Source organism: Neovison vison, chromosome 10 (assembly GCF_020171115.1).
Source record: "Neovison vison isolate M4711 chromosome 10, ASM_NN_V1, whole genome shotgun sequence".
NCBI lineage: Eukaryota > Metazoa > Chordata > Mammalia > Carnivora > Mustelidae > Neogale > Neogale vison.
This window is the reverse complement of record NC_058100.1, coordinates 3,528,809-3,592,085: the sequence shown is the minus strand read 5'-3', so window position 1 is coordinate 3,592,085 and position 63,277 is coordinate 3,528,809. Positions and strand designations below refer to the sequence as shown.

The 63,277-nt window shown below is 39.2% G+C and overlaps 5 protein-coding genes across 5 annotated transcripts; 2 read left to right on the top strand and 3 right to left on the bottom strand.

The window, feature by feature from the left end:
• Positions 1–11,143: 11,143 nt before the first annotated feature.
• Positions 11,144–13,542, bottom strand: LOC122918871 (olfactory receptor 10R2-like). The gene is given in 3 exon segments (XM_044267797.1): positions 11,144–11,246; positions 11,248–11,708; positions 13,537–13,542. Coding segments are annotated over 3 exon segments (570 nt in total).
• An 11,830-nt stretch (positions 13,543–25,372) lies between these two features.
• LOC122918040 (olfactory receptor 10R2-like) lies at positions 25,373–26,314 on the bottom strand. The gene has a single exon (XM_044266197.1). The coding sequence runs from the start codon at positions 26,312–26,314 to the stop codon at positions 25,373–25,375; it is 942 nt and encodes a 313-aa protein (XP_044122132.1).
• Positions 26,315–32,999: 6,685 nt separating this feature from the next.
• On the bottom strand, positions 33,000–33,941 carry LOC122918038 (olfactory receptor 10K1-like). The gene has a single exon (XM_044266196.1). It carries the CDS (start codon positions 33,939–33,941, stop codon positions 33,000–33,002), a length of 942 nt encoding a protein of 313 aa, XP_044122131.1.
• A 12,774-nt stretch (positions 33,942–46,715) lies between these two features.
• On the top strand, positions 46,716–47,742 carry LOC122918037 (olfactory receptor 10T2-like). The gene has a single exon (XM_044266195.1). It carries the CDS (start codon positions 46,798–46,800, stop codon positions 47,740–47,742), a length of 945 nt encoding a protein of 314 aa, XP_044122130.1. The 5' UTR covers positions 46,716–46,797.
• Positions 47,743–61,331: 13,589 nt separating this feature from the next.
• Positions 61,332–62,276, top strand: LOC122918869 (olfactory receptor 10K2-like). The gene has a single exon (XM_044267796.1). The coding sequence runs from the start codon at positions 61,332–61,334 to the stop codon at positions 62,274–62,276; it is 945 nt and encodes a 314-aa protein (XP_044123731.1).
• Positions 62,277–63,277: the final 1,001 nt, after the last annotated feature.

Here is a 63,277-nt window from a genome sequence, read left to right as displayed (position 1 = left end):
TCTCTTTTTTCAATTATTTTTTTCAAGATTTTGTTGATTTTCTTTTTTTTTTGGTTTTCAAAAAAAGTAGCTCTTAGTTTTGTTGATCTTTCTTTTATATTATATTTCTAGTATCTACTTCTCCTCTAATTGTTATTATTTTATTCCCTCTGCTAACTTTGGAGTTCGTTAGTGCTTTTTGTTCTTGTTCCCAAAGGTGTAATGTCAGGTTGTTTGTTTGAGACCTTTCTTCTTTAGGCATTTATGGCTATAGACTTTCCTCTTAATGCTGCTTTTACCACATCTCATACATCTTACTATATTGTATTTTCATTTTTGTTTGTCTTAAGGTGCTTTTTAAATTCCCCTTTGATTTCCTCTTTTACCCAATGATTATGAGTGTGTATTGTTTAGTTTCCACATATTGGTGAATTTTCCCACTTTCTTACTCTTACTGATTTCTGGTTTCATTCCATTATAGTCAGAAAAAATAATTTGAATGATTTTGCTCTTGAATTTGTTAAGACTTCTTTTGTGACTTGACAAATGACTTGAAAAGAAAATGTATTCTTCTTGTATTGGTTGGAAGTTCTGTGTATGTCTGTTAGATCTATTTGTTCTATACTGCTGTTCTGTTCTTCTGTTTTTTTGTTTGTTTGTTTTTGTTTTGTTTTGTTCTGGGTTCTTTTTTTTTTTGTTTTTTGTTTTTTGTTTGCCAAGTTTCTGTCTGAATGATCTTTTTATGGAGGGTGGGGTATTGAAGTTTCCTACTATTATTGGATTGCTGTTTGTTTCCCTTCAGATCTGTCAACATTTCTTTTATATATGTAGGTGCTTTGATGTAGGATGAGCATTATTTGTAAATTTTACATCTTCCTGTTAAATTGACACTTTTATCATTATGTCTGTGTGTGTGTGTGTGTGTGTGTGTGTGTCTTATGACAGTTTTTGACATTTAGTGTGTTTTGTCTGGTATGAAGAGAGCCAACCTGTCCTTTTTTTGGTTATCATCATCATGGAATCTTTTTCTATGCCTTCGCTTTTAACCTAAGCATGTACTAAAAGTTAAAGTAAGTCTCTTGTAGGCTGGATATTGTTGGTTCTTGTCCTTTTTAAAATTCATTTAGCCACTCTGTCTAATTTTTGGAAGATTTATTTCACTGACAAAGTGACAATGGAAAGTCTTACTCCTGCCCTTTGGTTTATTGTTTCATGACTAGTTTGTAGTTGGTTTCTTCCTTTCTTCCTCTTTTTCTGTCTTCCTTAGAGGGTACTTTTTTTTTTTTTTTTTTTTTAAGGAAAATAGGATCCCTACTATAGTCCTAGAGTAGAGAAGAATATGTATAGAATCTAAGAGAGATGGTAGGGTCTTTTACTTCATATACAAAGGCAAATTTTGATTGAAACAGCCTACTTAGGCAAAGTGACCCATGGCCAGATCTTTTGGAAATGTTGAGGTGCTAGCAAAGTTCACAAGAATGTTCAATCAGTGAAAGAAAACAATCAAAAATAACTATGATAGTCTTGTGATGAATTCCAGAAATGAGGATTACAGTAACTGTGTTTTTTTTTCTTATTTCTTATTTGCTTAATTATGTATATATTGGTATATGTTAACCATTCCCTCCTTTCTTAATATGCTGGTTTATATAAGGTGTGTTTCTGGCCATAATCATCATAATTCAATCTTTAAAGAAAGACCTTCAAGGAACCTTTAACCTGTGACACTCTGTGTCTCCCTTTTATGAGGATGAATGGGGGCACTCTTTGTGTGAGGCCTATTTGCATCATATTAATTCCAACTGTTTAAAAATGTAAACATGAAAAGAAGGCTATGTATGGATGTTGAATAGCCTAATGGGGAAACTGTGCTGGCTATATTTTGTTGACACTTCATAGCATACTTATACTTTTTTGATTCTCTTTGCTGTACTCTTCTATAAGGACAGAAATCTTCAAAATCCTAGAGTCTGTCCAGACTCCTTGTGTCAGGGAGCAACAATTCCTGACTCCTGGAAGGTCCTTTCTAATTGGATTCAGAAATGGACATGAGACAGATTAACAGGAAAAAAATCAATAAGTGTAGATATGGAGAATCCACATAGACATAGGGAATTCCAAAAACAGGCAAAATGAGCTATGTGTGTCATTTTGACCTAAGGAGAGTGGTAGGGTTCTGGGTTTCAGAGGAAAGGAATGGACTTCATAGGGTGATAAGAAGAGCAGATGTACGGTAATTAAACATTTGTCCTACCATGTCAGTGGGTCACTCAGATAAAATTTGTAGGCTAATAATCTGTATTTTGGGGGAAAAAAAACAATTTAGATTCTTCTGTGTGGTTAAGGGAAGGAAAAAGTTTGTCTTGAGCCCAAAGGGTCTCAAGTGCCTTTAGCTCAAAATAATCCACAGGCCAAAGTGTTGCATTCTGGGGGAGTGGCATGGGAGGCTGTCCTGAATCCCTTCACTTGTCAGGATAATTTTAGATATATTTAGAAGCACACAGATAATGAAAGAGAAAGAGAGTTAGTTTTTTTTTTTTTCTGGAAGCATGTTATGCAAGCATTTGTCAGGAGGTAGATATTGGCTTTTACCCTTGGCTTTTGGATTTCCTGTGCATCACTCATCAGGGGTGCATCAGCCAAGACCATACATGGGGTTCCCTATAATCGTTTCACTGCTGAGAGTCAAGAACAACTTTCCTGACGTTCACTCTCCCCGCCTTTGGTACATGTATAATCTCTAATTCCTCTATCAAAATTTTCATTAGTTCTATTAGTTCGTTAGTTTCATTAGTTTTCATTAGTGGATTCTGATATACTCTCAGAAAATAACTGCATATAATCCTACCACAACCCTGCATTAGACGTGGGAGCTTTTGTTTTTCTTACCTGTATGTGTAATAATGCTATAAATGCATTTTTATTTGATGTAATAAAGTTCCCAGAGTTTTGGTCTGGTAAACAAAAACATGAATTTGTCCTTGGAGCAACTGATAATCATCTTAGCATTATCCACAGTTTTAAAATCCTGAGTCAAAATCTATTTGCATTTCAAATTTTCATAGTCACCATATTGGCCAATGTACTCTACAAAGGCTATATAAATGTATTGCTTCACTATCTGTGAACATGCCAGTTTCTCCATGACATACGTAATGCTTTTTTTAACCTTTCAGTTTCAGTCAAGATGCAAACCAAAAATGATATATGCCACTTCTCTGTTTCTTTGACATCATTTTAGTAAGATTAATACATTTTACATAAACTTATAAGATATTATTCAACTTTCGGAAATTTTGTACTTATAGCATTCCCTATTTTTCTTTCAACTACTTGGTTCAAAGACTACTTGGTTCAAAAATTACATTTGGGGGCGCCTGGGTTGCTCAGTAGTTTAAAGCCTCTGCCTTTGGCTCAGGTCATGATCCCAGGGTTCTGGAATCGCACCCTGCATTGGGCTCTCTGCTCAGCAGGGAGCCTGCTTCCTCCTCTCTCTCTGCCTGCCTCTCTGCTTACTTGTGATCTCTGTCTGTCAAATGAATAAATAAAATCTTAAAAAAAAATTACACTTGGGGGATGCCTGGGTGACTCAGTTGGTTAACAGTCTGCCTTCAGCTCAGGTCATGATCCCAGGGTCAGATCGAGTCCCTCAGGCTCCTTCCCCAGCTTCTCCCTCTGCCTGCTGCTCTCCCTGCTTGTGCTCACACTCTCTCCCTTTCTCTTTGACAAATAAATAAGTAAAATATTTTTAAAAAGTTATTTTTGGTCTTTGAATACAAAGGGTTCCACCTGGTCTTACATCTTAATAAAGTAAAATAAATTTTTAATAAAAAATACTTTTTACATTGAAATTTAACCTTATGGAGATTTAATTTACAGACATGAAAACATTTTCAATTTAAATGTACAGTTTGGTGAGTTTTGAAAAATGCATACATCCAAGCAACATAGACTCAATCAACTTACAGAACATTTCTGCAACCCCAATAGTTCCCTCCTATTCTTGTGTGGTCAATCCCATCCATCCCCAGTCCCCAGAAAAACACTAATCTTGCATTTTGTTCGTATGGTTTCATTGTTTCCATAATTTCATATTAATAAAATCAAATATATGCTCATTTTTGTAACTTGTTACTTTTTCTGGACACAATGTTTTTGAGACTCACTCCTCATGTTGCATTTATCAGTTTTGTGTTTGCTACTTAATTGCATTCCATTTCTAAATAGACCACACATTATCCATCTGCTGAGCTGTTGGGTTTTGTGACTCACATTTTCTGTCTCCTGTCTAATAAATATTTGTCAACTCCAAGTTGCAGATTTTTTTTCCTGAATTTTGTATAGGTTTGCCATGTTTTAGTTAAATTGTACATGACTTTTCATAAAGGTCAAGATTTTTATTATTTTTTTAAGATTATATATATTTATTTGAGAGAGAGAGAGAGAGACAGTGAGAGAAGGAACACAGGCAGAGGAAGCAGCAGGCAAAGGGAGAAGCAGGATCAGTGCTGAGCAGGGAGCCTGATGCGGGACTCAATTCCAGGACCCTGGGACCAAGACCTGAGCCAAAGGCAGACACGTAACTGAATGAGCCACCCAAGTACCCGAAGATTTGTATTTTTAAATATATACATTTAATATGTCCATCACAGTGCGTTGAAAGGACTACCCTTTCTTCATTGAAAAACCTTAGCAACTTTGTTGAAAATCATTCAGCCACAGATACATGGTGCTATGTCCCTATTGTCCAGCTTCTCCCATTGATTCATGTGCTTAGTCTTACACCACCATAACTGGCTCCATGTTGCTCTGAAGCATGTCTGGATATCTGATTCATCTGTATCTAAATTGTGCTCCTTCTGTGTGATATTTTAAATTATTACTTCATATGTGGAATCTAAAACAAAACAAAACAAAACTAACAACTAACAAACTAAAAGAAACAGAAACAAACACATGAACACAGACAATATACGGGTGGTTGCCAGAGGATGGGGGAGTGGGGGTCAGCAATATCGGTGAAGGGACTTAAGAGACACAAACATCCCATGATAAAATAAACAAGTCACGAGGATGAAAAGCACAGCATAGGGGATCGAGTCAGTAATAGTGTAACAGTCTTGTGCGGTGACAGGGTGTCTACACTCTCCCTGAACTGGCCGGCCTCCCTGGGACCCCGCGTGCAGAGCACAGCTGCTTTCCCTCCTCAAGCTTCTTCACTTTAGGCCGATTTACACTCCTCAGTCAGCAGGACCACTGTGCTCTCCCTGGATTAACCTCTCATGTGGTCTGCTATCCTGTGGGTAATGTGAGACTCCCAATACTTTCTCAGTGGGTTGTTTTAAGAGCCAGTCATTTAACAGATGCAAAATAATCCTGTGGTTATCTGGTAGAAGGCATAGGCCTTACAAAACACAATTCTCTTTCCCTCCACCTTCCTCTTGGTTTCTTTCTTCCATAAACTAGTGTTGTATTAAATGCCAGATATAGTGGGAAAGTCAGTTGACTACTCAAGAGCTCTGTTGATGCCCCTGTAGTAAAGTAAGTGTTTTAAGTGAAGCAGCCTTCTTTCTTCCAAACCTATTGTGAGAAGTGAACAAATTTCAGTCACCTCTTTTCAGTACCTCATACATATTCCACCTAGTTTCCTGTGGGTGTTGTTAAAGGTGTGTTTCAGGAAAACAACTGCATTTTAAATAATAATTTCACAAATATTCATTTCTCAACCTTTCACTTCAGTGCACATGAGGCTCTCAAAAATATTTTTTTCAATGAATAAATGATGATAAAGGCAGGGCAATGAATTCTTCTAATTTGTCTGTGAATGTAGATAGTCACAAAATGGAATGGATTTTTTCTGGCTCTTCAGTGGTACATTATAAGACATAGTGAGATACTGAATAAAGATTTTTACTCTCTGGTTGACTCAGAATGTATTTTCTAATTTCATTCTTTTATCGAACAAGTAATTACTTGGCATCTATCACTCAATAGGCACAGTGGGAGTAACTAAGGCAGAGAGGTCAGAAATACTGCAGACTAAAAGGAAGTACAATAAGCAATTACTTTGGATGCAGTGGCAGTCTATGTGTGAGGATCTACATCAGTCTTGGAGAAATCAAAAAAGACTCTATGGAGTAAGTAATGTTGAAACTGCGATCTAAAAGAAAATAAAAACTAAAGAAACAAAGAGTGGTGAAGAGTGTTTTGGGCAGGTGTGTGGACTCAGAGAAGGATTCTGTAGCTTAGATAAGTGCATTTATGTGTTCCATGGACACCAAATAGAGCTCCACAGCAACAGAGGTGATGAAGATGAGGAGAAAAAGAATCCCATAGGAGGAACTTTGTAGGTTAAATTCAGGCAAACAGGTTGAATCCAATTATATGAAAAAATGGGGTTTATCTAAGGATGGCTTGCCTTGACTTAACATATTTTACATTTCAAAATTCCTACATTTTTTGACAAAAAAGAGAACAGATTGATAGATTTATTGATTAAATTAGATCTGTAGATCAAAACCACAATGAGATACCACCTCACACCAGTCAGAATGGCTAAAATTAACAAGTCAGGAAATGACAGATGTTGGTGAGGATGCAGAGAAAGGAGAACCCTCTTACACAGTGGTGGGAATGCAAGCTTGTGTGACCACTCCAGAAAACAGTTTGGAGGTTCCTCAAAAGGTTGAAAATAGAGCTACCTTATGACCCAGCAATTGCATTACAAGGGGATTACCGCAAAGATACAAATGTGGTTAACATAGGGGCACATGCATCCCAATGTTTATAGCAGCAATGTCTACAATAGCCAAACTATAGAAAGAGCCCAGATATCCATTGACAGATGTCTGGAAGAAGAAGAAGTAATATATAAGTAATATATAATATAATATATAAGTTATATATATATATATAATATATAATATATATTATATATATATATCCATGTCATTGCATATATATATATATATATATATATCCATGTCATTGCAAATGGTAAGATTTCTTTTTTTTCCCCCTGATGGTTGAAAAAAAATTTATATATATATATATATATATATATCTATAATATATATATATATATATATATATATATATATATATATATAATTTTTTTTCAACCATCAGGGGGAAAAAAAGAAATCTTACCATTTGCAATGACGTGGATGGAACTAGAAGGTATTAAGCTAAGTGAAATAAGTCAGTCAGAGAAAGACAATTACAATTACTATATGATCTCACTCCTATGTGGAATTAAGAAACAAAATGGAGGATTATAGGGAAGGGAGGGAAAAATAAAACAAGACATAATCAGAGAGGAAGACAAACCAAAACCACTGTTAATCATAGGAAAGAAACTGAGGGTTGTGGGAGGGAGGTTGGTGAGCGGATGGGTTAACTGGGTGATGAACATTAAAGAGGGCACATGATGTAACGAGTGTATGGTATTATATAAGACTGAGGTATCACTGAACTCTACTTTTGAGACTAATAATCCTATCTGTTAGTTAATAGAATTTAAATAAAAAACAAAACAACAGCAAAAACAAACAAAACAAAATGAAATAAAAAGCACTAGTCAAGAGGACTTACATTTCTAATATCAAAACTATAATTAAGTTAGAGGAAAAAAATACTAAATGCTGATGCAAAAATGTAAACCCTAAACACTAGAAAGGAAAAAAAAACACTCAAAAATAATCCAATATATTGGGGCACCTGGGTGACCCAGTGGGTTAAAGCCTCTGCCTTCGGCTTAGGTCATGATCCCTGGGTCCTGGGATGGAGCCCCGCATCAGGCTCCCTGCTTAGCGGGGAGCCTGTTTCCTCCTCTCTTTCTGCCTGCCTCTCTGCCTACTTGTGATCTCCATCTGTCAAATAAATAAATAAAATTGTTTAAAAAATAATCCAATATTCGTATATTCATTTGGTTATGGCAAAGTTGACAATGAATTCAATTGCATCTCTCATATCTGCAATGAAAAAAAAATCTTTACAAAAATAGTATAGGATCAATGAATATCCACAGGAGAAAACAGAGAATGTACCTTTATCTCACATCATACATATAATCAATTCCAGATGGATATTAGAACTAAATGTTAAGGTCAAGCAATCTGTTTTCTAAAATATTGAAAAATACATGCTCTTGTGGGTGGGAGGTATGGGGAATGGGCAACATGGGTGAAGGGGAGTGAGAGGTGCCACACTTGCATCTGCTGTACGGAAGGACAAAGAGAGACAGTGAGTGGGCAGGGATTTTGCCTTGTGTCATCCCTCACTCACGACACCTTGAAGAGGCTGTTCAGTGGGAACTGCACCGGGGGAGGGTATGGACAGTCTTAGTCCAGACTCATGGCCTGGGTGGGCTGAGAGCAAGTAAATAGATGTGTGTTTTCCATTTAAGCTGTAAACCTGGGGTTTAAGGTGGGATACGGTCACATTGTTTTGCAGACCTTCTTCTTTTCTGATCAGGTATCCAAAAATGATCTCTGGCTTCATTAATGTGATCAGTCCTTCTATATTGGAAATCACATCCCCACATTATTAGGTCTGTGAACAACATGATGCTTAACTGTTTTCATTGTCTCTTGAATTAACCAGTCTCCAAAGAATGCTATCCAGGATGGTTTAAGCTTTAAAGTGAATTTCAGTATAACTATGCATATAATTTTATACATATCCTAAATGAACAGTCTCAGTGAGCTTCCTCAGTTTACATAGACACTGTCCTTGTTCTGATTTAACTCAGTAGGACACTCAGCAATTTTAATCAGAAAATCTTTTGTTCATTAGAGCAAGGATACTTATCATGAGATCTACCCTCTTCATTAATGTGAAGTACATAATACTGTAGTGTTAACTACGGGCACGATGATGAAGAGTGGATCTCTAGAACGTGTTCATCTTGCATGGCTGGCAGCCATACCCACTGAACAGCCACTGTGCACTTGCCCTGACCCTGACAATCACCATTCTGCTCTGTGTCTGTGCATTTCTTTGGTTTCCTCCTCTATGTGGAATTTGCCCTTCTGTGACTGACGTGCTTCACTAAGCATAATTCTTCCAGGTCCATGTTCTTGTAAATAGCAGGATTTCTTTTCCTTTTGTTTTTGTTTTAAGTCTGAATAACATCTCATTGTAGTGTGTGTTTGTGTGCGTGTGTGTGTGTGCATCTACAAAATCCGAAATAATATTATTTTTCAGAAATGATTGTGGTGTATGGCATCTAGATGATTACAGTATCTAATAGAGATCCTAGTACTCAGTGAGCTCCCTGCAAACAATTATAGTTGACAGACTTGAAGACACAGAAGTCCAAAGGCACACAAAATCAGAGTCAGTCAGAAACACTAGCACAAGCTCATAGAGACCCGGTGGGTTCAGGAACAGACATGGGAGAAACTGCACAAAGATGCACAAAGAGAAGTTAGTATCTACATAATAAACACCTCGAGGAAGAATGATAACACAATTGCAATAACATTCTGAAAGACAAATACCTCTCTTCTGTTGCTGACACATCAACTTGGTTGTTTCTGGCCTCGGGGTCTCCTTAGCACTCTCTGAAGCTCAATTTCTTCATCTCTCAGATGAAACTCCTGGGCTAGAGGTTTAAGATCTCCTGTGACCATGACATTTATGACTCAGACTTTTTGGAGATCCTCCCGGATAAGGGACAGGTGCAGCGTACATTTCCCTGTCCTGGTCGAGGAAACTATCCTATTAAGCCCTTTCTGAAACCAGTGGAGTGCACCCAGCAGTATGAAAGTCATATTTTGAAAAGCATCTGTTCCATTTTGATTCTAAATGTTTACATAACACTTAACCATTGTAGTAGTATTTTCTCACTTATTTTGGAGAAAGCTTGAAAGTTAAATTAACTGATAATCAGATTGAACTCCATTATAAAGATGAGAAAACTGATTTAGATACATCAAAGTCCCAGAGCCAATACCTCGTGGGGTCAGGACTTGAGTCTACAGCAAAAGTGTTACAGAAATCCTGTCTTTAAGTCTTTAAGTCCTTTCATATGGAAGGAGAGTGACAGAATACTGACTTACTCTGGGTTGCTTGGTGCTTGGGGAGGCACAGTGCACTCTGGGCTCTATCTAAGCCTGCTGAGTTTTAGAGTTAAGAGGCCTGATTTGTATGGACCTGCACTGGTCTTTGGGGGGAGGGTCTTGCCATGCTGGTTCTGATCCAAGTTTGACCAAGAAGGGCAGTTATTCCAGAGTGCAAGAGTAGAAAATAAGAAGGAATGCAGGCCAAATAACCAGTGTCTGGGTCAGCCATACTCAGCCGGTATTTCTGTGCCTATGCTGAATGGTGGGGGAAGGAAATGGTGCCTGTGAGTTCCTTTGTACCTGGAGTGGGAACCCCACAAATTCCACTTTTCATAGATGCACTCCAAGAGGAGTGAACCATCTCTACCCATGCACCTTAGGTGGTCCTCAGATCATACCATCTGCCCCCTGGCTGCCTTCCTTCCAGGAGGAGGGTAAAACCCTTGGGATTCTGTCCCAGCCATGCAAATGAATCTAAAACCCCAGGCTTTGAGCCCCATTGGCTGCAAAACTCAAATTCAGCCCCTCTCATTTTCCCAAACAATGGCTTTGGAGAAGTGTTCTCCTTGTGTATATCCTTATGTGATCTGCTGTCTCTCACCCTTGTACACAACCAAGGCTCCCTCTTCACTTCAACATCCACAATCCTTTCCTCCCCCATACCACATCTCCATACTTCCTACCTTCCTCCAGGTAGCCTCTTCACTCCCTCTATTTGTGCAACTTCTTTGCAGTCCTTAGGTCAATTTCTCGGGTATTCAGAACGATTTGGTTGTTAGCTAAGTGTGTTCAAGGGATGAGGCAAGCCCAAGGTCCTCCTACTCCACAGCCATCTTAGGTCCTCCTCCTAGGTCTTTTCAGAATAAGAGGAGGAGGGAAGTTAACTTTTAGTGACAGACACTATGCTATCTCTTTTAATCCTTCAACAGCATTGAGAGGAATATATTATTATGCTTGCTTTGTGTAAGAGAATATTTAGGCCCTGCAACATCAAACAAATCATTGAAGCCCACACAGATAACATTAGCAGAAAATTTTATGACTTAAACACTTAGTGACACGTTTGGCCTAAATGTGTGTGTACTTTTGAAGATGTTCTAATATAAACTCATAGGAGAAAACCAAGTCTTTCCCATCGTTTTCTGAATGGCCAGCTGCAGATCTTTGTTCCTAAGGCTGTATACCATTGGGTTCAAAGTGCAGTATAAGTGATATAGATCACTGTCACAGCCTGTCTTTGCTTGATGAATATTTGACTGAGAACTGCACGTAGACAGAGAAGGCACAGCCATAGTGGACAATGAACACAATAAGATGGAAGGCACAAGTGGAGAAGGCATTCCACTTGCCTTCATCAGATAGGATCTTCAGGATGGTATGGACAATGAAGCCATAAGCCATGCAGGTGAAGATCAAGGGCACAACAAGAGCCAAGAGGCCACAGATGAAGATGACCAGCTCATTGACATAGGTTTCAGCACAGGCAAGTTGGATAACTGGTGAAATATCACAAAAGTACTGTTTGACATTGTTGGAGCCACAGAAATGGAGGCTGAAGACCAAAATTGTTCCCACCAGAGATATTAGGAAGCCACTAACAATACAAGTTGATGCCAGCTGTCCACATACTCTCCAGGTCATGAGAATGAGGTAGTGCAAAGGCTGGCAAGTGATGGAGAAGATGGTGAGGTTTGAACACAGGATGATCAAATAGAGCAGAGAAAGAGCATGAAGAGAACAGGCTGCAATTCACTGAAGCTGGAGAAACCCAGGAGTAGAAAGTTGATGACCTGGGAAGAAGTGACCATGGAGAGCAAAAGTCATGGAATAAAGCCAGTATGATTGCCAGGTCCAGAGATCTCTGAGATGGAGGAATCAGAAAGACTTACCATTCATAATGTAGCCAGCACCAGTCTGATGTGAATGAGAAACAAATGGAAGGAAAGAGAAGAAAAGGATTATAAATTAACCAAAAATTATCCCAATAGGTATGCATGGTGCTACTTCTCTGCCAATGATTTTATCAGTGAGTCTCAGATTAGTGTTCACCAAAGGCACAATATTTTCTGACATAAAACCTATCCTTTCATCCCCCCAACTCTTGAAGACTTATGTAATCTCCACTTAATTATTAAGTAATTTAAGATTCAAAAGAAACCCTATGTTAATTATGATTTCCCATGGTCATAGTTTTACCCACATTGCTGATACATATATTCCATAAGCAATAGTACCAACATCTGAGGATCTGCCTCTCACCTGCTTTTAATACACTCAGACAATCTCTTAGAAAGTTAGCGTGTATTTACTACATGACTCCACAATTACACTCCTAGATATTTGCTTAACAGAATGGAAAGCTCCATACATTATGAAAATGTGTGCTCACAAGTGTTTGTGCAACTCTGTACCAAAGAGCTGAAAACTGAGAGCTACACGCCCATCAGTGTGTGCCTGCCTAAACACACTGCAGTGTATTTGCACAATGCAACAAAAATAATAAACTCCAAAGTCACACACATCATGGATAAATTTCAAAAATATGCTTAATGGAAGAGGCCAAAAAGCAAAAAGTACATACTATGTGATTCTATTCATATGGAATTAGAGTATTGTCAAACGCAGTGGTGGTCTAGGGAATGAATTGGGAGGGGGCATGTGGAACAATTTCAGTGTGATGGAAATGTTTTATATCATTGTGGTAAGTACATGGGTACACATATTTGTCAAAACACAGTGGATCACACACTTAAACTGAGTGTCTACTATTATATATAAATTATGTCTTGATATCTTTGGTTCAGGGATGAAACTTAAATGAACCCGACACACATATTAAAGCTAATGCTGGAAAGCAGCTAGAAACAAATGTGTGAGGTTTCTTTCACCTTGGCTTAGGAAAATGTTTCTTAGACAAGACCTGAGAAGCACTAAACATAAAACCATGCATTTATAAGTAAACTTAATCAAAATTGAAAAGCTCACTCTCATTAAAAATACCATTGAGAAAACAGAAATGCAAGCTACAGACTTGGAGGGAATATTCACAATACACGTATCTTCCAAACGACTTTAATCCAGTATTTATAAACACGTCCTAGAATTCAACAATGAAAAAGCAGTCTTATTAAAATAGGCAAAAGACTAGAACAATTTTCTAAAAAGACATATGAATGATCAATAAGAAAACAAAAAAAGCATTCAACACAATTGGATATCAGAGTAATACAAAGTAAAATTAAATGAGATGCTACTTACCCCACTAGAATGACTAATATATTTAGGAAACAAAAACAAAAACAAAAGTGATACAAAACACCTGGCAGTACCAAAAGTTGAAGAGAATATGAGGCAACCAGTGGGAGTATCATGTGGCACAACCGCTTTGAAAAACACTGGGCAGCATCTTATAGAATTAAATATATATATCTACCCAGACATAAGAGAGAGGTATAACAGCAATTGTCCACAAAAGACCTTTACAAAATACGTTCATGGCAGGTTTATTCATAATAGCCAATTAGAGTCAACAACCCAAATGTCTATCAACAGATAAATGGGTAAGTATATTTTTACATATTCATACAACAGAAGACTATGTAGCAATGAAAGAATAGAATGCCATGAAACTTTTTTTTCAACAATAAAAAAGAAGGAAATTCTGTGATTTGCGGCAACATGGATGGAACTTGACGTCATTATGCTCAACAAAACAAGTCAGACAGGGAAAGATAAATACTGTATGACCTCAATTATATGTGGAATCTCATAGAGCTGAAATCAGCCTCAGAGAGTAGAATGGTGGTTGCCAAGGGGGAGGGTAGGGGGGCATTGGGAGATGTTGGTCAAAGGGCACATAGTGGGCGCCTGAGTGGCTCAGTGGGTTAAGCCGCTGCCTTCGGCTCAGGTCATGATCTCAGGGTCCTGGGATCGAGTCCCACATCGGGCTCTCTGCTCAGCAGGGAGCCTGCTTCCCTCTCTCTCTCTGCCTGCCTCTCCATCTACTTGTGATTTCTCTCTGTCAAATAAATAAATAAATAAAATCTTTAAAAACAAAAACAAAAACAAAAAAAACAAAGGGCACATAGTTGTAGTGGTAAGATGAGTAAGTTCTGTGGTCTAAGATACAGCATGATGACCTTGGTTAACAACACTGTTGTGTTATATACTTGAAAGAGGCCAAGAGAGTAGATCTTAAATATTCTCACCACATACACACAAAAGGTAATTTGTGAGGAGTTGAAGTTGTTAGCTGATCTGACTGTGATGATTACTTTACAATATACACGTGTGTATCATTGTTACGTCACACACTGTTATCTCACACAATGCTATATGCCATTAGATGTCAATAAATCCAGAAAAGAGAGAAATCAATACTGTGTTGTCTCAAGGCAGGAAGCAGCTAGAAAGTGGCACAAAGTAATATTTAGGGTGATAGAACTATTTTATTTTTTGATTGCTGTGATGGGTAAGTAGGTGAATGTATTTGCAAAAATTCACTAATAACTTACACTTAAAATACTTGACTTTCACTTATGCAAATTATTTCTCAAATTAAAAATAAGTTAAGGGAAAAAGTGAATGCAAAAGGGAAGTTAAAATCTCCAGTGACCACATTTTTAAGAATTGAATCAACAAAATATACTCAAGAAACTCAAAATACAGTATTAAAAACAGAGAAGGAGAACGCAGTAGAAAAGACATGAGAACAAGAAGAAAAAATAACTCTCAGTGGCAAGAACCTAAAAACCAATTCGCCAACCTGAGAACATCAAAACCAGGAAGCTTATGGTCTCTGGGAACGGCTGGATAATTTCTGGTGACCACTCAAGAGGAGCTCCAACTACAAGGCTAGCAGTGTAGTGGTGTGGCCCAGTCTCCCCTCTGGGTGTGCAGGTAAACCAGTCTCACCAGATGAACTCAGAAATGATCACACTCAGATCACCCACAAAGTTATGACAAGGGAAAACCCAGAAGAACAACACCCCTGTTGGAATTAATGGTGTGCCTGTGTAGTGACAGTACAGATGTTCCTCCACATAAAGGGTTAATGCCCCGTGGGGACCGTACTATGGGTGGGGAGGCTCCCTGGCTACGTGAACACCTTGCCATAAGTAACTCTCTTTCCCACAGCTACCCACACCCAAACATTGACTGATGTAAGTTCATAAAGTTCTGGCCATCTTGGCCCAAAGCAGGGCTCCTCTCAATGGTCATTGTACTATGGATCTCACCCCCAGGGCAGCTGATGCTGCCCCTGGGAGACCCTTCAGCATGACCATCTTCTCTGCCTAGGGCTACTGTGAATCCTATGCATTTACTAATAAACATCCTACATGCCACGCCCTCTCAGAGTGGGCTTCCTGGAGAGCTCACCTGGAAAGAGCCTGGAAGATTCACCCATGAAACAGATGGAAACTCCTACCCAATATTTCAGAATAAGCTGAAAAGAGTTTAAAAAGTCATAGAATGTGCAAAACACTAGCAAAGATCAGAATTTAAAAGAATTCAGTTGTGAGTGATTAGAGGAGGAGACGTCTTGGAAAGCAAAAGGATAGATTAGAAGCAGCTAGAAATGAACCAAAAACCACTTCATAAATGAAGTCTGAACTTGGGAGAGCATACACCTAAATAAACATGGTGGACAAGGTCATCAATGGGAAAAGCAGATATGAAAGAGGAAGAACTAGAAAAAGGATGAAGATGATTCTGGAGAATGCATCCTCTAGATTTCTGTCCTTAGAAAGCCTGAAGCCAGCCAAGCAGTGAGGCATGCCATGAGAAGACACAAGGGTTGTTTCTGTTGGAGAAAGAAGAGAGAGTGATGAGATGTTAGTGACATTCCAGGTGTGAGCTATTTAGGTTGACTCTGTGAAATTTGGTTGCTGTGCCAATCATGATTTGCACACTTTTCTAGAAAAGTCTAGAAAATATCAGTGAGTTCAGCTTCCATAAAAAGTGAACATGAGAGGAGGAGTCAAGATGGTGGAGAAATAGCAGGCTGAGAATACATCAGGTAGCAGGAGGTCAGCTAGATAGCTTATCTAAAGATTACAAACACCTACAAATTCAACAGGAGATCGAAGAGAAGAAGAACAGCAATTCTAGAAAGAGAAAATCAACCCCTTTTTGAAAGGGTGCACTGAGGAGCTGGACCCCGAGCTCTCAGCTCCTCCAGGCTGGAGACTGGGAGGTCACCATTTTCTTTCCCATCCTCTGGAACTCTACGGAAAGCATTCAGGGAACAAAAGCTCCTGAAAGCAAACCCGAGCTGATTACTCAGCCCAGCCCCTGGTAAGGGTGGTGAAATTCTGCTTGGGGCAAAGACACTTGAGAATCACTACAGCAGGCCCCTCCCCCAGAAGATCAACAAGAAATCCAGCCAGGACCAAGTTCACCTACCAAGGAGTGCAGGTTCAATACCAAGGAGAGCAGCGGAATTCCAGAGGAGAAAGCAAAGCACAGAACTCATGGCTTTCTCTCCATGATTCTTTAGACTTGCAGTTAATTTTATTTTTTTTCAAAGTTTTTTCCTTTTTTTCTTCTTCTGCTAATGTTTTTAACTTTTAACCTTTTCTTTTTTAACGTTTTTTTAACTAGTTTATCTAATATATATATATATATATATTCTTTTTTATATTTTTTCTTTATTCTTTTTTTTCATTGTTTCTTTTCTTTCTTTTTTTTTCCTGAACCTCTTTTTATCCCCTTTCTCCCCCCACCCCCATGATTTGGGATCTCTTCTGATTTGGTTAAAGCGTATTTTCCTGGGGTCTTTGCCACCCTTTTAATATTTTACTTGCTCCTTCATAAATTCTTATCTAGACAAAATGACAAGGTGGAAAAATTCACCACAAAAAAAAAAAAAATAAGAACAAGAGGCAGTACCAAAGGCTAGGGACCTAATCAATACAGACATTGATAATATATCAGATCTAGAGTTCAGAATGATGATTCTCAAGGTTCTAGCCAGGCTCGAAAAAGGCATGGAAGATATTAGAGAAACCCTCTCAGGAGATATAAAAGCCCTTTATGTAGAAATAAAAGAACTAAAATCTAACCAAGTTGAAATCAAAAAAGCTATTAATGAGGTGCAATAAAAAATGGAGGCTCTCACTGCTAGGATAAATGAGGCAGAAGAAAGAATTAGTGATATAGAAGACCAAATGACAGAGAATAAAGAAGCTGGGTAAAAGAGGGACAAACAGCTACTGGATCATGACGGGAGAATTTAAAAGATAAGTGACACCATAAGACGAAACAACATTAGAATAATTGGGATCCAGAAGAAGAAGAAAGAAAGAGGGGAGCAGAAGGTATATTGGAGAGAATTTCCCTAATAGGCAAAGGGAACAAGCATCAAAATCCAGGGGGTGCAGAGAACCCCTCTCAAAATCAATAAGAATAGGTCCACACCCCATCATCTAATAGTAAAACTTATAAGTCTTAGCGACAAAGAGAAAATCCTGAAAACAGCCTGGGAAATGAAGTCTGTAACATACAATGGTAAAAATATAGATAGACAGCAGACTTATCCAGACTTATCCAGAGACCTGGCAGGCCAGAAAGAGCTGGCATGATATATTCAGAGTACTAAACGAGAAAAACATGCATCCAAGAATACTATATCCAGCTAGGCTATCATTGAAAATAGAAGGAGAGATAAAAACTTCCAGGACAAACAAAAACTGAAAAAATTTGCAAACACCAAACCAGCTCTACAGGAAATATTGAAAGGGGTCCTTTAAGCAAAGAGAGATCCTAAAAGTAGTAGATCAGAAAGAAACAGAGACAATATACAGTAACAGTCACCTTACAGGCAATACAATGGCACTAAAATCATATCTCTCAATAGTTACCCTGAATGTTAATGGGCTAAATGTCCCAATCAAAAGACACAGGTATCAGAATGGATAAAAAAACAAAACCCATCTATATGTTGCCTATAAGAAACTCATTTTAGACCCGAAGACACCTCCAGATTTAAAGTGAGGGGGTGGAAAACAATTTACCATGCTAATGGACATCAGAAGAAAGCTGGGGTGGTAATCCTTATATCAGATCAATTAGATTTTAAGCCAAAGACTAAAATAAGAGATGAGGAAGGACACTATATCATACTCAAAGGGTCTGTGCAACAAGAAGATCTAACAATTTTAAATATCTATGCCCCTAACATGGGAGCAGCCAACTATATAAACCAATTAATAACAAAATCAAAGAAACACATCAAAAATAATACAATAATAGTAGGGGACTTTAACACTCCCCTCGCTGAAATGAGGAACATTCTCCAGAATAGATCACATCCTGGGTCCTAAATCAGGTCTCAACACGTATCAAAAGATTGGAATGATTCCCTGCATATTTTCAGACCACAATGCTCTGAAGCTAAAACTCAATCACAAGAGGAAATTTGGAAAGAACACAAATACATGGAGACTAAACAGCATCCTTTTAAAGAATGAATGGGTCAACCAAGAAATTAAAGAAGAATTGAAAAAAATCATGGAAACAACTGATAATGAAAACATAATGGTTCAAAATCTGTGGGACACAGCAAAGGCAGTCCTAAGAGGAAAATATATAGCAGTACAAGCCTTTCTCAAGAAACAAGAAACGTCTCAAGTACACAACCTAACCCTACACCTAAAGGAGCTGGAGAATGAACAAGAAAGAAACCCTAAACCCAGCAGGAGAAGAGAAATCATAACAATCAGAGCAGAAATCAATGAAAGAGAAACCAAAAAAACAATAGAGCAAATCAATGAAACTAGGAGCTAGTTCTTTGAAAGAATTAATAAGATTGATAAACTCCTGGCCAGACTTATCAAAAAGAAAAGAGAAAGGACCCAAATAAATAAAATCATGAATGAAAGAGGAGAGATCACATCTAACATCAAAGAAATACAAACAATTATAAGAACATACTATGAGCAACTCTACGCCAACAAATTTGACAATCTGGAAGAAATGGATGCATTCCTAGAGACATATAAACTACCACAACTGAACCAGGAAGAAATAGAAAACCTGAACAGATCCATATCCAGTAAGGAGATTGAAACAGTCATCAAAAATCTCCAAACAAACAAAAGCCCAGGGCCAGACGGCTTCCCAGCGGAATGCTACCAAACATTTAAAGAAGAACTAATTCCTATTCTCCTGACTGTTCCAAAAAATAGAAATGGAAGGAAAACTTCCAAACTCATTTTATGAGGCCAGCATCACCTTGATCCCAAAACCGGACAAGGATCCCATCAAAAAAGAGAACTACAGACCAATATCCTTGATGAACACAGATGCAAAAATTCTCACCAAAATACTAGCCAACAGGATTCAACAGTACATTAAAGGATTATTCTCCACGACCAAGTGGGATTTATTCCAGGGCTGCAAGGTTGGTTCAACATCTGCAAATCAATCAATGTGATACAACACATCAATAAAAGAAAGAACAAGAACCATATGATACTCTCAATAGATGCTGAAAAAGCATTTGACAAAGTACAGCATCCCTTCCTGATCAAAACTCTTCAAAGTATAGGGATAGAGGGCACATACCTCAATACTATCAAAGCCATCTATGAAAAACCCACCGCAAATATCATTCTCAATGGAGAAAAACCGAAAGCTTTTCTGCTAAGGTCAGGAACATGGCAGCGATGTCCATTATCACCAGTGCTATTTAAAATAATACTAGAATTCTTAGCCTCAGCAATCAGACAACAAAAGGAAATTTAAGGCATCCAAATAGGCAAAGAAGAAATAAAACTATAACTCTTAACAGATGATATGATACTATATGTGGAAAACCCCAAAGAGTCCACTCCAAAACTGCTAGAACTTGTACAGGAATTCAGTGAAGTGTCAGGATATAAAATCAATGCACAGAAATCAGTTGCATTTCTCTACACCAACAACAAGACAGAAGAAGGAGAAATTAAGGAGTCAATCCCATTTACAATTGCACCCAAAACTATAAGATACCTAGGAATAAGCCTAACCAAAGAGGCTAAGAATCTGTACTCAGAAAACTATAAAGTACTCATGAAAGAAATTGAGGAAGACACAAAGAAATGGAAAAGTGTTCCATGCTCCTGGATTTGGAAAACAAGTATTGTGAAATGTCTATTCTACCTAAAGCAATCTATACATTTAATGCAATCCCTGCCAAAATCCCATCCATTTTTTTTCAAAGAATTGGAACAAATAATCCTAAAATTTATATGGAACCAGAAAAGATCCTGAATAGCCAAAGAAATTGAGGAAGACACAAAGAAATGGAAAAATGTTCCATGCTCCTGGATTTGGAGAACAAATATTATGAAAATGTCTATCCTACCTAAAGCAATCTACATATTTAATGCAATTCCTATCAAAATACCATCCATTTTTTTTAAGAAATGGAACAAATAATCCTAAAATTTATATGGAACCAGAAAAGACCTCGAATAGCCAAAGGAATATTGAAAAAGAAACCCAAAGTTGGTGGCATCATGATTCTGGACTTCAAGCTCTATTACAAAGCTGTCATCATCAAGACAGCATGGTACTGGCACAAAAACAGACACATAGATCAATGTAACAGAATAGAGAGCCCAGAAACAGACCCTCAATTCTATGGTCAACTAATCTTCAACAAAGCAAGAAAGAATGTCCAATGGAAAAAAGACAGCCTCTTCAATAAACGGTGTTGGGAAAATTGGACAGCCACATGCAGAAAAATGAAATTGGACCATTTCCTTACACCACACACGAAAATAGACCCAAAATGGATGAAGGACCTCAATGTGAGAAAGGAATCCTTCAAAATCCTTGAGGAGAACACAGGCAGCAACCTCTTCAACCTCAGTTGCAGCAACATCTTCCTAGGAACATCGCCAAAGGCAAGGGAAGCAAGGGCAAAAATGAATTATTGGGATTTCATAAAGATCAAAAGCTTTTGCACAGCAAAGGAAACAGTTAACAAAACCAAAAGACAACTGACAGAATGGGAGAAGATATTTGCAAACGACATATCAGATAAAGCGTTAGTGTCTAAAATCTATAAAGAACTTAGCAAACTCAACACCCAAAGAACAAATAATCCAATCAAGAAATGGGCAGAGGACATGAACAGACATTTCTGCAAAGAAGACATCCAGATGGCCAACAGACACATGAAAAAGTGCTCCATATCACTCGGCATCAGGGAAATACAAATCAAAACCACAATGAGATACCACCTCACACCAGTCAGAATGGCTAAAATTAACAAGCCAGGAAATGACAGATGCTAGCGAGGATGCTGGAGAAAGGGGACACTGTTGGTGGGAAAGCAAGTTGGTGCAACCACTCTGGAAAACAGCATGGAGGTTCCTCAAAATGTTGAAAATAGAACTGCCCTATGACCCAGCAATTGCACTACTGAGTATTTACCCTAAAGATACAAACATAGTGATCCAAAGGGGCACGTGCACCCGAATGTTTATAGCAGCAATGTCTACAATAGCCAAACTATGGAAAGAACCTAGATGTCCATCAACAGATGAATGGATCAAGAAGATGTGGTATATATACACAATGGAATACTATGCAGCCATCAAAAGAAACGAAATCTTGCCATTTGTGATGACATGGATGGAACTAGAGGGTATCATGCTTAGCAAAACAAGTCAATTGAAGAAGGACAACTGTCATATGATCTCCCTGATATGAGGAAGTGGAGATTCAACATGGGGAGTTAAGGGGATAGGAGAATAAATGAAACAAGATGGGATTGGGAGTGAAAAAACCATAAGTGACTCTTAATCTCATAAAACAAACTGAGGGTTGATGGGGGGGCGTTTGGGAGGTGGGGGGGTTGGGTGAGGGGGGTGGGGTTATGGACCTTGGGGAGGGTATGTGCTATGGTGAGTGCTGTGAAGTGTGTGAACCTGGCAATTCAGAGACCCATATCCCTGGGGATTAAAACATATTGTATGTTTATGTAAAATAAAAAATTTTTAGCAAAGTGAACATGATACACTGGTTTTTCATGAATGGAATATGTTTTATATGGAGATATTAGCAATAATATTTTATGTTCTTTCCATTTTTATATTTCCTCTGAAAATATTTTTTCTTACATCTTGACCTCCATGTTTTACGTTCAAGCCCTCTTTAAATGCCTGGCAAGCCTTGGATGTTCAAATATATTCTGGACTCTGGGACTGAAAAGCTTGCTAGAAGCTCTCTCCATGGATGTTCCTAGGACTGGTGGGCTCTCTGTAGGAGGAGTGTCAGGCAGAGCAAAGTTGTTCATTTTGTTGAGGTGACTCCTAACTTCCAGTCACCTCTGGCAGAAAGAGATGGTCCTGTTTCCCTTCTGGAGCCCGAGGTCCAGAAGGTCCAGAAGGGAGAGGCCAGTGGATCCTCCGTGCTGTGGGCACACTCACATGCACACTCACCTCTGCTTCAAGTACAGCTCCTGCTGACCCACCTGCTCTGGAAAGGAAACCCCCAGGCTCACCCCACATGGAACAAATGGAAAACAACCCTTTCACACGACAATCTGTGACATCTTTCTTAGCAGCTTGTGATGAGATGCAAAGCAGTGAGGGAATGTTATAGAACGTAACATTACTGAGACATCCCATCAGTGCACACACACGAGAATAGGATGTCAGATGTTTCCTCCTTCCGTTTCTCTAATACTTTCTTTATTTATATTTTAATTCAAATTTTAGGCAGTGAACATACAGTGCAATATTGGTTTCTGAAGTAGAACCCAGCGCCTCATCATCTGGGCACAACCCCTAGTGATCATCACAGCAGGTGCCGTCCTTCATGCCTCTCCCCCATCTAGCCCACCCCCACTCCCCTCCCCTCTGTCAACCCTCAGGTTGTTCTCCATCCTTGGCAGTCTCTGACGGCTTGTTTCCCTCTCTCCTCTTTCTCTTTTCCCCCTTCTCACGTTCGTCTGTTTTCTTTCTTAAATTCCACATGAGTGAGATCATATGGTATTTGTCTTTCTCTGACTGACTTATTTCACTTAGCATTTTTATTGTGTTTTACTGAAGTATTGGCTTGTGGGGAAATGGGCAAAGAAAAGAAAAGAAAAGAAATCGGTCCTTCCTGCAGGTGATCTGAGCAGTACCGATTGAGAAGCTGGGCTCCTCCCTGAGACACTAACCAATCTTGCTCATTTCCACCACCCTGGGCAGGCTCGAGTGTGAGGAGGATGTCCAGACGCAGTTCTGTGCTGGGACCCGGTTTGTTTTCGGTGGGTTTCCCACCTTGTGCAGGTTTCCCACCTTTCAGCTTTGTCCCTTCTGCTTAGAATCATTTTTATTTTCCCTTTATAATTTTTTCTATCCTTCCTGTGTCTTATCCTCTCCTATTTGCTTCTTGATGAGAGCTTTTGTGTTTACTATGTTAGTGGGTTTCAGAATAAAATGCATCTGTGGAATCCCAAAAAGTTTACTTAACTTTAAAAGATAGATTTCGTAACAAAATTCACAAGTCAGTATTGCTAGAAATATAATTGTGAAGTACTTGAAATGAGCACAATGAAACAATGACATGTACACACAAAACAGATCATGATCTCTCATAGTAAGATGGCTTAATTACAAAATCCAGAAGATATCCATACTATGATATTATTTTAAGTTAAATAAAAATATTTCATTAGGAAAACATTAAAATGCATGAATTCTAAAAATAGAACTTGTACCAGTCACATTCTGTCACTAACACACACACACACACAATAAATAAATAATAGAAGTTACTTAAATATTAGCAAGGAAATATCTGTCATGGATAAATACCTGTTTCTAAAAAAATATTTGGGCAATAAATGAAAATTGCAAATATATTAGGAAGGAAATTTTTAAAAAGGACAGAATGAACTAATGGAAATGGCCTATGCCGTGTTTACAAAGATACATAGTGCTTTAAGTGTCTTAATTATTAACGACTAAGAGTGAAAATAATATAAAAAGCCCCAATCCAAAACGTGAAAAACGGGAGATAAAAATAGAGATGTAATCACTTTAAAATATGCATTATTGATGATTATACACTTGAATTTGAAAATCTAAATACATTTAACAAGAGAGTGCAGTTACATTTTACCTGGAAATGGAGTCACGTGTGAAACATGAACTTCGATTTCAGTCATGAGGCTTCAAAGAGAATATCGATATGCTGTGGTGTGTCCAGACGACCGTACACCAGAAGACAGAGTGTCTGAAATTCAGGTCCTGTAGGTAATGGGTAACGTCCTAATTGTCATAATCACCTCAAACATCTGTGAGCCAAGGTTGGAGTCAGTGTATGACACGAGAGACTTAAAATGTGAAAACTGTAGAAAGGCAAGTGTCCACTGCAACAAGGGGAAAGCATCAGGTACCGGCTCAGCACAGGACAGGTTCCCTGGGAGGTACTGTGGAACGACCCTCTGTACAGGGGACATGTGGGACAAGATGGCCATCAGTCATTGGGTAGCTCCCTCTCCTTAATGAATTTAATGTGGAATGCCATGGAGACCTCTCCTCCAGCTTGCTTATGGGGACTGGATGGTGGATTATTTTTTCCACTCATTTATGGTGCATATCTTCTATGTTACAGAACAAGTGGTTCAGAGGGGTAGTCAGAAAAAGCACCTAGAAATACCATCTTCAGAGAAGTGGAAGAAGAAAAGGTCCTTGCCAAGATGCCCCAAACCTCTGTTAATATGAGCTTCCACTCTATGCCACTGTACATTTTACATGTGCTTTCTTTCATCTTATCCATTAGATACAAACAAAACCCCTGGAAATTAGAAAAGGAAAATTATACTATCTTTATTTTCCATATTATAACATTCAGATTCAGAGAGCAGTTGTGACTTTCTTAACGTCATGGCTTAAACAGTGTTGGGATGAAACCGAATTCCTAGTGCAGTAAATGATTTCCCCATCATGTCATGCCCCATGTCTAAGTCAGCTTCAGACTCAAGCACCTCCTCTTAAGCTGGACATAACCTTAAACGAAGAGAACCATCAGAGCTTTGGGACAAACAAGCCAAAGACAGAGCAAGAGATAAAGGTTTTTTAGAGACTTTTGAGAACTATAAGTCATGAGGAGGAGAGCTAACCTCTAGGGACCGACGCTGTGCTATCTCCTTGAATCTTTGCAAGAGCCTTGAGAGGAACATATTACCATGCCTGCTTTAATAACAGAACATTTATACCCTGAAACATCAAACAGCTTGTCTGAGGGAACACACTTATATGGACAGATATTATCAGAAACTGTTATGGACTAAACATGTAGGGACACATTTGGCCCAAATGTGTGTGAAAACGTTCTGATTATAAAGACTTAAGAGAAACCCCAGTCTTCCCAATCATTTTCTGAATAGCCAGCTGTACATCTTTGTTCCTAAGGCTGTATACCATAGGGTTCAACAGTGGGGTAATGATAGTATAGGTCACTGTCACCAGCCTGTCTTTGCCTGATGAATATTTAGCTGAGGGCCGAAGATAGACAGAGGAAGCACATCCGTAGTGGACAATGACCACAATAAGATGGGAGGCACAGGTGGAGAAGGCTTTCCGTTTGCCTTCAGCAGATGGGATCTTCAGGATGGTATGGACAATGAAGCCATAAGAAATACAGATGAAGATCAAGGGTACAAGAAGCACCAAGACTCCGCAGATGAAGATGACCAGCTCATGGATATAGGTTTCAGCACAGGCAAGACGGATAACTGGTGAGATGTCACAAAAGTAGTGGTTGACTTTGTTGGGGCCACAGAAAGGGAGGCTGAAGACCAAAGTCGTTCCTACCAGAGATATTAGGAAGCCACTAACAATACAGCTTGCTGCCAGCTGTCCACACACCCTCCAGTTCATGAGAACGGGGTAGCGCAAAGGCTGGCAGATGGCAGTGTAGCGGTCATAACCCATAACTCCCAGAAGCAGGCAATTGGTGACAGCAAAACCGAGGAAAAAGAACATCTGTGTGGCACAGCCCGTGAAGGAGAGTGTCCTGAGGACAGAGAGCAGGTTGATAAGCATCTTGGGCAGGATAACAATTGTGTAGAAGACTTCAGAGGTTGAAAGGACACAGAGAAAAAAGTACATGGGTGTGTGAAGGCTGCGGTCCAGGTGGATGACAGAGATGATGGTGAAGTTTCCACTCAGGATGATCAAATAGAGGCAGAGAAAAAGCACAAAGAGGACAGGCTGCAAGTCACCAAAGCTAGAGAAACCCAGCAGAAGGAACTCAGTGACCTGGGAAGAATTGGCCATGGAGGGGATGCTGCAGAACAAAGTCAGTGTGATCAGGTCCAGGGACCCCTGGGATGGCGGAATCAGAGAGACTTATCCTTCATAACATAGCCAGCACCAGTCTGGTGTGAATGGGAAATAAAGAGAAAAAAAGCATTATAGATTAACCAAAAGTTATCCTAAGTCAATATGTATCCACAGTGCTGTTTCTCTGTCGATGATTTTATCAGTGAGTCTGGGGTTAGTGTTCCCGTGAAGGCACAGTATTTGTTGACATAAAACCAGTCCTTTCCTCCCCCCCCACTCCACTCTTGCAGACTTATGTTCTCTCCACTTAATTCTTTGGTAACCTAAATTTCAAAAGAAACCTTATGTTAATTATGATTTTCCATGATCATAGTTTTATCCATATTGCTGATACATATATTCCATAAGCAATAGCACCAGTGTCCGAGGGTATGCTTCTTACCTGCTTTTAATACATTCGTCATCTAGGGAAACATCCTTGATCTGTCTTTGTGCCGCTGGCTTCTGAAGAGTACAGCTCCTTTTCTTTACTGACCGTTGACCCCATTTCCATGCAGTCGTTCATGAAAGGTTAATTTGGTTTAGAACTACTCCCTCTGTGTTAGAACTAGTTTGATAATCCCCTGCCCACCCTTGTAGGACAGTAAGCCTGATTTCTCTTGCAGAAAACCCATGGCTGGAAGAATTTAGCTTTGATTCCACATTAGCTGGTTGCCCATTGGGTTTCATGTCTTATCCTGGATTCACTGGACTTGGAGACTCAACAGACCGTCTTTCCCAGGATCCGTCTCTGAACTGCTGAGTAGGCAGGCTCACATACTTTCCCTAATGTTTCTGCTAAGTTATTGCTCCTAGTGATAGATTATATGTATTTTAATCGAGATCATTCTTGTCCTCTTCCAACCCTTCTCCAGATCTATTCCTTCACAAGGATTCTTTGTCTCAGTAAACAGATCCAAAATCCTCCCCATCACGTAAATTCCTGAGACATCTTTAAACACATGATTTTTCTCATCCTCAATCTATTTTTGATCTGCAATACTTTTAGGATCATTTCTTCTTTTCTGTAAATTAGTTCTTGTCTGGGCATGAGTGACAGACCTGCTGGATTATATTTTGTTCTACTCTAAGCCATCCTCCTTTGTGCCCTCAGAGCTGTCTTCTTACAAGACAAATCTTAACTCTGTTAACAAACCTAAATGACCCTTAACTATCTGCAAACTTAAATCAATCATACTCTGTGTCTCGTATTTTTTCCCAAATGCAATAATACCCCTATTACCCCTATGCATATGTGCTGCCAAAGCAAGCACACTCCTATGCAATAATAATTTAAAAAAACTGAAATATTGACATTTGCAATGATGTGGATGGAACTAGAGGGTATTACCCTAAGTGAAATAAATCAATCATGGGAAGACAATTATATACTCTCTCTGATATGAGGAATTTGAGAGGCAGGGTGGGGGTGGGGGGAAGGTAGGGGAAAATGAAGCAAGATGTGACCTGGGGGTAAACGAACCATAAGAGACTCATAATCTCAGGATACAAACTGAAGGTTGCTAGGGGGGAGGCGGTGGGAGGGATAGGGAGGCTGGTTGTGGACACGGGGGAGGGTATGTGCTACACTGCTGTGAACTGTGTAAGACTGATGATTCACAGACCTGTACCCCTGAAACAAATAATACATTATATGTTAATTTAAAAAAAGAAAGAAAATAAATAAAAGTCAAAATACCAGTTAAAAAAAAAAATTACTGCTCTCTGACCATCAAGTGGTTTTCTCCTTAACTAACTAAACTTGTAAATTTTCATTTGAATAGTTAGTCTTAAAGACCTATGCAAATAATAAAGGTTCTATCATCATTTGCTCTTTTGCTTAGTCAAAGGTGTAGAAAATTTTAAAATGGGACTAAAATCAGGAGCTTTCTCTTCTATTTTGGTATCATTGAATTGCCCATCTGTGGACTTTGTAAGTAAGAAACACACACCAAGGTCTTGACTGGGAACAGTCTCCCCTGGGGCTCTTCCTGAGATGCCATCTTCAACTTTCCAGCATCCCAGTCTTCATCATTTGAGTTTTCTCTTTCATAGGACCATCTCCAGAAAGAGCAGTGACCTGTCACCCAGGGAGGGTTGGGGTTTCTGTGGAAACAAAGAAAGGCCATGTTACTGGGTGACCATGTTGTGACCCTCCCCCACTGCACTCACAAGACATCACCTACTTTCTCAGAGTCATCCTTGGAATCTATGCAAGAATTGAAATTTGAAAAGAAATTCCTTATTAAAACAGACAAACAAACAAACATACTGTCTCTCCTTAACGTGGCTGAGGATGCTGCATAAAATATTTGGTGAATAGAAGAGCTTGGAAGGGAAGAATCTACAGATTCAGAGAAAAGCTTTGGGAAAATAAGGGCAGGGGAGAAAATAAATAAAATTGTGTAACTCAATCTTCTTCTTAACAGGTGGAAAAGTGAATTGATTTCTCATTACCTTGCTCAATGACTTTATGTGGAGGCGAAGCCAGTTCCTTAAGCTGGTTAAAAAGACAGCTAATTCTTCACCCCCAATTCCCTTTACAACTTTCTCCTCTAAATCTCCATCACACAGAAATTAAATTAAATACTTACAGTTTTCTTTTTTTTAAAGTATATTTTAAAATATACTCAGAGAGAGAGAGAGGGAGTGAGTACAAGCAGGGGAAGTGGCAGAAGAAGAAGCAGTTTCTCCACTGAGCAAAGAGCCTGATGCAGACTCTATCCCAAAACCCCTAGATCATGACCTAAGCTGAAGGCAGACCTTTAACCAACTGAGCCACACAGGCATCCCTGAAATACTTAGATTTTTCTATATATGCTTTTGATTTTCAAGACTTCATGCTGAGAAAATGTGTGTGCAAGAGATAGAGACAGATACAGAAGACAGAATTAGGGAGAAAGAGACAGAAAGGGAGGGAGAGAGAAGGATAGAAGGATAGAAAGAGAGAGGGAGAGAGAATGAGACAGAGAGAAAGTAGAGGCCTCTATACTCTCTTACCTTCATCTAGGGCACCCCCATTGTTCACATTTTTTTAAAGACACCAGTTGTTGAACTTTCTCTAATCTGTACAGGGAGAATTTGTTGTTTCTACTATATGGAACATTTAGTGAATTTCAAGATTGTTTTCTGTGTCGTTATCAAAATACTCAACCTGTTGTGTACAAATTATTTCTTCCAGTAGACTGGAAAACCTCAGGAACAAAGACCATACCTTCGTCTCTATGAAAACTTACCCAATGTTTAAATTAATAAGATATAAGTGCTTGATGAATAAGTAAATCAAATAGTCCATTAATGAATTAGTAAGGATCCCAATTAGTTCCTTCTACAGCAGCTGGGTTACCTTGGTACCACCACGTGCTCCTAAGTGAAAACATGGCCTGCATTCTCTGTCCATTCCATGTTCTCTATAAATTTTCATTTTCATCCTTTCTCAGTCTCATACTGTATCCCCAAACTCACATGAAACAATCAAACTGAGTCTGTGGCCCTGCCTTCTAGTTGACCTCCATCTCCAGGCTCAAAGTTTTCACCATCCAGTTGTCTTTTCTAACATTTTATCACATTTCCCACTACTTATCAGGAGGGGAAAGTAAATCACTGACTCATGAAAAAACTCAATTTAAATTTTGACATACAAGAAATGACGGTATTGTCACCATTCTTCTCAATGTGGAAATCATAGTCCCTAAATAAAAATAAAAATTTTGCAGTCCTTCAAATCAATGCTAGTGCCTGGTGGTATGCTGGCCTCTTCATTCACAGACACTTCCTTGAATCTTCTATGAGGTTTTCTAGGTGAAACTTGCAAAATTGTCTTCCCCGTCATAATGTGCTAGAGTTCTTCTCTGGTTTTCCATCAACCGTCTGAACCAATATAAGGAAACTGTCTGTACGACTCCACAGAAAGTATCACCTGTGCCTCTTCTCCATGGGTGGTTTAGCTCATGCCTCAATGAGCATCACCAAGGGCATTTTTCCTTTCTGCACTGGCATGGCCTGAATGCCTTCTTGGTAATTGAGATCCCCTCCTCCACAGGGAGCTAATTACCGCATGGTGCCCAGTGCTTGTCCATAATTTCCCCAATTAGCAGGTGGAATGATAGTAATACACTAAGAGAATTTGTTGGTCAAAGAGAAGGTCGTTTTTAATACACCATGGTCATTAGTTGGTTTCCTCTTCAAAATTCTCTGGGGACTCATTAGGAAGCTGAACATTTTCTGGGCACCACTGTTAAAACAAACATCAATAGAGTTTGAGTTTCCCTACCTAATGACTCTAAATTTTCATTCTCAGGTTGGAGGAAAATGTAAATTTTGCAGTCTCATTTTTGACATCTGTAGGAGGGGAAGAAAGGGACAAACAAAGGACAGACTACCAGAAAGGCAGAGGCAGCATAAGTGTTTCAGACTCATGGGAAACGTACTCGTTCCTAGAATATACTGTGAACATGATTAGTATTTGTTCAATAAACAAATAAACAAGATAAATTTAGGTCATGGAGAAAAATATGGGGGTTCCCTGGTGGAGGAAGGTTTTAGCTTAGATGTCTCCTTTGGTAGAATGTCCTCCTGTTTTCAGATTGAGTATTATTCCCTCTCCCAGTGAGTCCAGACACTTGGGCTGGAAATAGGACAGATGCTAGGAACTGAGAGAAATGATAGAGAAGGACTAAAAATATGGAGATGGGAAATTATGCCCATGAATCACAAACTAAACAAGGGAGGAATCTGGATACTTGACAGTTTAATATTCAGACCAGGAGTATTAATAAACAACAAAAGACAGTAACAAAAAATACTTTTTTAATGTTAATAACTATAATTCACAATGAAATCATAATAGACATGAATTTTACATCCCCTCTCCAAAAACGCAGGTGCAATCTTTGTAAGAGAGAAGCTGTAAGATGTTTACAAGGAGACACACTAATAATGGATAACTTTCATAAACAGAGCAGGAAGAAAAATATCTCTAAGAAGTTCGTAGGGCTAAGCAATGAATAGTGAAGTATATCAGAGAAGTATCTATTGGAATTGGTGTTCTAATGAAGGAGTACACATATTCTTATCAAGGCACATGAAGTATGTATGAATTTTGGCTGTGTATTGAGTCACAATAAAAATTTCAACCAAGGTCACAAACTAGTAAAAATAACAAATGATATTCTCAATCCCGGTGTAATAAACTATCCAATGACTAACAGAGAAAAATGGATTTTCTACCTGAGAATTTTAAAATCTATGAAATAATAGGAAATCCAAGCAAAGTGAAATAAATTCTAGGAAATAATATAAATTACACTCCATGTATCAGAATATGTGGATTAAGTTTAAAGCGAGCATGATAGAAAATTTTACAGAATAATTATATACATAAATAAAACTTAAAAAAATGTCATGTAGAAAGCATGAGAAGGTCAGAAATAGAACGTCAACTTAAAAGAAAATTCAAATGAAAGATAATACAAACAACATTAAAAATAACAATATGGGGGGGAAACCTAGAATGCATCCATTCATTCACACGAATGTTAGCTTTTTGAAAACAAGTGGCAAGACAGATAAAATATACAAACTACTACTATATGAACCATAAATTTAAAAAAATAAGCAAAAAATATGCACAATATAAAATGACAGAGGAGAAAACCATTATAGGAATTTTCATATCTCAAAATATTTTGTAAATATTTTACAAAGAATTTTGAAAGTCTAGATGAAGTGAATGATTTTGTAGAGCACTAAATTCCAGATATGATCCATTAAAAATAAAAATGACAATGCAGGAAAATTTTCTTGAAAGAAATAGAAGTTATTATCATAGGACTATGCCTCAAATAGACATTGTGCCTGTATTATTTCACAAAATTTCAATTAAACTCCAAACATGAAGTGATCTCAACCTAACATTCAAAGAACTCAGTAAAAGCTTCTTTAAGAAAAAGAGAAAAACCTGTTTAAATCTTCAAATCACAAAAGTTAAAAAATCTTGCAACTATATCGATAAAATGCAAAAACAAATTAAACAGAAATATTATACCACTGAATGAAAAAATTGGAAACTAAGTTTAAAGATATTAACAGATTCTATGATTAGTGGATAATCAATGATTTGTATAAAATGAAATATTTACTTGCAACATAGACACAACTAAAAATATTAGAAAACAATAGGAAATTTCTCAAAGATTATAAAAATGTTGATAAAAACCTATGACAAAGTGATGGATAAAAACTAAAACTCTAAAGTAGGAAATGGGTGTAGACATAAAGTTGATAAAATAAAAGGCATACAATTCACTGAATAGTTAATTTTTTTTAAAAGATTTTATTTAGGGGCACCTGGGTGGCTCAGTGGGTTAAAGCCTCTGCCTTTGGCTCAGGTCATGGTCTCAGGATCCTGGGGTCGAGCCCCACATCCAGCTCTCTGTTCCGCGGGGAGCCTGCTTCCTCCTCTCTCTCTCTGCCTGCCTCTCTGCCTACTTGTGATCTCTGTCAAGTAAATAAATAAAATCTTAAAAAAAAAGATTTTATTTATTTATTTGACAGACAAAATCACAAGTAGGCAGAGGCTTTAACCCACTGAGCCACCCAGGTGCCCTGAATATGTAAAATTTAATTTTAATGAATCAATTTAATTGAAAGGATGTGAAATCTGGCCCATTACCCTTCGAAGGGCTGACTTGAACTCCTTATTCCTCAGACTGTAAATCATCGGATTGAACAGTGGAGTGAGGATGGTGTAGGCCACAGATATAAGGGTGTCCTGACTTGATGAGTAGCTGGACTTGGGCCTTAAGTAGATGAAAGAGGCACAGCCATAATGCACCGTTACCACAATGAGATGGGAGGCACAGGTGGAGAAGGCCTTGTACCTGCCGGTGGAGGATGGGATCTTCAAAATGGCAGAAATGATGCGGATGTAAGAGACCAAGATAAGTAGCAGGGGAATGACCAAGACGAATACACCAATCATGAAAATGACCAACTGACTGAGGCGGGAGTGGTGGGATGCCACCTTGAGGACAGGGGCAATGTCACAGAAGAAATGATGGAGCTGGTTGGAGGAATGGAAGGGCAAATGAAATACTAGGGAGGTGATAATCTGTGCAATAGTAAAGCCACAGGCACAGGCAGCGCCCACTAGTCCCACACACACCCGGGGTCCCATGAGCTCCGTGTAGCGCAGAGGGTTACAGATGGCCACGTAGCGGTCATAGCCCATGGCTGCCAGCAGGAAGGAGTGAGAACAGCCAAGGAAGAGGAAGGTGAACATCTGGATGGCACAACCCAGGAAGGAGATGGTCTTTTTCTGGGCCAGCAGGTCCACCAGCATCTTGGGTACAATGACGAATGTATAGCAGGTCTCAGAGCAGGAGAGGACGGCAAGGAAGAAGTACATGGGGGTGTGAAGGGCTCTGTCCAGCACAATGGTGGAAATGATGATGGCATTGGTGCCCAGGGTGAACAGGTAGATGGGCAGGAAGGCTATGAAGAGCAGCCACTGCAGCCCAGCCAGAGAAGAAAAGCCAAGGAAGACGAATTCCCTCACCAGGGTCTCATTGCCCCACTCCATGCAGAATGCCTCCAAAGAGGAGAGTCAGGGACAGCGACAGAGGCCAGGATCCAGGAAGGACAGTAGAAATGTGTGGGAAAATCAGCACAAACTCTGTACGCGAGCAAGTCCTTCATTCACCCTCAGAAAGTCTGCCAAGAAAAGAATTAAGGCTAAATATACAACAGAGGATTGGACAGCCACTTAGAAGCCTTCTCTGAGACTAAGACCATGGTATCTCTCCAGCCAAGGATTAAGGATCTGTCTTACTGGTTTCACTTGTATCTTACATATTTGTCTTTTCACTAGCATCCCAAGAAACTAGCTCTCCAAAAGTGAAAAATATATATATATATGTTTAATTTCAGTCATCTGAACTCATTCAGAACGTGGAAAGAATGAGAGGTGCTCAGACACTATGTGTGAACCGGTTTATGCAACATAAAATGGGAAGGGAAAGGAAGAGTTCTCCAGCAAACATGTGAAAGGAACTGTTTGTTGGTGACTTCTTACATGCTAGATATGTGGTAAGACCATCATAAACCCATGGCAGTAACCAAAGCATTAAGGAAAAACAAAAACAAAAACAAAAACAAAAATCTTTTGGTGTTACTTCTGACAGACTGACTAATGAGTAATTAAGGACATTCTTGGAGGCTCCACACTGGAGTCCTGAGCAAAGTGTGGGACAGATGACAACACTAGTTTAAAGAAGAACGTCACCTATTCCAGGAAAAGATGAGTCACTAGCATGGAAGAAAGAGACTCATTACCTTTGCAGTAATTGTAGCTCACCTCCCCTTTCCCATTTTCTGTGCCTCAGAGAAACTCAGAGAACAGAGTTTTCCAAAAATGGCTCAGAGCTCACAAAGAATGAGAAAGAATGGGACAACTGGTCAGTGTTCCAAATTCTAGTACCTGCCATAAATCACAGACTCTGTTTTATATATTGCTATATCAACAATATTCCTTTTTCTTTCTTTCTTTCTTTTCTTTTCTTTTTTTTAGAATTTCATTTTGGGGTTTGTTTATTTATTTGTTTATTTATTTATTTATTTTTATTTTTAGCGTAATACTATTCATTGTTTTTGCACCACACCCAGTGCTCCATGCAATACATGCCCTCCCTAATACTCACCACCTTGTTCCCCCAACCTCCCACCCCCCTACCCTTCAAGACCCTCAGGTTGTTTTTCAGAGTCCATAGTCTCTCACGGTTCACCTCCCCTTCCAATTTCCCTCAACTCCCTTCTCCTCTCCATCTCCCCATGTCCTCCATTTGTTATGCTCCACTTTTGAATATTCTGCAACACAGTCCTCGAGCTGCAAAAAGGATTTTTTCTAGTCATTTTTAGGACTAATATCAGATAATTTTTTCATGGGTGTATTTCCCAATTGTCCATGCCTGGGAACTAAAAAAAGTGTTTTCTGTAAGCAAAATCTACTAGCCTTTATTTATTGGTCACATCCAGTCTTTATTTACACACTTTCAGGGGCACCTGGGTGGCTTAGTCAGTAAGTGTCTGCCTTTGGGTCAGGTCATGATCCCAGAGTCCTGGGATTGAGTACTGCATCAGTCTCTGTTCTACAGAGACCCTGCTTCTCCCTCCCCACCTCCCTGCCACTCTGCCTACTTGGGCTTTCTCTCTGTCGAATAAATAAATAAAATCTTAAAAAATATTTTAAAATAAATTGAAAAAAAAAGTCATTCACTCTTTAGTAAAAAAATATTTTAAAAACTATTCTATTTACATACTCTTCAGTATATTTATATACTTGTACATCATTTTCTCTTCAGGAATCATTTGCATCTGCTACCAGAATTTTTCATTTTTACATTCTTCTAGCCAATAGCAAATCTTAGATTTCTAGATTTAAGTTAAATGATGAGAAATTTATTCTTTTTCTTTTAAAGTTTTATTTATTTGAGAGAGAGGGAGCTAGAGTGCACAAGTGGTAGGGGCAGGGAGAAGTAAAGAGAATCTTAAGATGTGTGTCTCCATCTCCTAACTCCCAGATTATAACTTTAGTCAAAACCAAGAGTCAGATGTTTAACCTACTTTACCATCTGCATGCCTCAAATGATGGGATATCTCTGAAACTCATTGTATCTGTTCCTAGAAAATGGAGATTAAAATTTTTGTTCTTTCTTATTAGTTAGCAACTGGCCCTAAGCTTAAATAGATATAACTATTCACTTATTTGAAATCAATATGAATATACTCACATTGGCTGGTATGAAAGCTCTTTAACAAATAACAGGGATTTGTCATTTTTTAACTATCAAGATAGTTCTGTTAAATATAAAGTATATATTTACCATGTCTATCCCCATTATATAAATATATATGTGTACAATGGCTGTATGTTTTCTATATTTAGAAAAAAGAAATTCAACGAGACAGTGTGCATACATACACCCTCACCAGGACAAAGGGATTTCTGTATTTCAAGACAGAGAGGCAAATCTATATTTATACACATTGCTTGTCCTTGTCTTGGCACTTTCCAAATATTTTTCTGAGTTTCCATTCACCTAATGCATGTTCAATTCCCACCATATCCTAACTCCACTGAGTATATCATATGGATTAAGCCACAGAGGCTGAAATTCTCTCGATTCTAAAGGAGTACCTGTACCAACCAAAATCCAGAACTACTGTGTAAATGATTTGTCACTCAGACCCATGAAACAGCTGATTTCAGTTATGTGGACGTTTTTCTTACATACTATTAATATTACCCACCATCTAAATGGATTGTGTTATTGATATATTTGCCCTTTTGTGATATATGGGAACCCAGAAACACAGTCCATCTGGGGAAGCAGTGCACATCTGCTCCAGAAAACATCAGAGACCACTACAGTCTGATAAATCTGTACCCTGAATAGAAAGATACAAGAGCAGAGAAATGAAAAGATCTTCCAGCCAAATACCCACAGGCTATAAAAGTCAAGAAAAAGATCCCTCTGTGAGACATGAGAAGAACTCTATGTTAAGCAGCTTTGAGTAACTTTGACCAAGACACTTCATTTAAGACACACATAAAGTAAGGATATTCCATCACCTTACTTTAAAACTAAGGGGCTAGGGTAAGCAACAAGTGTTATAATTTGACCAGAGGCATGGAAAAGTACTTAAGCAGAAGTTCCTTGAACACTACCTTACAGAAGGAGTTTTGCTTAGGGTGAGAGTGAAGTTTAGAACCCAAGAGTCTTTTCAACTCAGGGAGTCCAAGATTCTCTAAATGATGATCCCTGAAGTGCCCTTATATTCGGGAATCTATGGAGGACATTCAGGTTACAATCCTAGGAGATGACATTTGCAGACCCTATTTCTCTCATTCCTCAGATATCCCATTGAGATATTATATAATCTGGATTTAAATAGTGTCTTGGCATAGGAGGCCTCCAAAAGGGGGCAAATCTACATGTTTTTCCAATGCAAAACGTTTGAGATACCCAGATGCTTTCTTAAGGAAAACATCAATCAATAAACCAAGAGAAATTACATAGACAGCAACAGAGAGCAAAGAATTAAAATTTTTATCTTCTTCAATAAACATAAAAAACCTGAACTTATCCTATTAAAATGGAGTCTGAACATTGGATTTCATTAATAGCTAAAAGGAGACTTCATGAGTACATGGCAGAGAAAGAAGTGGAGATTCGCGATCTGTCTCTTTCAATCCCTGAGTCAACCAGTCACAAAGAAAAGAAAAGAAAATCTAGCTGGGAACCAAACTGACCTAGTCTGATCATTGTGAAAATTCATGGAACTCTACTAGGGAGCACACCTAATCAATCTCAGGACCTCGAGTTAAAAGTAGCCCCTGATTCTCCTTCTCACTTATGGAAACTGCCCTCGGTGATCTCCTTGAGGAGCTTGATGTTCACAAGCTCTACCCATCACTCAGGTTCACACCGCCCAGAGCCCAAGGCTACATCGATATTCCTGTTGACCTATCAGCACCTACATCACTCTCCTCCTTTCAGTCCAGACAGAAGGAGCTATTCAGTATCTGGGACCCTTGACAAGTAGATTCTAAGCCAAAGATTGGAAACTGAAGAAATGACACCAGAAGAGAGTGAATCTACCCTGAATAGAAGCTCTCATCTCCATCAATAGAGCAAGCCTCTGCCACCCATCAGGACCCTGGGTCAAACTCACTGTCTGTAGAAGCTCTGGTGACCAGCATGCAGTGTGGTTATCAGGAGCATGTCCTTGATTGTTGGACTCTTGAGGCTAGTTCTACTACTGGAGATGTTGTCTTGGGGTTAATTAGATATCAAGTCTATTTTGGAGAATTAATGTCACCATGTTCTCAAAGGTAGCCTTTTCGGGGGAACCTGGGGAGAAGGAGCCAGGAGCATAATTAGCCTGAGTCTAAAATGGAAGTTGAGTCTGCGTGTGATGGATTCTGTGGGAGAAATCACCAGAATTGAAACTATATTCTACAGACCAAGTGGGAATGTTTCATTGAATTTTATTTTCCTAATTTATTTATTTTCAGAAAAACAGTATTCATTATTTTTTCACCACACCCAGTGCTCCATGCAAGTCGTGCCCTCTATAATACCCACCACCTGGTACCCCAGCCTCCCACCCCCCCGCCACTTCAAACCCCTCAGATTGTTTTTCAGAGTCCATAGTCTCTCATGGTTCACCTCCCCTTCCAATTTACCCAAATTCCCTACTCCTCTCTAACACCCCTTGTCCTCCATGCTATTTGTTATGCTCCACAAATAAGTGAAACCATATGATAATTGACTCTCTCTGCTTGACTTATTTCACTCAGCATAATCTCTTCCAGTCCCGTCCATGTTGCTACAAAAGTTGGGTATTCATCCTTTCTGATGGAGGCATAATACTCCATAGTGTATATGGACCACATCTTCCTTATCCATTCATCCGTTGAAGGGCATCTTGGTTCTTTCCATAGTTTGGCAACTGTGGCCATTGCTGCTATAAACATTGGGGTACAGATGGCCCTTCTTTTCATGACATCTGTGTCTTTGGGGTAAATACCCAGTAGTGCAATTGCAGAGTCATAGAGAAGTTCTATTTTTTAATTTCTTGAGGAATCTCCACACTGTTCTCCAAAGAGGCTGCACCAACTTGCATTCCCACCAACAGTGTAAGAGGGTTCCCCTTTCTCCACATCCCTTCCAACACATGTTGTTTCCTGTGTTGCTAATTTTGGCCATTCTAAGTGGTGTAAGGTGGTATCTCAATGTGGTTTTAATTTGAATCTCCCTGATGGCTAGTGATGTTGAACATTTTTTCACGTGTCTGATAACTATTTGTATGTCTTCATTGGAGAAGTGTCTGTTCATATCTTCTGCCCATTTTTTTATATGATTATCTGTTTTGTGTGTGTTGAGTTTGAGGAGTTCTTTATAGATCCTGGATATCAACATTTTGTCTGTACTGTCATTTGCAAATATGTTCTCCCATTCCATGGGTTGCCTTCTCGTCTGTCCTTTCTGATATGAAGAGCAATCCCTGTCCTTTTCTTGGTTATCATTTTCATGGAATCTTTTTCTATCCCTTCACTTTTCCCTGTGCATATCCTAAAAGCAAAAGCAAGTCTCTTATAGGCAAGATATTGTTGGTTCTTGTTTGTTGCTATTGTTGTTGTTTTTCAATTCATTCAGCAGCTCTGTCTTTTGTTGGATGATTTATTCCATGGAAATTTAAAGTGACTAGGAAAAGGCTTACTCTTGCCCTTTGGTTCATTGTTTTCTGACTATTTTGAAGCTAGTTTCTTCCTTTCTTCCTCTCTTGCTGTGTTCTTTTGTTAAGTACTATTTCTTTAAGGAAAATAGAGTCACTACTACAGGGTAGTGAAGAGTTTGTGTGGAATCTAAAAGAAGTGGCAATATGTCTTTTATTACTTCATATGCAAAGGCAAATTTTGATTGAAACAACCTATTTAGGCAAAGGTACCCAATTCTGTAGGTAATTTTGAGGTGCTAACGAGGTTCACAAGAACGTTCACTAGGTGAAAGAAAGCAATCATAAATAACTACAATAGTCTTGTGATGAATTCCAGAAATGAGGATTATAGTAGCTGTGTTTTATTTTCTTGTTTGCTTAATTATTTATATATTTGTGTATGTTAACCATTTCCCTCCTCTTTTAATATGCTGGTTTATATAAGGTATCTTGCTGGTGGTAAACATCACAATTCAATTCTTATGGAAAGACCATCAAGGAATATTTAACCTGTGACACTCTGTGTTTCCCTTTTATAAAGATAATGGGGGCACTCTTTGTGTGAGACATACTTGCATCAAATTAGTTACTACTGCTTCAGAATGTAAACATTAAAAGAAGGGTATGTATGGATGCTGAATATCTAAATGGGGAAACCGTGCTGGTTATATTTTGTTGACACTTGATAGCATACTTATACTTCTCTGATTCTCTTTGCTGTACTCTTCTATAAGGACAGAAATCCTCAAAATCCTGGAGTCTTTACAGTTTCCTTGTGTCAGGGAGAAACAATTCCTGAAAGGTCCTTCTAACTGGATTCAGAAGTGGACATGAGACAGATTAACAGAAAAAAATCAATTAAAATTTATAGGTATAGATATGGAGAATCTACACAGACATAAGGAATTCCAAAGATAGGCAAAATGAGGTATGTGTATCATTCTGACCTAAGGAGAGTGGGTAGGGTTCTGGGTTTCAGAGGAAAGGAATGGACTTCATAGGGTGATAAGAAGAGCAGATGTATGGTAATTAGATGTTTGTCCTACCATATCAATGGGTCACTCAGATAAAATTTGTCTGCTACTAACCTATATTTTGGGAAAAAAAAACAATTTAGATTCTTCTGTGTGGTTAAGGGAGGACAAAAGTTTGTCTTGAGCCCACAGGGTCTCAAGTGCCTTCAACTCAAAGTAACCCACATACCAAAGTGTCACATCTTGCAGAGTGGCAGAGGAGGCTCTCCTGAATCCCTTCACTTGCCAGGAAAATTTGAGATATATTTAGAAGTGCACAGATAATGGAAGAGAAAGAGTTTTTTTTTTTTTTTCTGGAAGCATGTTATGCAAGCACTTGTCAAGTGGTAGATAGAAGCTTTTACCCTTGGCTTTTGGATTTCCTGAGCATCACTCATCAGATACAGTTTGGTGAGTTTGGAAAAAATGTATACACCCAAGTGACAACCATCCAGTCAAGTTATAGAATATTTCTACAACTTCCCAAAGGTCTTTCTATCCATTTGTGGTTGACCTCACCCGGCCCTGTCCCCAGAAAAATACTAATCTTGCTTCTGGTTGAATGGCTTGATCTTTTCCATAATTCCATATAAGTGAAATCAGTATGTTCATTTGTATGTCTTACTTCTTTCACTGAGCATAGTTTTTGAGATTCACTCATGTTGTTGCATTCATCAACTTTCTGTTTATTGCTTAATAACATTCCATTTAGAAATATACCACAATTTATTCATCTGTTGAACTGTTGGGGGGCATTTTGATTATTTCCACTTTGAGGCTAATCAGAATAAAATGATTATGAAATGAGTCTCCAATTCATTGTGTAGATATAGATACTCATTTATCTTTGGTATCTATGAAAGTAATGGCTGTGCTGTCTGGTAGAGGTCAATTTAACTGCTTATAAATGGGCAGACTGTTTTCCAGAAAGCTTGTATGGTAACTAATTTCCACCAGCAATGCAGGAGGGATCCTGCACTCCCACATCCTCACTGTGGCATTTACTGCCCATCTTTTCATTATCCCACATGGATGGTGACATTTCACAGTCCTTTTATTATGCATTTACTTGAAGACTTAGTATGTTGGGCAGTCTTTCAGGTGTTTTTGGCTAGTTGTAATTTCTTGTTAATGAAGTTTGTGTAAAAGCTTTGATGATATTTTCATTAACAGGTTTATCTTCCTTGTTTTCCTTTCCTTGTTTTCTGTATGCTGTATACAAGTTTTTTACTAGGTATAACTTTTGCAAATGCGTTCTCCTACTCCTTTTAATTTTACTAATTATGGCTTCATTATAATAGTTTTAATGAAATATAACTTGCAAACATTTATTTACATTTTAAAGTGTACCATTCAATAGTTGTCTGCATAATCAAAATTGTGCACTCATTAACATTATCTAACTTTAGAACAGCAACAATTCTAATGCTTATGAGTTCAATTTATCACCTTTTTCTCTTTATACTTCATATTCTCTGCCTCCTGTTTAATAAATATTTGCACTCCGAGTTGCACTTTTTCTGTTTGTTTGTTTTTTTTTTTTTTCTGAAAATTGTTATAGCATTTGACATTTCTAGTTAAATTGTGCATGACTTATGGTAAAAGTCAAGATTTGTATTTTTTAATATGTGCATCCAGTATGGAAATCACAGTACATTGAAAGGACTACACTTTCTTCATTATAAAACATTAGCATCATTGCTGAAAACCAATTGGCAATATATGCATGGTACTATCTCCATATTATTCATTCTGTCCCATTGATTCATGGGCTTAGACTTTTGCCTTATAACTGGGTCATTTATGCTCTAAACCATGTCTTTGTCTCTGGTTCATCTGTATCTAAATTGTGCTCATTGTGTGTAATTTTAAAAAATTAATTATTTAATATGTGGAATCTAAAACAAAACAAAACAAAACTAACAACTAACAAACTAAAAGAAATAGAAACAAACACATGAACACAGACAATATACGGGTGGTTGCCAGAGGATGGGGGAGTGGGGGTCAGCAATATCGGTGAAGGGACTTAAGAGACACAAACATCCCATGATAAAATAAACAAGTCACGAGGATGAAAAGCACAGCATAGGGGATCGAGTCAGTAATAGTGTAACAGTCTTGTGCGGTGACAGGGTGTCTACACTCTCCCTGAACTGGCCGGCCTCCCTGGGACCCCGCGTGCAGAGCACAGCTGCTTTCCCTCCTCAAGCTTCTTCGCTTTAGGCCGATTTACACTCCTCAGCCAGCAGGACCACTGTGCTCTCCCTGGATTCCTTCTGAAAGTGCACACAGCATGGTCTGAACCAGGAGCTTTCCACAAGCTGTTTGCACTGGTGAGTGCATACTGGGGGTGCCTAGTAGGTGCACACAAGGCTGCTCTTGATATCAGAGCCACGGGAGGGAAGTGAGGAGCAAAGAAGCCTTGACAGAGCAGCCCTTTGCTCTCTCTCTAAAATGACCTATCAGTTTAAACAACTCCTTCAAGTCTCTGCGTCCTCCTCCTCAGAAAGCAGATGAATACTGACGAGACTAATTTTTCTATTAGCCCATAGCACACGTCCATCAATGAGGACCTTATATTTCTCAGAATGAAAAATTAAAACACGAGAAAGAAATCTATGATCTCGTGCCTCCTTACATAGCACAAGAATCCTGAATCCCTTAGGAGGAGACATCCTATTGGCAGGAAGAGATGTTTTAGGGTAATGTGAGGAGTTTGAGAACCACTGTTTGGACCCTGAGCGCGGGTAACGCTGCAGCATCCTTAGTGGGCCTCAGTCGTAACCCTCCTTACCTTATTTTCCCATCTCCCTTTCTAAATACCACACTCTTTTCAAACAGAGAGTGGTCCTTGTAAACATGCTAAGAGGAGAAGAAATCACTTGAACCAAGTTCAAAATATTCCCAGACCCCATCCCAAGTACTTCTCCTCCAGAGGACCCTGGGGAAATCCAACGACAGGCATCTTCCCATGCACTGCAGGAGGCTCGTGTGTATGTGGCCCAGGAACTGCCACCATCATGGGCTATGTCATCCCTCCTCTTTCTGAAGCCCGCCCCACAAGGCAATCACCACAGTGCCCGGAATGCATAATGATTAAATGACTAATGAATTGATGGATGCAGTCGAGTGTCTGAGTTAATTCATGTCCTTGAAAAGATGAGGCTAACAGAGAAATGTGGAATGTTTAGAATTTGTGCCCCCTGGGAAGGCAAGCATAGCAGAGATGCATGAAGCAGGAGAGATGCAGAAAAAAATGATCTGGTTTCTTCAACTAGCACACTTGAAAGTGGAGGAAACCATGATGTTTGTCAAAGGAGGCTTTCATGTAATACCCCAAAACAGTTCATCTATATGCAGAATCTATGAGGCCAGTGATAAAGGGAGTTACAGTCCCTTACTTCATTCAGCAAGTAGAAACTTGAGCCAAAATGAATGACCTGTGGTGGGGGAGGGGGAATCACAGGAGTCAAAGCAATCCATCCTCTACACAGATCACGTAAAGTACAGAATTTATTTGATTCTTTTTATCTCAAGTTTTTCATGCCCAGAATCCAAAAAGCACTTCCCTCCAAGGCCTCAATCCCCTGGAGTACCTGCATCTATAAGACCCAGGGATGTCGCTGGCACGTCCGCCTCCAGGAACACAGGGCTGGTGAGATCCAGGCTGTCCACTTGCTCCAGCCTATCCAGCAAACTGAGCTTTCTTTCCTCTTTAAAGGTTCATAGCCCCTGAATGTCCCATGGTTAATTCTAGGAAGAACTTACTGTCTGATATTCCTACAGAGTTTGCCTGTTTGTCTGTCCCTTTCTACTGTGACAGGACCAGAAGGAAACCTGGGACTGGGCAGGAACTCTGCCTCTAAATATAAGTGTTCCCCTTGTGTTGTGGCTGTCACACAAGACTGTGCTCTCATTGGTGCCCTCTGTCAAGCAGTCTACAGAAGTCCTGGCCCCCCAGGTAAGACTCAGAAGCAGAACAGCCGGTGGACACCATGCTCAGCTGAAGTGGGTCAGAGCGTCAGGATCTGGGGAAAACACAGGGAGCAGAGACCCAATGGTCCAGTGGACAAGTTGTGCCATCTGAATGCGGAGAAAGCAAAGGGAGAGATGGGTCAAGAGCAGAAAACAGTCAGCTATTTCTAAAACAGACCTGAACCAGGAAACAGGAGGAAACACCCAGAAGGAGAGGACAGAGGGAAACCTTGGGTGACACAGTGAAGTTGGGCAAGGCGAGGGAGCAGGGCGGACCCATCTGCTTCCTCCAGCACTGGTGTGTAAGCACACAGCACAGAGGACATCTCAGGAGGAGGACCTCATCAGTGGAAGACAGAGCCCAGGATGGGAGAGTTTCAGGTATGTGGGAACCAGTCTCACCTCTGCCGCTAAACTGATACACAGCCCAGAACTTTACACGTTCCCTCCCTGGGCCTCAGTTTCCTGACTTGTAATTTGAGGCAGGTGGGTGAGCTACAGCTGACCCATCCTGGGAATTCACTCTGAGTCAGGCACGGACTTGTGTGAGCGTTCGGTGCTCCTGAAGTGGTTTCTGTCATATTATTGCCTTTTCACACGAAAGCCTGAGGCTCAAAGTGGTGATTTCCACAGGATCATAAAGCTGGTCTGTGTCAGAGCCACGGTCCCAGCCCCACAGTGAAGCCTTATGTCCATGCTGGCCTTTCTCTGATTCAGTTCCAACACACGGCTCTGGAACAAACTGACAGAGAAGTAGACACTCATGGTACTCACAGCCTTAGAGCGACTCACGGATCACCTTTCAGGAGACGAGTGTTCAGCTGGGGTTTTGTGGCAGGGATAAAAGTTAATTGCGGGTGATGAAGAAATGTAGGAAAGGGAATGCAATGTTAATTGTAAAGACAGAGGGATGAAATTTATAATATGTGATGGTCATGGACAAGCCACTTCCCTAAAGCTGAGGCCAGAAGTAAAACACCTGAGGCAACAATCAGGACAGAGACTTGCAGAAACAACATCATGAGAAATAACTGAGGGAACTAAGAGTGTTAGGAGAAAAATGAGACTGCTAAGTGGATATGACCACCACTTCCGTAACTAAAGGGTTGTCACTGATGGAAAGGAACCCCTTGCAGGTGTCTTCAGGGGACACTTCCAGAGCTAGGGCTGGGTGAGTAGAGGCATATCAGGTTCATCTCTGACTAGGAAGGTTCTCCACACTCAAGACACCAAGCAAAAAACTGGCCTGTGTTGTGTCTGAGGGTTTCTTCCAACTGGATTTTGACTGTGGGGATGAGACATATATCCCAGGTCTATACAGAAAGTTCACAGAATTGGATGAAAATTGAGGAAGGAGATTCCTGAGCAGCTTCTAATATGAGGATTGTCTGGTGGTCTCAGCCCAGTCAGAAGGTTGCAGTGCTATGTGCTCTCAGATCAAATGACAGATCTTCCCACGTATAATGGGAAGAGTTGTTCTTAGAACATTCCAGAGGAGTGGACATCTCATCACCCTCTGCACTGAGTTGAAGCCCTACTTAGCCTCTCAATCCCAAATTTCCATGCAATTATGGCAAGGAAAACCCCAATATGTGGGATCATTCTATGCCCATCCCAAAGGCTTTCCAACTGACTACCAGAAATAACTCTCCACACCTAAAATAATAGTAATAAAAATTACTTCATTGGATCTAAGCAAACACCACTTGAGGCAAACATAGAAAGGGCTGGATAGAACACTTTTCACTGGTTTTTGGTTTTTTTTCTGAAACAGTCATAAGAATGCTTTTTAGGTGAGCGATTTCTGAGGGCTGTTGCTTTCACATGGGTTAAGTAAATGGCCTGATCGTTTTATGCCTGAATTTCTTTTTCCATAAAATGACAGGATTAGGTGAGGTGAGCTCTAAATCACTTCTTAGTTTGGCAGACTGTGCATGGAACTTCAGGTGTCCTTGTATTAGGACATATCTTAGGTCTCTTGTGCTCCTGCCTCCTGCTCTCCTCCATCCTATGATCACTGTGCTTAAGTGTTAGCTACTTGTTTCTTCAAACCAGTATTTCAGCTTCATGCAGAAGCACAAATATGGCCTCCTCAGGGCATTTCCCTCTTGTCCAATTCTCTCTGTTCACAATTTCAGGAAGTCTGGATCTGGTTCGCACTGACCAATGACAAGACAGAACCGGAGCATGATCACTGAATTCGTCCTTCTAGGCTTCTCAAACCTGGGGGACCTGCAGGTCCTTCTCTTCTTCATCTTCCTCCTGGTTTACCTGACCACTCTGATGGCCAATGCCACCATCATGACTGTCATCCGTCTGGACAGGACCTTACACACCCCTATGTACTTCTTTCTCTTTGTCCTCTCCTGCTCTGAAACCTGCTACACCTTGGTCATTGTACCCAAAATGCTAACCAACCTGCTTTCCACCAGCCAGACTATTTCTTTTTCTGGGTGTGCTGCTCAGCTCTACTTCTTTGTGGGCTTGGCTTGTACCAACTGTTTTCTAATTGCTGTAATGGGCTATGATCGCTATGTCGCCATCTGCAACCCTCTCAACTACACACTTGTTGTCAGTCGAGCCACCTGTGTGCAGCTAGTTCTAGCCTCCAGCTGCTGTGGCTTCCTGATCTCTGTGGTTGTCAATGTCTTGGTGTTTACTGTGCCCTTCTGTGCCTCCAATCAGATCAACCACTTTTTCTGTGATATTTCCCCAGTCATAAAACTAGGTTGTACTGACACTAACCTGAAGGAGATGGTCATCTTTTTCCTCAGCATTCTGGTCTTGCTGGTCCCCTTTGTGCTGATCTTCATCTCTTATGTCTTCATTGTCTCCACCATCCTCAAGATCGCATCAGCCGAGGGACAGCGGAAGGCCTTTGCCACCTGTGCCTCCCACCTCACGGTGGTCATCGTCCACTATGGCTGTGCATCCTTCATCTACTTGAGGCCCACATCCCTCTACTCCTCGGATAAGGACCGTCTTGTGGCAGTGACCTACACTGTGATCACTCCACTGCTCAACCCCCTTGTCTACACACTGAGAAATAAAGAAGTGAAGACTGCCCTGAGTAAGGTTCTCAGCAGGTATTCATCCGCCAAAACTGTATGAGTGACTTGGTAAATCCGGAGAGTTTTATTCATGAAGGAAATGAGGACTTCAGGTTACCTTGACTCATTTAACTGGGAAGTGATTCTTTGTGGTTAGCCTGTATCAGCTGTGGAGGTTATACCCATTGGTCCCCAGAAAGGTGTGTGAATATGGGAGCTCTCAAGTACTCAAGTCATGTTATTTTCATGCACTGGAAATGTAGGTTTTCTCTGCTGAACTACAAATGACACATTATCCTTCTGAGAATGCCTATCCCATTGACACTCTTCTCACAATGAAGGACACCGTGGAGAAGGAATTTAAAGTTCCAGAATGCTTTTCTGTATATTTTGAGGTTTACAAAGAAATATTTATAATAAATGGACTATAGGTTAGAAGAATTAATTCAATTATGGATAAAGGAGGAAATAATTCAAGTCCTAAAAAACTGATGGTAGAGAAGACATACAGACTGTTGGACTCACAGAAACCTTGGGTTTGAATCCAGCTAAATGCCATAAGCCAGGGTCAACCTCTCTTGTGGTCAGTTATGCATAACAGGAGACTGCCAATACCTCTTCAGTGGCGCATTTTAAGAACTCAGTAAATTAGTAGATGCAAAGTAATCTCATGCTTGCCTGATAAAAGGTTTAAGGATTGCAAAATATTGTTCCCTTTCATATCACCTCCATCTTCCTTCTCTCTTCTATAAACTAGGATTGTACCAAACGTCAGATATAGTGGCAAAGTAAGTTGACTACTTGAATTCTGTTGATACACCTAGTACTGTGTAAATAGTAGTAAATAGTGTTGTATGTGAAGAGCGCTCTTTCTTTCATGACAATTATAATAAGTAACCAAATTTCAATTAGCTATTTCAGTATCTCATACATATTCCACCGAGTACTCTGGATTTTGTTAAAGCTGTGTTTCAATAATAATTTATATAATAACTTTATAAATATTCATTTCTCAACCTTTCACTTGAGCACACACTAGGCTTTCAAAAAAATTTTGTTCAGTTAATAAATGATAAGATGTAGTTCATTGAAATCTTCTAATTTACCTGTAAATGTAAATTATCATGAAACTGAATGGATTTTTTTCCTAAATTTTCAGTGGGTTTTTTTGTTTGTTTGTTTTTGTTTGTTTGTTTTTGTTTGTTTGTTTGTTTGTTTTTTGGAGAGAGATAGAATGTCTGTGTGGGGTGGGAGGGCCAGAGGGATCATAAGAGTGAAAATCTTAAGCAGGCTTCACGCTAAGTGCTGAGTCCACAGGGGGCTTAATTTCATGACCCTGAGATCATGACCTGAACCAAAATCAAGAGTTGGATGCTTAACCGACTTAGCCACCCAAGAATCTTTCAGTGGTAACTTTAGTATTGACTTAATAAGATGTTGAATAAAGATTTATTTTATATGATCAACTCAGAATATGTTTTCTACTGTTATTTTTAATCTAAGAAATAATTATTTAGTATCTGTCACTCAATAGGCACAGTGAGGCTAACTAAGACAGGGAGTTGAGAAACACTGCAATCTAAAAACAGAGAATTATACCACAGTGTGGTAAGTAATTACTTGGGACACGATGGCTGTATATGTGTGAGGATCTACCTCAATCTTGGAGAAATCAAAAAAGACTTTCTGGAGTAAGTAATATTGAAACCGAGATCTGAAAAATAAGTAAAAACCGAGGAAATAGAGAGTGGTGAAGTGTTTTGGGCAGGTGCACCAACTCAGAGAAGGATTGCATAGCTTAGATGAGTATATTTATGTGCTCCATGTTTCTGAAAGTAGAAATCCGGGGTGACAGACAGCAGGGATAATACAAGGCAGAAATGGAATTCCCTTAGGAAAAACTTTCTGCCTTAGATTAAGACAGCCACATTGAACTCAACTGTATTAACAAGTGGGGCTTACCGAGGGTGGCTTGCTGACTTAACATAGTTCAAAATTACTACACGTATGGCAAAAAAGGATAGCTGAAGCAATAGATTTATTGATTAAATTAGATCAGTAGCTAGAACAGATGGGAGTAGATACAGGATGTAAATTATATATATATATATATATATATGTAAATGTACACATCTATTAAAACAATTATGCATATAACTTACTTTTTTAAAATTAAATTAATTTATTTATTTTCAGAAAAACAGCATATAACTTACTTTAAAATGTGATTGTTCTGATAGGTGCAGAAAAATTCAAATTTAACATCAATTATAAATAAAAACATATAGAGCTAAAAATAGCAGACTTTCCTAATCTGAGAGCCTATCTTTATAAATTAACAGCAAAAAAAATTAAATTAAAAAAATAAAAATTCGCAGCAAATATCATGCTTAATGATAAATTAAGGGGACTGTCCCTTTGATACCAGGAATAAAACAATGATGCCCACACTCTATTCAGTACTGTGCTAGAGGTCTTTTCTATTATAAGGTAAACAAAAATATGATAGTTTGAAAGGAAGAAATTAAACTGTGGTCATTGAAAATATTCTTAGGAACACAGAAATTACATAGGAAAATACAAATAAAGATGAGAATTAATAAATTAACATATGTATAAGGTTACCCGATACAAAGTCAATAATAAAAAATATATATTTCTCTGAATTAGCAGAAAATAAAATTCCTAAGTCTAGGAATATGGAATACAGAAATACAAAAGAACAAGAAAAGTCAAAATAATCTGTGAAAAGCACTAGTATTATTGCATGGAGCACTGGGTGTTGTACGTAAACAATAATTTTGGAATACCGCATCAGAAACTAATGATGTACTTTTTGGTGACTAACATAACACAATAAAATTTTTTCTAAAAATGAAAAGCACTAGTGTAGAGTACTTACATTTCCAATAGAAAAAAAGATAAAACAATGCTGGTGCAAAAATAGAAACCTTGAACAATGGAAGAGAAAAGATCACTCAGAAATAATCCAATATACTTATATTCATCTGGTTATGGCAAAGGTGACACTGGGCTCAAGAGCATCTCTCATATTTGAAATGAAAGAAAATCTTTACAAAGATAGTGCAGCATCAGTGGATATCCACAGGAGAAACAGAGAATGTACCTTTATCTCATATCACACATGTAATCAATTCCAGATGGATATTAGAACTAAATGTTAAGGTCAAGCAATCTGTTTTCTAAAATATTGAAAAATGCATGCTCTTGTGGGTGGGAGGTGCGGGGAAGGGGCAACATGTGTAAAGGGGAGCGGGAGGTGCCACACTGGCATCTGCTGTACGGAAGGACAAAGAGAGACAGTGAGTGGGCAGGGATGTTGCCTTGTGTCATCCCCTCATTCACGAGGACTTGAAGAGGCTGTTCAGTGGGAACTGCACCAGGGGAGGGTCTGGACAGTCTTAGTCCAGACTCATGACCTGAGTGGGCTGAGAGCAAGTAAATAAACGTGTTTTCCACTGAAGCTGTAAGCCTGGGGTTTAAGGTGGGATATGGTCACATTGTTTTGCAGACCTTCTTTTCTGATTAGGTATCCAAAAATGATCTCTGGCTTCATTAATGTGATCGATCCTTCTATATTGGAAATCACATCCCCACATTATTAGGTCTGTGAACAACATGACGCTTAACTGTTTTCATTTTCTCTTGACTTACCCAGTGTAAATTTTGATGCATAATTTTGAAACTGAATTTAATACATGTATTTGGCTGCAAGGTATACATTTCTATACCCTTCGCCAAAGGACTCCTTAATGACCTCTTCCAAAATCACCTTGCTATATTATTACTTTACTTTCATCCTAATTTCTTATATGTTAATACATTTATACTTGCCTACACAGCACATACCTAAATCATCTCTAATCCATCCTGGAAGGTGACAAGGTCTTATAATTTAAGATTCCTTGGTTACAAATTAAAAGTAATCCAAATCAAACTGGTATTAATGGAAACTAAACCTATTGGCTCAGGTAAGCTGCAAAATCCACTCTGGCCATGGTTTTGGGCACAGGTTGATGTAGAGTTCCAACAGTCATCCTCACAGAGTCCTTGAGATGTGTCTCAAAGCTCTGCTTCTTCAGTCTTGGCTTAAGTTTTTAGCTTAAACTCAACAGTCTCTGACAACTCCAGCTCACACAATCCAGTCCAAAGGAAGAGAGAAGTCACTTCTTCAAATGTGAAAACAGAAGTTAAGACACTAGATTTTTCTGTTTCTGATGGTCCAGATTTATATCACATGCCCATCCTGAACCAAACCCTCAAGCAGAGGAAACCCACTGGCTGACTGACATAGTACATGTCACCTGCTCTCCCCTGAAACATTAAAGGAAAGCAATTGGATGAGACTGAGGGCAAAATTGGGAAAAAATGAAGGTAGTAAGGGTGGCCATTTGTATATCTTCTTTGGAGAAATGTCTCTTCAGGCCCTTTACCCTTTGTTTAATCAAGTTATTTGGTTTTTGGTTCTTTGTTATGGTTGTTGTTGGTTTGCTTTTGAAATGTATGAATTCTTTATGTATTTTAGATATTAACCTCTTATCAAACACATACTTTGCAAATTTTTTCTCCTTCTTTAAAAATTATCTTTTCATTTGTGGATTGTTTCTTTGCTGTTCAGAAGCTTTTGCGTTTGATATCCTTGATGTTTGCTTTTGTTGCTTGTGCTTCTGGTGTCATATCAAAATAATTATTGTCAAGACCACTATCAAGATAACATTCCCTCTGTTCTCTTTGAGAAGTTTATAGTTTCAGGTCTTATGTTTAAGTATTTAATCTATTTTGTGTTGATTGATATGTATAGTGTAATGTATGTGTCCAATGTCATTCTTTTGTATGGAGATATCTTGTTTTTTCCAACACCTTTATTGAAGAAACTATCTATTTCCAAGGTTGAAGACAAACAAAAAGTGAACAGGCGTATGAAAAATTGCTCAACATCACCTATCATCAGAGAAATGTAAATTAAAAGCACAATGAGGTATCAGCTCACACATAGACTAATTGTTTAAAAGAATGAATTTTATTAAAGACAAAAAAGGTAAGTATTGCCAAGGAGGTGGGGAAAAGGGAACTCAGGTACCCTGTTGGTGAAATTGCACTTGGTGGAGCCATTCATAATGGAGCCATTATGAAAAACAGAATGGAGTTTTCTAAAAAAATTAAAAATACAACGATCGTATGATCCATCAACCCCACTTCTGAGTATTTATCCAGGGGAATCAGAATCAGGAGATCAAAGAGATACCCACACTCCCATGTCCATTGCATCACTCTTCACAAAGATATGAAAACAAACTAAAGGCCCACAAGAAAGGATGAATGGATAAAGAAAACGTGGTATATACATACAATGGAATCTTACTCAGCCTTAGAAGGAAGGAAGTCCTGTCACTGGTCAGATGAGCCTGGAGGACATTATGATACATGGAATAAACCAGTCACAGAAGGACAGATACTACACAAGGTCCTGATAAGGGGAATCAAAAATAGCACAAACTAATAGAAGAGAATGGAAAATAAATGGTGGTAGCCCTGGGCTACGGGGAGGGGAAAATGAGGAGATGTCGGTCAAGGGTACAAAATTTCAGTTATGGAAGATGAGTTCTGGAGATGTACCATACCACACAGTACTACAGCTAACAATACAATACTGCATACTTCAAATTGGCTAGGAGGGTAGATCTTATGCTTGCCATTTTAACACAAAACGGTGAAAAGAACAATGACGGTAATAGTGATGGGAGGAAACTTTGGGAACTGATGCATAGGTCTATGGGCTTGGTGGTGGTGATGGTTTATGGGTGTGTACTTACCTCCAAGCTCATCGAGATGCCTACGTTAAATATACACAGCTTTTCACAGGCCCATAATACCTTGATCAAGTAGTAGAAGTGAGCGATGGGCATCAGTAACAGAACAAAGTTCAGCATTCCAATTCAATCCATTAAATTCACTCTTCTTATTTCCTTCTTCATGGGCATGAGTTCTGGTGCTCCCTTTTACTCTGTTTTGTGTCATTTTTTCTTTATCTACTGATACTTGATGAGTTCCTACTTTGTGCCATGTCATCGTTAGGGGTTTTCAACATCCATCCACATATGGATGGAAAGTGATGCTGAATCACATTCATGCCTCATGAAGCCACGAGACAAGAGGAAACCAGAAATTTGGGAGATAGAAAATAAGCGATGGTACTATTGTACAAACTGAGAGGACGTTTGTATCATCAAGTAATGCTGTCTGTGACCACTGATCTACCCAACTCTCTGCACACACTGATATCATGTCCCCTTTGCACAACAGTACACTGTATTTTTTTCTGGGTAATGGAGGAAAAAGGTAGGAAAAATGCAGTTTGGGTGGTGAACTGTGTCTCTTTTCAGCTCACTCCCACCAGGGCCTTCACTATAAAAAGCAACATTGCTGAATCTACCCTCTAGCCTGACAGGAAGGACTTCCCTAATTTTAAGTACAAAAGCCCATTTAAAGCTAAACCAACATGTTTTATAGTGCATCTATCATCATGCATTCTCTGTGTAAATTTCCCTTTTGTCCTTTGGTAATGTGTAAAATTGAGAAATCAACTTAAAATTACTGAAATTTTCTAGGATTGCTACATGCTGCATCTGAGAGTTGCTGAGAGCGCTCTTGCCTGGCCCCAATTTTGAGCAATTTGGCATTTGTTGATTTCTATTTTTCACAATCAACTCAGCTGTTAATTAAACCCAGAGCAACATCTCCATGACGATGGGTCTGGCATCAGGAGACCCAGCTAAGAACCGCCCGCTACCAATAAATACAACGAAGGTGCCGATTCTTCTGTGGTCAGTGTCTGATGTGGGTTGTGGACTTCCGTCAACTGCTGCAAAATGGCAGAAGGAAACTGAGTGCATTTGGTCGGGGTCTAAGTCCCCAGATCATCATCACATCTCTGTCCCTGAGTAGAGATCAGTATCCTCTGTCTCATTTTGACCTTTCCCCTTTCTCCACTTCAGCTTGGGTTTTTTGTCTCCAGCAGCCTCTGTGCCTCTGTTCCTCTCAGGAAGACAAAGAGCAGATGGGAGTCCATCCCTTAATAACAGACCTCTGTCTGGGAGTGACCCCCTTTCCAACTGGGAAAGCAGACAATGGACAGGAGGTGAGAGCAAACATCTAGCTCCCAGTGGGACCTATGGTTTTTCATCTCAGGTAAGAGACAGAGAGGGGTGATGGGTCCATGCTGGTGCAGTGCCACTGAGAAGAAGAGAAGGCCACGAGTAAGGCTGTGGTCTCCAAAGAATGCTATCCAGGACGGTTTAAGCTTTAAAGTGAATTTCAGTATAACTATGCATATAATTTTATACATATCCTAAATTAACGGTCTCAGTGAGCTTCCTCAGTTTACATAGACACTGTCTTTATTCCGATTTAACTCAGTAGGGCACTCAGCAATTTTAATCAGAAAATCTTTTGTTCATTAGAGCAAGGATACTTACCATGAGATCTACCCTCTTCATTAATGTGAAGTACATAATACTGTAGTGTTAACTATGGGCACAATGATGAAGAGCAGATCTCTAGAACGTGTTCATCTTGCATGGCTGGCAGCCATACCCACTGAACAGCCACTGTGCACTTGCCCTGACCCTGACAATCACCATTCTGCTCTGTGTCTGTACATTTGACTCTTTGGTTTTCTCCTTTAGGTGGAATTTGCCCTTCTGTGACAGGCGTGGTTCACTAAGCATAATTCTTCCAGGTCCATGTTCTGGCAAATAGCAGGATTTTTTCTCCTCTTTTTTTTTATTTTTAAATTTTTTTTGTTTTTTTTTTTTTTTTTAAAGTCTGAATAACAACCCATTGTGTGTGTGTTTGTGTGTGTGTGTATGCATCTACAAATCCAGAGTAATATTCTTTTTCGGAAATGATTGTGGTGTGTGGCATCTAGACGATTACAGTATCTAATATAGGCCCTAGTACTCAGTGAGTTCCTGCAGACAATGACAGTTGACAGACCCGAAGACACAGAAGTCCAAAGGCACACAAAATCAGAGTCAGTCAGAAACACTAGCACAAGCTCATAGAGACCTGGTGGGTTCAGGAACAGACATGGGAGAAACTGCACAAAGATGCACAAAGAGAAGTTAGTATCTATATAATAAACACCTCAAGGAAGAATGATAACACAATTACAATAACATTCTGAAAGACAAATACCTCTCTTCTGTTGCTGACACATCAACTTGGTTGTTTCTGGCCTCGGGGTCTCCCAGCACTCTCTGAAGCTCAATTTCTTCACCTCTCAGATGAGACTGCTGGACTAGAGGTTTAAGATCTCCTGTGACCATGACATTTATGACTCAGACTTTTTGGAGATCCTTCCGGATAAGGGACAGGTGCAGCGCACATTTCCCTGTCCTGGTCAAGGAAACTCTATCCTTTCAAGCCCTTTCTGAAACCAGTGGAGTGCACTCAGCAGTATGAAAGTCATATTGAGAAGCATCTGCCCGATTTTGATTCTAAAATGATAATGACAGAACTAATATTTGCATAACACTTAACCATTGCAGTAGTATTTTCCCACTTATTTTGGAGAAAGTTTGAAAGTTAGGTTAGCTGATTATCAGAGTGAACTCCATTATGAAGATGAGAAAATTGATTTAGACACATCAAAGTCCCAGATCCAATACATGGTGGGGTCAGGACTTGAGTCCGCAACAAAAGTGTCACAGAAATCCTGTCTGATTACCTTTGTATGGAAGGAGAGTGACAGAATTCTGCTGTCCTCTTTTCAGTAACATATGTATGTGTGTTCTACTGGCTACTTCTACTGGCTGTGTGAACTTGAATCATATCCTCAAACTCTTTGGTTATTAAATTTCTCATCTTTATAATGGATATATTAAAAATAATATGTACCTCAGGGCTCATTATGAACACAAATGATCAATACATATAATTTTTTTCACTCTCTTCTGAATATGGTGAACTTGTAATAAATGTTAGTTCACATTATATTTCTAAAAGATGGTTCTAAATTTTGGTTGATAAGCTCTCACAAAATTGTATTTTATTTTTTTTCTTCCCTGAAATGTCAAAATGAATACTGACAGACTAGTGGTGGGGGGATGAAGTCCCCCTAAGAACTAACTGAAGTAGACTAGGGGTGGGGTTAGTTGGTGAACTTAATGTGATGTTAATGGTACAGAAACAAAAGAAAGGGAGAAGTGAGTGTTTCACAGCCATGTATGTATAAACACCTGCATTTCCTTTGGAAATATGAAATGTCTGTATGTTAACACAACAAAACAACAGGCACTGGTTCTGTTCTGAAGGGCTAGTCAACACTAAGGAAAGTGGCCATCAGCTCAATCACAATGTTTACATGAATAGCACCTATAATGTCATATTTTTATCAAAATGCTAACTGGTGATATTCGAATACTGTTTGTTCTTCAAAGCTTTCCAGAAATTATTTGTCGTTTCCTCAAGATTTTCAGGACATTTTGCTGGTACTTCTTTCATAATGTTTATGATGGTTTGCCTTGCAATATGCCTGCTGTTTGGTTCGCTCTTCTCAAAGAAAGGGACAGTGATTTTACTCATATTTATATTTCTGGTGCTTAGAACATAATAGAAATCATGAAATCATAAAGTATGAGAATTATGGAGCAACATGTTCCATTCTTTAGGAGCTCGATGAAGAGTTGAGTTTGATACTTAAATACATAGATACCTAAAAACATTTACAAAATATGCATCATTGATAACTATAAAACATCCAGAATGAGAAATTTCTAATAGGTGACTAGGATTAATACAATTTATTTTCTAAATTTGTCTCATACCATCCCCAACAAAATAGAATATGTAAGAAAGCTCCTTTGCTTTCTACCAGATGTAATTAACCTACACGGTTGACTCTGGCTGTGGAACAAACCAGGCAGCAAAGGGCTGGCCTCATCCTTAAGTTCTAAACTTGCTCCCTCCAGGGCAGAGCAACACTCCTTAGACAACCCCATTACTTACCTTCCCTCAAGCTTGGAGAGCCTCAGGGGGATGATAATCCTCTTAAATTTTCCCTCCCTTGGAAAGCACAGAAATGGTGATTCAACAACTTGCCATGAGTTAAATGCTCATTATGTTACTGATGAAAAGGGAACAACAGTAAAGTAATGAAAGGAAAGTGTTTACTGAGCCTTCGCTATTTACTAAATTAGACTCTTCCATATACGTGATTTCAGTTCATCTTCATTGTCGCCCTGGGACACAGGAATTGCATTTCTCACTATACAAATGAAACAATGGGACTTGGGGAATTTATGATCTTACCACTAAAGTATGCCAGAGTCAGGATTAAGGCCTAAATTGGTCTAAGTTCAAAACCCATTTTATTCCATTACTCAACTTCACTTGTGCTTATAAAGGTAAAATTTGAGAACATAAGCATGGAAATTCATTCATAGTCCTAAGAATTGGGGATCCTGGAATTAGAAAGATAATAGTATACTAGTAATAAACATGCCTTCTAGGAAATAAAGACCCTTTTGTCAGGTGTTGAACAAAAAAGTAGCGGAATAAGGAGGAGGAAGAGAAGGTCTGACGGGGTGAGGGGTGACACTATGGTAACACAAAACATCAGGGGCAACACAGCAACTGTGCTTCCCCAAACTTTTATACATCTGGATGAAAGTAGAAACTAAGTTATGCCCAGTCTCATTATATTCTCCAAGAATGCTTTCGTTCAACATTTCTATTGCAGATACAAAGAAACCCAGAAACAAGCACAGACATATTCTTTTCCAAAGATATACAAAAGATTTTTCTCCTTGGTGCTTTCAGCTGCAAGTAAGAATCTGCCATTTCAGTCACCACATTATTTTATAATAATCACTTCTGCAAACATCTCACCGCAAACCATGAGGTCTTGGACTGGGTCTTATTTTTATGCATGTCCCTAACGCACAGCGCCTTGTCATAATCACACTGCTTAACACTTGTATAGCGTCTGATATTCTTGATGTAGGGGTTCTCTGCTAGGGTAGGGTACACTGCCATTATGTTATTGGTATTAGTTATTGTTATTAGTTAAGATAATAATTTTGAATGATATGTTTTTTAACATTGGGATAAACACATTGGGATAAAAAGTCTACCTTATATTTTCTCTCCCATTTACTTACATTCCCATATGCTCTAGAGAATAACCCGTGTCCAAGGAGTTGGGAATACATGAAATTCCAGTTATCCTCTCTTCAGTGCTATATTCCTATTTTAAATGGAGATTTCTCTCTTGGGTTTTAAAGATACTACTTAGTTCCTTGTAGTACAGAAATCCTCAGGCATTCTTGGTCTTGTATAATCCTCATGCCCGGGAGGAAAGAACACTGAGGATTCTCTTACTCTGAGCATTCTAGGAAGACTTCTTGACATCACAAGATAAGTAGCAATATGCCAAGTTAGCTTTTTTATTTATATGACTATTATTTATTAAGAAGCTATTGGGAGGTTGGGGTACCAGGTGGTGGGTATTATAGAGGGCACAGCTTGCATGGAGCACTGGGTGTGGTGAAAAAATAATGAATACTGTTTTTCTGAAAATAAATAAATTGGGAAAAAAAAAGAGTGAATTGGAAGGGGAGGTGAGTCATGAGAGACTATGGACTCTGAAAAACAATCTTAGGGGTTTGAAGTGGTGGGGGGCGGGGAGGTTGGGGTACCAGGTGGGCATGGATTGCATGGAGCACTGGGTGTGGTGAAAAAATAATGAATACTGTTTTTCTGAAAATAAATTAATTCAAAAAAATTTAAAAAAATAAAACTTAAAAAAAAAAAAAAAAAAGAACCAAGATGCCCTTCATCAGACGAATGGATAAGGAAGATGTGGTCCATATATACTATAGAGTATTATGCCTCCATCAGAAAGGATGAATACCCAACTTTTGTAGCAACATGGACGGGACTGGAAGAGATTATGCTGAGTGAAATAAGTCAAGCAGAGAGAGTCAATTATCCTATGGTTTCACTTATTTGTGGAGCATAACAAATAGCATGGAGGACAGGGGGAGATGGAGAAGAGAAGGGAGTTGAGGGAAATTGGAAGGGGAGGTGAACCATGAGAGACTGGACTCTGAAAAACAATCCGAAGGTTTTGAAGGAGCGGGGGGTGGGTGGTTGGGGGAACCAGGTGGTGGGTATTGGTGAGGTCATGGATTGCATGGAGCACTGGGGGTGGTGCAAAAACAATGAATACTGTTACACTGAAAATAAATTCTTAAAAATTAAAAAAAAAAAATTAAAAAAAAATAAAAAAAATAAGAAGCTATTAAGTATACTTAATACAGTTCTAGATACTGAAGAGAATTCAGCTGAAGACACATACAATTTACATCTTCCCCTCAAGGATATAAAGTCCAATGGAAAAGAGAGATGAGAAAAATGCATTATAATATTTCAAAATTAAGTAAACACATTAAACTGGGGATTAATGCCATATGTAAATTCTTGGAACAGAGACAACTCTTTATGGGGTGATATCAAGGAGGTTCCCCAAAAGCAGATTTAGCTAGAGCCTTAGAATAATGGTAAAAGATTTGTAAATAAAAAAGGGGTAACAAGGAGCCTAAGCAAGGAGTAGAGGCAAAGAAGATGAAACATATCTGCATAAGGATGCATTCCATGAAGGTTGATATGATCACAGACCCATAGTTCGGTTTCCAAAATAAGACCTTAAAGCCACAGAGAGTTGGAATATGAAGTCATGGGTAAATTTTGAGGAGGGGAGTAATATGATATCATTTATATTATGGAAATTTACCTGGAATCAGGGGTTGCATCTTCAGATGCATTGAAAAGAGATGTGGGTGTGACAGGAAGGACAAGCACAATGGGGTGTCAGTAGGAGTTAAGGGAAGTGATGGAAATGGACAAGGGTCCTGAGGAAGATGGGGGTTCTCTCTGCAGGAGGAAGGTTTCTGAGGTGGGCACCGGAGAATGCAGAGGTATATTCTATCCTGAAAACCTTGTTCCAGTTGGGGAAAAGAATGAAGGTCCAGAAGCAACAGTCAGCATAATAAGGGTATGCAAAGGTGGAGCCAATGACCATGCCAGGAAGTGTGGCCTACAGGGGCAAGGGAAATGCAGGTCCAAGTTATGGAGAAATGGGAACTAAGAGTTGAACTATTTAAGGAAAATGTTAATGAGAAGATGCTGAGGATCATGGACAAAGTCACCTCTCAAGGTAGTGTGTGAAAACCATGTACTCTGCAACTGAGGGTCCAGGCATGTGAGGACAAGCAAGCCAAAAGGCCAGGTTTGCGTGATAAACAGTGAGGGCTGAGGGATGTGAATGGCAGCTGCATCCTGCAAGTGGAGATGAAGGGATAGTTGGGTCTGAGAAACATCAAGAACCGTTTGCCTGTTTTGTTAGAATGATTGTGGAGATGCAAAGTTGGATGTACTCTTGGCTGATTTTAGGCACCACCTTTTGTCCAAAATATAATCTGGATAGAGGGGGAGTAATGAATTTAGAGCTCAGATTTTAACACCTATTCAATGATGAACAATTTCTTGTGATTCTACTCATTTTCAGAGGTTTATCTTGATACTATCTACCCCTCTCTTGGATTGTCTCCAAATGATGTACCTTCCATGGAGTGGGGCAATGAGACCCTGGTGAGGGAGTTCGTCTTCCTTGGCTTCTCTTCTCTGGCTGGGCTGCAGCGGCTGCTCTTCATAGCCTTCCTGCCCATCTACCTGTTCACCCTGGGCACCAATGCCATCATCATTTCCACCATCATGCTGGACAGAGCCCTTCACACCCCCATGTACTTCTTCCTTGCCGTCCTCTCCTGCTCTGAGACCTGCTATACATTCGTCATTGTACCCAAGATGCTGGTGGACCTGCTGGCCCAGAAGAAGACCATCTCCTTCCTGGGCTGTGCCATCCAGATGTTCACCTTCCTCTTCCTTGGCTGTTCTCACTCCTTCCTGCTGGCAGCCATGGGCTATGACCGCTACGTGGCCATCTGTAACCCTCTGCGCTACACGGAGCTCATGGGACCCCGGGTGTGTGTGGGACTAGTGGGCGCTGCCTGTGTCTGTGGCTTTACTATTGCACAGATTATCACCTCCATGGTATTTCATCTGCCTTTTCACTCTTCTAATCAGCTCCATCATTTCTTCTGTGACATTGCCCCTGTCCTCAAAGTAGCATCTCACCATACCCACTCGAGTCAGATTGTCATCATCATGCTCTGTGCATTGGTCCTAGTTGTCCCCCTGTTACTGATTTTGGTATCTTACATACACATCATCTCTGCCATAGTCCAGTTTCCTTCCACATTAGGCAGGTACAAAGCTTTCTCCACCTGTGCATCCCACCTCATTGTTGTCACGATCCATTATGGTTGTGCCTCTTTCATCTACTTAAGGCTCAAGTCCACCTCCTCCTCCAGCCAAGATGCTCTCATATCTGTCTCCTACACCATCCTCACTCCATTATTCAACCCGCTGATTTACAGCCTCAGAAATAAAGAATTCAGGTCAGCACTTCGTAGATCTGTGGAAAGAACCATTTCCCTGCCACAACGTTAATCAAGATCCTCCTCTCTCCAAGCAGTAAATTGCAAGGTGTGTAAGGAAAACTCCCAGAGCAGAAGTGATCAAGCAAGAGAACAGTTTTCAAGAACAGAGATCATTTCCTTCATTTCCATATATAAAATTCAGAAAAATACATCTTGTTGCAATCACGTCCATTATTGCTCATTGAGTTTTTTTTTTTTTTTCAGTTGAGGAAAATATAATGGATGGCTATTATAGGAAAACTTGTCTGTGTTCAGAATTCTAGAGTCTGGCAAATACTATTATTCAATCTCAGCCAGATGGGAAACCAATCCTGAAAAATACTTCACAGCCGTAACTCCCTGTTTCAGGGAACCAAGAAGCTCCTGTCTCCATATTTCTCCCTTTATCTAAGTTTCCTGAGCCTCAGTCTTTCGATATTGGCAGAACACAGTGCTTATATTACATAACAGTTGTACATGAGTGTGATGGTATCTGGTGCTTAAGATATATCCAAGTAAAGTTCAAGCAAGAAAATTGTACAAGAAGTTATTCATTTATGCGTTTCTAATGTATTATGGGAGCTGATTTTTTTTTCTAATTTTCTATGCACTGATACAAATCTAATTTTTTTTTTTTTAAGAATTCCTTGAAGACACTCGCAGAAGCATGGGTTAAAAAGAACATCTAAAATCTCAGAGCATGGCCAAAAAGGCCAGCTAACTTAATCCTTTTCATTCATATGCATAAATTCTTATGTAAAGAGCAGTTTCTGCTCTGTGTGCACCAGAATGCACCAGAGATTCTGCGTGCAGCAGAATCTCATGTGCATTTGAGACCAGAATTTGTGTTAGACATTTTTGTTTTCTTTCCTTCTGCAGGAGTGAAAGCCAACAGGGTGCCCGCTCCAGCAGAAAGCTGCCTCCTGGCTGTATGCTTCCCTTCAAGATCCAGTGGGCAATAAAGGTATTCTGACTGAATCACTGTTTCTACATTTCTTCCTTTTCTTCCACCAGATGCCCATCAATGACATA

Excerpts from the sequence above, each read along its gene's own strand:
- LOC122918040 (XM_044266197.1), bottom strand. The coding sequence starts at position 26,314 with ATGGCCAATTCTTCCCAGGTCACTGAGTTCCTTCTGCTGGGTTTCTCT.
- LOC122918038 (XM_044266196.1), bottom strand. The coding sequence starts at position 33,941 with ATGGAGTGGGGCAATGAGACCCTGGTGAGGGAATTCGTCTTCCTTGGC.
- LOC122918037 (XM_044266195.1), top strand. The coding sequence starts at position 46,798 with ATGACAAGACAGAACCGGAGCATGATCACTGAATTCGTCCTTCTAGGC.
- LOC122918869 (XM_044267796.1), top strand. The coding sequence starts at position 61,332 with ATGGAGTGGGGCAATGAGACCCTGGTGAGGGAGTTCGTCTTCCTTGGC.